Source organism: Sapajus apella, unplaced genomic scaffold, assembly GCF_009761245.1.
Source record: "Sapajus apella isolate SASKATOON/1434 unplaced genomic scaffold, GSC_monkey_1.0 scaffold127, whole genome shotgun sequence".
Lineage (NCBI taxonomy): Eukaryota > Metazoa > Chordata > Mammalia > Primates > Cebidae > Sapajus > Sapajus apella.
Window position 1 is genome coordinate 1 of NW_022437067.1, and position 62,735 is coordinate 62,735.

Sequence of the window (62,735 nt, forward strand, 5' to 3'; positions counted from 1 at the left end):
CTAACCCCCTAACCCTAACCCCCTAACCCTAACCCTAACCCTAACCCTCACCCCTAAACCCTAAACCCTAACCCTAACCCTGACCCCTAACCCTAACCCTAACCCTAACCCTACACCCTAACCCTACACCCTAACCCTAACCCTGACCCCTAACCCTAACCCTAACCCTAACCCTAACCCTACACCCTAACCCTACACCCTAACCCTAACCCTAAACCCTAACCCCTAACCCTAACCCCCTAACCCTAACCCCCTAACCCTAACCCTAACCCTAACCCCCTAACCCTAACCCTCACCCCTAAACCCTAAACCCTAACCCTGACCCCTAACCCTGACCCTGACCCTAACCCTGACCCCTCACCCTGACCCTGACCCTAACTCCTGACCCCTCACCCTGACCCTGACCCTAACTCCTGACCCCTCACCCTAACCCAAACCATATCAGAGTTCAAATGGGACCCAAGTTTCTGCAGCAGTAGGAGTGGCCACAGCAACTGGGGCCCTGAATGACCCTGGAATGCAGCATGGTAGGGGCTGGGGGACCTCAGGGGTGGGACTCCTGATGTGGATGTTCTCTTAATCCCCGAGTCACTCCTAGAGCTCAGCCTAGAACCCACCCTCTCATCTTGTGGGTTCTCAGCCCCTGTGTGACTCTCTGCCTAGATACCTAGAGGGGTAGCTGCCCCGGCTGCCCCACCCAGCAGGCTGCTGCCCCCGCCAAGGTGACCTGCTGCCCCAGGTGGGTTTTTTTCATCCTTTCCCTTCATCCCCATTCTCTGTGCCCCTTGCTTTCACTATTCCGGCCCTAGAGAAAGTTCTGATGTGATTTATGGCATCTCTACCTGGCAGGGCGGACACATGCATGTGTTTGCATTTGATAGTCTGGTTTATATTCATCACACTCTTCCTTTAGGTGCCATTCCGTGTACCATTATTTTTTAATTTTGTAGGAGTTGCTGTTTTCGTGTTTCTTTTATTCCTAAGTGTTGAGTGGATTATTCTATGGTGACCCCGAAACTCTCTCTGTGCACACCCCAGTGACTGATGCAGGTGGGCTTCAAGACCCCATCTCCACCCACAGGCTGGGGACAACCACCTGATGCAAGGTATCTTATGAGAACAAGTAATTCGGGTGCCAAATATTGCATCAGAAGGTTCTAAACAAGCAAGAAAGGCTTTATTCAAGACCACTGTACTATGGGGGAGTACCAGCTCCTCTGCAGCACATGGAAGGAGGGCTGAGGGGCCTCAGGGGCTGTCAAGAAGAGGGGAGAGCCTTGGAGGCCTCAGCAAGGGGCCAGCCCCCTAACCCTCCTCGGTGGAGTCAGGCTCCTGCCCTCCCTCATGGCCTGGGGGCTGGGCCCTTTCTTTCTTGATGCCTCATTTTCCAAGGCAGCTCCCAGACCTGGAGAAGGACGTTTCCTGGGCTGTGGAACTGGCAAACCACTGGAAGAAGATTTATACCTCGAAGGGGCAGAGCGAATTTACAATTCTATGTTTTCCAAAGTCAGTGTTCTGGACAGGGGAGGTTAAGGCCAGAGTCAGGAACTATTCTGTCTGGAGTGAGCAAGGCCTGAGGGAGGAAGGCCGCCTTGGCCAGGGAGTGGCCAGCAGCTGAGCTGCCAGCACAGAGACATTCTGACCATGGTGCTTCAGGATCACTGCTCTGCGCCCACCAGCAGGTCCAGGGTTTCTGTGTCACCAGCCCAGGCCCCGATAGCAGGCTGAAGCCCTCCCTTTCCTGTCATGCCTAGCTCGGTGGGAGGCCACACCCCTGAGGCCATGTTTGAGCCCTTCATCTGAGCTGTACTCACTGCACAGTGGAGGCTCAGTGGCTGTGTCTAGGAGCAGGCACCTCCCCGGTGACCCTCACAAGCTCCATATAGGCACACATGCGTCTGCAGGGCAACCGGGCCTTCCACAGGCATGTGACCTCTGCTCTGCCCAGGGGCATCCAGGCAATGCTCTTCATCCTGACAGACCGTGTGACCTCTGCTCTGCCCAGGTACCTCCAGGGCAATGCTCTTCATCATGTTAGACCGTGTGACCTCCACTCTGCCCAGGTGCATCCAGAGCAATGTTCTTCATTCTGACAGATGGTGTGACCTCTGCTCTGCCCATGTACCTCCAGGACAATGCTCTACATCCTGACGGACTGTGTGACCTCTGCTCTAACCAGGTACCTCCAGGGCAATGCTCTTCATCCTGACGGACTGTGACCCAGCCTGCTGCTGACATGACACGAGGAAGCTTCAGTCTGGAGGCTGAGGGAGCCACAGCCGGGCTCCAGCAGCTCACAGTGGGTGGCAGATCACTGCTGCAGCCCCTGAGAGTGGGCAGGTAAGCCTGGGGCATGCTTGGTAGTCAGACCCCACTGGGCAGGTGTGGGGCAGACACTACCTCCCTGTGTCCCCCAGTATGGGTGGAAAGCGGCCAGCGCACAGTCAACCAGGTCTGGGCCACGGGGAGCTGAGTCCTCCTCCCCATCGATTCCCGCTGAGCTCTCCCTCCTGTGGGCTCTGAGCCTCTCTCCTGCTCGCACAGAGTCACATGTCTGTGTGTGTCTAACTGCACATGGGGGGCAAGGACACAGACGTCCCTTCAGCCAGGGTCATTGTCCAGGGTGCAGACCACTGATTGCCATTCAGTGGGGAAGGGCATCTCAGGTCCATCCTGCCGGGGAAGAAAACTCAACCGTGGAGTTTCAAGTTTTGCTGTATCTGAGCAGTCTCAGCACTGCAGGCTGGATTCACTTTCTGCAGACTCAGCGCCCTGGGCATCTGCGCCCCTCTCACTTTTCTGCAAGCTGTCTCCCTCCTCCGAGCCCGCTCTGCTTAGTTGGCTGGTGGGACGAACCCTGTTGATTTTTCTCTAAAAGGCTGGATTCATCTTCGCTGAGTCAACAACTGAGGAGAACAAAATTCCAGAGAGAAAGCGGAAGAGCTGGGGGTGCATCGCCTGGGCGCCTCCAGGCTGTGATGAGGACGCCTAGCAGGGGTCCAGGTTGTCAGTCTCCAGAGGTTCAGTCAACACATCCGTCCTTCAAGGAGCACAGGTCCCAGGGCCACAGTGGCCATCTGAGGCTGCTGACAGTGGCCGGGCTGTGCCCAACAGAGCTCCGTGTCCCCACCATGAACTTCTGCCTTTTTCTTCCCCTTTCAAATGGGCCTTACAGCACTTCTGGAGATTAAAGGTTGATTTAGGACATCAACTGTTAGAATCCCAGTGTCCTCTACCTGATTTCTATATCTGGGCAAAGGCTTTTCCATAGGGTGCCATGAGCTCAGGCCATCTGGGCACCTGCAGGCCCTGGGGATCACATGTCACAGGGGAGGAAGGAGGCCTCAGACCCTGGGCTGAAGGGCCACACCCACCCGCCTTCCTCTCTGAAGTTCTTCCCTCTCACCATCTCCAGGGTGCAGAGGAAGTGAGTCAGGGCTATGGTGGTGGAAGGTGGAGGTGACCTCCCTCTGGGATTTGAATCCAGCTCTCCCACATGGCAGTCATGGGGCCACACCAAGTGGTTTGACTCCCGAGTCCTAGATCCCACCTGTGAAGCAAGGTGGTAAAAACTGTGGGTCACTCTGGGTTCATAGAGGCATCCATGGCCATCTCTAGAGCAGCAGCTGCCAGTGGGTGGCACCTGTGTTCCCAGGCACACTCCCACCTGGACACCTGCAGCCACCCTGGAGCTGTGAGTGAACCAGCTCCCTCTCCCGCCTCCTTCCAGCTCTCAGTCACCATTTCCTGACAGGAGCCCTGGGAATCGTCCCACATCTGTCCCTGTTTCCCACCAGGACCCACCTCCAAGTCTGCCTGGTAAAAGTCACAGGATTTATGTACGTTTGATGAGACAGCTTCACCTTCCTTGCATGAATGGCCACTAATGATTTAACTTTGTCAGCCTGCAAGGCAGGAAGAAGAATTATTCTCCACAGACTGGATAGCCCTTAGCTTTGTGCTTGTCACATAAATGGCATTTAATAAACACTCCCTGGACCCAGCACTGCTCCTGAAGGCCTGTGTCATGGTCAGGCAACGATCATTTCTTCCACAAATGAGCTCATTCTTCTCCTCTTGGGAACAACCCTTTTGCCTGCATGGAGGCATCTGACACCAGGATTCAGGGAACGTTCACTCCTTCCTCTTCTCTCAGCTGCCTGTGGAAATTCCCACCTCATACACATGACTCCCACAGTTAAACTCACTGATCATGGGTTTAACTTTAACAGCTTAAAAATAAGTCAACGCTTAAGGTAAAGTAACAGGAGGCGTGGGTGTCTGAGCAATGTGGGGAACCAAGTCACGAGGCCATAGAGATGTTCGCAGCTGGGACCTTCCAGGTATCCCCAAATGCCGAACACCTGAAGCCCTCAGTGGGGCCACAGAGTGTGTTTCAAGTGTGATGTGGGGTCATTTGTGCCAGTTTTATTCTACTTTTATTTTCATCTGGTTTTCTTTCTATAAATCACATATGTCACACATGCTACGTGTTAAGGTCATCCATGTGACGTCTGTCTCACACAGCAATTTAAAAAGGACATTGTCCTACTGCTGTGCTCAAAAAAATAAGAATAAACACGAGCTCAAAACTCCTTTGGAATCACTACATGGTCTGATATTTAGCAAAGGCAATCCATGAATAACACACACACGATCCATATTCATACACACACAAACACGTCTGCACATATGTGTATATATACATTCACAGACACAGGCACACATGCCCTGAAGGTCTGCACAATGTAAAATTCTAGAAATCTTCATTTCTAGTTCCTGCCTAGTGCTGAAAGCTGTGTGCGCCTGAAAAATCACTTGGCTTCTGTAACCAGATTTACCAAATAAAAAAATTAAAACTGTCCAAGTGTAGAGGCACTAGAATTTTATGTCTACTTTATTTTTTGAACTACCAAACTCTTATGATTTTGTTGCATTTTTAACAGTGCTTGAGTCAAATATCTCAAGTAAAAAACATCTTCTAAAAAGAAAACATAAAATTATGAAATTTTTTAAATTATATGCTGTTTCTCCCTCCCCAAAGTTGTGTTAATTTGTATGTCATGCATTGATTTCTTACAATAGTTCGAAGTCCTCTGGAAAAATGTCAGCATGTCACCGAAACACCAGAAAACGTGTGTTTTGAGAGCCTCACCTGAAGCCAGGAGTGGAGAAAAATGGCAGAATCTTGTCCTGAGCAGACATCTGGTGCCCACAATGCCAGTGAGGAAAGTGCATCTCAAAAAAAAAAAGGCACGGAAGAGAAGCTGCGTGAAGCCAAGGGACCTCCACTTTTACCCTTTGGGAAATGACTTTTTTAAACGCTGTCGGTCCATCGATGCATATATTTACGGGGTGTGTGCGATGTTTGCCTACAGGCGTGCCATGTGAAACAAGCATGTCATGGAGAACGGGGTGTCCGTACCCCCTCAAGCACTCACCCACTGAGTCACAAACAACCCAACTACACTCCCTGTGTTGTTTTAAAATGTGCAGTCGAGTTATTCTTGACTATGGCCCCCGTTGTGCTATCAAACACTAGGTCTTAATCATTCACCTGTAACCACCCCACCTCCCCTGCCCCGCCGCCCTGCCCAGCCTCTGGCAGCCGTCCTTCCACTTCCCATGGCCATGGATTCAATTGTTCCAATGTTTAAATCTGACAAGTAAGTGAGAGAGTGCCGCGTTTGTCTTTCTGTGCCTGGCTTGGAAAAACTTTACAATATCTGTCTGCTTGATGGTGACGACTAACAGCCTGTGAGTTGGGGCTGCTCTGGTGAGGGGTGTGATGGGGATGGGGCTTTAGCCAGGGGGTGATGAGGCCCCACCCATGGTCCAGCAGCCATCGGAGCTGGCGAATGCCCTGCAGGACGTCAAGGCTGCACGTTGATGTCCTCTTCCCAGCTGGTGAAGTGATGACGGCTGCTGAAGTGACATCCTCACGACTGTGTGAATGGGTGTGTGACAGAGACGTGTGGGTTCCCGCTGTGACTGATGAGAAAAATATCAGTGACCACAATTTCCCAGCCACAAAATGGGGGGGGCAGCAGAGTGAGGACATGGCACAGAGGAGAAACAGACACACTGAACACGCACGGCAGAACGGGCAGCCCATACTCACCCCTGAATCCTCACATCCTCCGCTGGAACACAAGGATTTTGCGCGTATCATGTGAGTGTGCATGAGCGTGAATGAGTAGGTGTGATGTGTGCAAGAGCCCATGTGTGAGTGTGTGCAGTGAGCACAGCTGTGTGTGAATTGCCATGAGAGTGTGGGTGTGTGTCTCTGTCCAGCTGAGGACTGTGAGGGGAGTGAGTGGATGCCACTTTCTGCGTGGCTTTCCACACCTGACCTCTGACCTGGTCCTGTCCCACTGTGAGGGGAGTGAGGGGATACCACCCCCGTGTGGCTTTCCACGCCCGACCTCTGAGCTGGCCCCGTCCCGCTGTGAGGAGAGTTAGTGGATGCCGGCCTCGGTCGTGGCTTCCCATGCCTAACCTCCGAACTGGCCCCATCCCGCCTCCCACCTACAGGCTATGTGGGCTGCACCTGCCATCTGTCCAGTGAGGCATAGGTGTTTCTCGCAAGTGAGGCACAGGGCTGCCCTCCTGCCAGCTCTGCTCACACTCACCCATCTCAGGACGGCTCCGCTCACACCCGCCCATCTCACGGACTGCAGGCCGGGTTAAAGTAAGAAAATGGACCCGGAATAGCAGGAGCCTGGCTGGCTGTGTTGATGGATTCTGGCCTTGAAACGAGACCTTGAACCTTTGTAGACTAAGAACCTTGATCCATGCCAGGCAAAATGAAAACCACTTGAGAAAGGCTCTGTGGATTCCAAGGGCATCAGCTGGATCCAGGAATCTGGTTTGGCTGTGGTGGCCGCTTGTGTCTGGTCCACAGTGGCTCTGCTCAGGCCCAGATCCAGGCCTCTCCTGGAGAATGATCCCTGCCAGCTCTTTCCTTCACCCACCATGGCTTGGCTCTCTGCTCAGCTCTGACCCTGCCCTCTGTGGTAATGTGGGCACGTCCAGCTCTCTGGAAACCACCACTCTCGGGGTGTGGCCTCTGCCATGCAAATGGCCCTACTGGCTTTAAGATGTCCTTGGAGTGGAGCCATTCCCAGGGGCTGCCAGCCACGACCTCAGGCACCACAGGCCACAACTGCCACGTCCATGGCTGCCCCTCAGGCCCCACCTCCCACGACCTCAAGCACCACAGGCCCCACCTGCCATACCCATGGCTGCCGTTCTTGCTCAAGGGCATTTCTTTGAACACGGCTTTCAGGTTTTCTTTACATGGAGTTTATAAATCACATAGTCTTCTTGGTCATAAGAAGACAGTAACAAGCCTCGCAGACATCACAGGGAGTCGAGGTGACCCACTGTGTCAGGTGCTGCCTCGAGTGTGTGGATCCTCTCAGCAAGAGGTAACAGTCGCCCGGCCCCAGGAGCCCCAGCCCAGGTTCAAAGCCCTGCGTTTCTTGTCGGTGTCTTCTGGATCTGAAGGGCGGAGTCCCATGAAGCACAGGCAGCCTCCGTGTCTCCATAGCAGGGAGAAGAGGCCCCTCTCAATTGACCCTTCCTGCAAATCCCACTCCCCATCCCAGAGCTGTGACAGCAGAAACTTCTGGATAGTGGAAGTTTCTGGAAGGTGGATTTCCAAGGATTGTCCTTATCCTAAAACTGCATTCAAGAAAAACACACTGACATGATTGCGGGCAGAGGTATGTAATACAAATGAGGGTATCATTTTCAAGTAACCTGAAAAATGAATTATTCATTAAAGTCTATTACATTAAATATTTTGCACTTTTTATCTCAGCTTTCACATAAAATCTTGCAAGTGCCTCTTAATAATCCATTTCTACACCTTTTGAATGTGATGTTACATGTATACAACATTCCAAACCTGACACTCAGTGAAACCACAGGGCCTCATTAGAAGGAATACAGGTTTTTAAAAAACAGAGAATAGCCAGACGTGGTGGCTCACGCCTGTAATCCCAGCACTTTGGGAGGCCAAGGCAGGCGTATCATGAGGTCAGAAGTTCGAGACCATCCTGGCCAACATGGTGAAACCCCGTCTTTAATTAAAAAATAAATAAAATTAAAAGCAGAGAATATTGAATCTATGAATAAAAGAGAAAGGAACTGCAATTAGATAGAAATGCTGAAAAGAATGTATTGCTCATTTACTTTTGAAAACAGCTCTATCCATTCAACGCGGGTTCGCAGCTGAAAGCACCGGTATTTCAGGCTCTGTCATCAGGCCCAGCCCACTGCTGGCTGCAGTCCCCAGCGAGCGTCTGCACCTCGTCCACTCCTGGAATTCCCCCCAAGAGAAAACGTAACACGGGCATATCAACCTGCACAGGAGTGTTTAGGCCTTTTCCTCATTACCAATAACCGGATGAGAACAAAGTGTCTATTGGCAGAAGGTGTCAACCAATGCGATACTTCCATTCTCTTTAAAATCTTATATTGCTATATAGAGTTACAATTTTAAATTTATGACTAAATTTAATTGGTCAATATTTTCTTTTATGAATCATGCTTTTGGTGCCAGGTCTAAGAACTTTTCACCAAACCCAAGGCTGTGCAAATTTTCCCGTTTTTATCTAAAGGTTTTATAGCGTCATGTTCTAAGTTTAGGCCTGTGACTAATGTCGAGTAGCGTTTTGTATCAGCTGTGGCCGTATCATCCTTCATCTCTGACAGTATCCTGGGCATTTCTGCTGTCTGCACCCTGTGCTCTTCCTGTGAGTTTCAGGGGATGTCTTAGAGCTGGCACTGTCCTGGTCCATCAGAGGTCCCGTGGGCTTGCCCACGTGGGAAAGTCAGGACTGTGATGTTGACAGGACGCCTTGAGTCAGGGAGGTGCTGACGGGGGTTCCATGTAGCAGAGAGGTGTTTGGTTTTACGGATGTGGCAGACTTGGGAGGGGATGAACTTGAGAAACACCATGGATGAGAGGCCCAGGCAGAGCAGGTCTTGGGCTGCCCTGCTGTGTGAGCGCCAAACTTGGATGTGTCAGTGGCCACACCAGGAGGGAACCCTCAACCACAGGCCTCTGGGTGTCCAGGCCAAGTCTTGTTCAAGAGGTGCATTCAGCTGAGCCAGCCATGGCAGAAATACGTAAGGGCGACCCCATGGTTCCTCTGGTTCAATCCACTGCTAATCCCACCCTACTCAGAGAGGGAGCCAAGTCCTCACAGCAGTCTGCAAGCCCCGCCTGCCTGCCCCGGTGGCTCATGCCTGTAATCCCAACACTTTGGGAGGCTGAGGCAGGCAGATCACCTGAGGTCAGGAGTTTGAGACCAGTCTGGCCAGCATGGTGAAACCCTGTTTCTAGTAAAAATATAAAAATTAGCTGGGCATTGTGGCACATGCCTGTAATTCCAGGTACTCGGGAGGCTGAGGCAGGAGAATCACTTAAACCCAGAGGCAGAGGTTGAAGTGAGCTAAGATTGTGCCACTGCACTCCAGCCTGGGCGACAAAGCAAGACTCCATCTTAAAAACATAACAATAGTAGTAATAAAAGAAAAAGGCAAAAATTTAAACAAGTAAAGAGAAACATGGCAAAAGAGTTGAATCAGCCCCTCACAGAAGAAAAAAAATGTGGAGGAATGGCTGATAAAAACATGAAGAGGGTCTCAGCCTACCGGTGAGATACCAGGTGACACCCGGCAGACTGGCAAAAATCCCACAATCAGTGCAAGTGTTGGGGAGAATGGAGAGCCACAGGAATGCTCAGCCACCACTAAGAATGATTGTGAATTATTTTTGCTATGCTTGCTTATGAAAGGGTGTGTGTCGTGGGTTATGAGGAAAGTTACATTTCTTACTGGGATGAAATTTTTAAAATCTAATGCTACTGACCAGAAGAAGCTGCACTTGTGTACAAAAGAAATGCCTAAGAACCTTCACAGTAACACAGTCTTAGGGGCCCACCTGACCAAACACTCATCAGCAGGAAAACGAAGACATTTCCCACAGTCCCATCCACCACGAGAGATCATGCAGCAATGAAAATGAATCGGGTCAGTGTGGACGGGTCTCAGGAAGAGAACGGAGGATGAAAATAGACATGGAGCAAATGCTCAGAGCCAGTGCAGCAGAGAAGCAGCCACACAGGAGACTTCTTCACAACAAAGTTCAAAACTGCAGCCGAGGCAACAGAGCAAGACCCTGTCTCAAAAAGACAACAGAGTGTTCAAAAACCACATGCAGTGTTGTTTAGGGATGCACACAAATGCGGGGAAAGAAACACACCACGAAGAAAAGTACAGGAATTATAAAGACTAAAGCAGAAAGTGACTCCCTCTGAAGGAGAAGGGAAGGGACTGGGATTCGGAGGGGCCTCCAGGGAGCATCCAAACTTTGGTTTCTTCAGATTCTATTCCCTAAACTTGGTGGGGGTCCCGTGTGTCCAATGTGTGAACTTTCCTTATACGTGACCCATATTATACAAGTGCTTATTTCCTACACAGTATTGAGAAGACAGTTATAAACAAGATGTATTAAAGAGCAAGATGGCAGATGAGCATCAGGAAGGAACCTCAAGCACATCCGAGATGTTCCACCCACGGAACCTCACCATGGATACCCTTGTGCTCACAGGCCTGGCCTCCCCTCAAAACGCAGTCAGTTGTCAGAGATCAGAGGCCACACTCATCACAGCAGAGGGGCAGGACCAGCTGGGAGGGGGTCCTTCTGTGACACCAACTGCATCCCCAGCTGTGCGAGGCGACCCAGCTGCCAGGTCTCACAGAAGATCATCATACACTGAAACCGCGTGGGGAAAATGTGAGTTCTCCGTGTGTCCATCAGCAGCGACTCTCAGATTCACCTCTGTCCTTCACCCCTTCTCCTTGAAACAACTTTATAGAGCTTTACTTGGACCTATTTTTCTATTTCTTTTTATTTCACTAACTATTGAAAAGACATATATTGTGTGTATGTGTGATTTGTCTCTAACAGGATAATCTTGGTTAAATTTCTACTATTATTATTATTGCCAACATCATTTAGTTTTTTTAAGCTTTTCAATTCCTGAGGATATTGATCAGGGTCTTTCTGTCTTGTGAGACAGAAAACAAATCCCAACTGTGCAGGAGGAAAGAGAAAGCATTGATACCGAGGACTGAGACACTCCCAGGCTTAGCTTGCTTGGTGTACAGCTACACCTACAGTTTCAGGTGCCCTCCTGGGACTCTCTCTCTCTCCTTCCCAACTTTGGCTCCATGTTTAGCTCCAAGAACCTCAGACGTAACAGCATCACTGACTCCTCCCAAGGATTCCAGCTAACCTACCCTTACTCTACAGCAGCAGCACTGGATTCTCTGGAATCTCCGACTCTAACTAAAGCAAAAGCCGCTCCTCCTCCCTCAAACTAAAGTAAGAACCACTCCTGTCCTGGTCCCCAGCTGCACGGTCCTCAAACTTAAGAAAGAGCTGCTCCTGACCAAGTCTGAGGCTGCGCAGCCCTCAAACTAAAGTAAGAACCACTCCTGCCCAAGTCCCCAGCTGTGCAGTCCTCAAACTAAAGTAAGAGTGCTCCTGCCCAGGTACCCAGCTGTGGTCATCAATGTAAGGTAAGAACTGCACCTGAACAGAACCCCACCTGCATGGACTAAAGATCCCTACTGCCCAGGTACACAGCTGCACGGCCCTCAAACTTAAGAACAGCTCCCACCCAGGTACCCACTGCAAAGCGTTCAAACTAAATTAAGAGCTGCTCCTGCCCAGGTCAGCAATTGCGAGGTCCTCAACTAAAGAACTTCTCCTGCCAAGATCCTGAGCTGCAGGGCTCTCAAACCAAAGTAAGAACTGCTCCGGCACAGAACTCTAGCTGTGCGGCCTTCAAACTCAAGGAAGAACTGCTCCTGCCCAGGTCCACAGCTGTGCAGCCCTCAAACAACAGAAAGAACTGCTCCTGCCCAGGTCCACAGCCGTGTGGCCCCAAAGTAAAGTAAGAACAGCTCCTGCCCAACTTCACAGCTGTGCCTCCATCAAACTACAAGAAGAACTGCTCCTACCCAGATCCCCAGTTTCGTGGTTGTCAAGCACAAAAAGAACTGCTCCTGCCCAGATCCACAGCTCTGTGACCCTCCAACAACATAAGAACCGCTCCTGCCCAGATACCCAGCTGCGTGGTCCTCAAACAACAAAAAGAACTGCTCCTGCCCAGATCCCCACCTGCGTGGACGTCAAACTACAAAAAGAACTATTCCTGCCCAGGTCCACAAATGTGTGGCCCTCAAAATAAGTAAGAACTGCTCCTGACGAGATGCCCAGCTGTGCGGCCTTCAAACTAAAGTAAGAACTGCTCCTGCCGAGGTCCACAGCTGCGCAGCCATAAAAGTAAAGAACTGCCACTGCCCAAGTCTGCAGCTGTGCGGTCCCAAAACTAAAGAACTGCTCCTGCCCAGATCCCAAATTTCGTGGCCTCAAACAAAATTAAGAACCACTCCTGCCCAGGTCTACAAATGTGCAGCCCTTAAACTAAGTAAGAACTGCTCCTGCACAGACCCGCAGCTGCGTGGTGGTCAAACTACAAAAAGAACTGCTCCTGCCCAGATCCACAGCTGTGCAGCTCCAAGGTAAAGTAAGAACTGCTCCTGCCCAGAGCCCAAATTGCGAGGCCTCAAACAAAATTAAGAACTACTCCTGCCCAGGTCTGCAAATGTGTGGCCCTTAAACTAAGTAAGAACTGCTCCTGCACAGATCCCCAGCTGTAAGGTCCTCAAAATGCAAAAAGAACTGCTCCTGCCCAGGTCCACAGCTGTGCAGCCCCAAGGTAAAGTAAGAACTGCTCGTGCCCAGATCCCCAGCTTCGAGGTCCTCAAAATGCAAAAAAACTGCTCCTGCTGAGGTCCACATCTGTGTGGCGCTCAAACAACAAAAAGAACTGCTCCTGCCCAGGTCCACAGCTGTGTGGTCCTCATATTACAAGAAGTGCTCCTGCCCAGGTCCACAGCTGTGCGGCCCTCAAACTAAAGTAAGAACTGCTCCTTCCCAGATACCCAGCTGCGCAGCCTTCAAAGTAAAGTAAGAACTGCTCCTGCCCAGGTCCACAGGTGTGCAGCCCTCAAACAACAAAAAGAACTGCTCCTGCCGAGGTCCACAGCTGCGCAGATCTAAAAGTAAAGTAAGAACTGCCGCTGCCCAAGTCCACAGCTGTGCGACCCTCAAACTAAAGAACTGCTCCTGCCCAGATCCCCAGCCTTGCAGCCTCCAAACTAAAGAACTGTTCCTGCCCAGGTCCACAGCTGTGCGGCCCTCAAACTAAAGTAAGAACTGCTCCTGCCCAGATCCCCAGCTGTGTGCCTTCAAACTAAATAAGAACTTCTCCTACCCAGGTCCACAGCTGTGCAGCCCTCAAACAACAGAAAGAACTGCTCCTGTCAAGGTCCACAGCTGTGTGGCCCTGAAAATAAGGCAGAACAGCTCCTGCCCAGATCCCCAGCTGTGCGACCTTCAAACTAAAGAACTGCTCCTGCCCAGGTCCACAGCTGTGTGGCCCTCAAACAACAAAAAGAACTGCTATTGCTGAGGTCCACAGCTGCACAGCCCTAAAAGTAAAGTAAGAACTGCCGCTGCCCAAGTCCGCAGCTGTGCGGCCCCCAAACTAAAGAACTGCTCCTGCCCAGATCCGCAGCTGTGCCACCTTCCAACTAAAGCAAGCACTGCTCCTGCCCAGATCCCAAATTATGTGGCCTCAAACAAAATTAAGATCTATTCCTGCCCAGGTCCACAAATGTGCGGCCCTTAAACTAAGTAAGAACCACTCCTGCACAGACCCGCAGCTGCGTGGTCGTCAAACTACAAAAACAACTGCTCCTGCCCAGGTCCACAGCTGTGAGGCCCATAAACTAAAGAACTGCTCCTGCCCGGATCCGCAGCTGTGCCACCTTCTAACTAAAGTAAGAACTCCTCCTGCCCAGATCCCAAATTGCATGGCCTCAAACAAAATTAAGAACCACTCCTGCCCAGGTCCAATAATGTGCGGACCTTAAACTAAGAACCGCTCCTGCACAGACCCGCAGCTGTGTGGTCGTAAAACTACAAAAAACTGCTCTTGCCCACGTCCACAGCTGTGTGACCTTCAAACTGAAAAACTGCTCCTGCCCAGGTCCCGACCTGCATGTTCGTCAAAAAGAACTCCTCTGGCCCAGATACCCAGCTGTGTGGTCCTCAAACAACAAAAAGAACTGCTCCTGCCCAGGTGTGCAGCTGCGTGGCCCCAAGATAATGTAAGAAGTGCTCCTGCCCAGGTCCACAGCTGTGTGACCCTCAAACTGAAAAACTACTACTGCCCAGGTCCCGACCTACATGGTCGTCAAAAAGAACTGCTCCTGCCCAGGCCCACAGCGGTGCCACCTTCTAACTAAAGAACTGCTCCTGCCCAGATCCCAAATTGCGTGCCTCAAACAAAATTAAGAACCACTCCTGCCCAGCTCCAATAATGTGCGGACCTTTAAGTAAGAACTGCTCCTGCACAGACCCGCAGCTGCGTGGTCATCAAACTACAAAAAGAACTGCTTCTGCCCAGGTCCACAGCTGTGCGGCCCTAGAACTAAAGTAAGAACTGCTCTTGCCCAGATCCCCAGTTGCTTGGTCGTGAAAATAGAAAAAGAACTGCTTCTGCCCATGTCCACAGCTGTGTGGCTCTCAAACTGAAGTAAGAGCTGCTGCCGCCCAGGTACCCAGCTGCATGGTCCTCAAAATGCAAAAAGAACTGCTCCTGCCCATGTCCACAGCTGTGTGGCCCTCAGAAAAAGTAAGAACTGCTCCTGCCCAGGTCCGCAGCTGTGGGGCCCTCAAACAAAAGAACTGCTCCTGCAGTGCCTATACTCTGGCAGGTATAGGAAAGGGTTGAAGACATCCTATCCCCTCCCCAGATTCTCAAGCTAAATCTGCACTTTGTTCAGCTCACAATCTTTACATATTTATATATTAGTGTTTGGTATGTTATTTTGTGTGGAGAGGTATAAACAATATATTTAAACTGAACGTTTCCAGTTATCATGTGCCTACTGTTAAATACATCCATACTGTTTCAACTACTTTAATGCTGCCAGAAAAATGAGCTATTAAAACACAAGTGAAACTGTCTGTGACCCTGCAGCACCTGTGGGTCCCCAGCCACCGCCCTCCCCCCCCACCCATCCTCATGACACTGCTCAGTGTCACTTCTTCTCAGCACCACGATCTCTCCCCAGAAACAAGCCCGGATCTGTAAGACAAGCTGCACTCAGCTGTCATAACACGCAGTCAATGTCAGGCAGAAGGGACACCATTTTACAATAGGCTGCGTAGCCCATGACAGGGAAGTAAGGCCCATGGCAGTGCTCCCTCCTCAGCACTTGTGGCTGCTGACAGGAAGCATTTTCCTCCTTCCCTCACCTGGTGACTGACTGTCCTGAACCATGGCCTCTCCTGGGTGGCAGGTGCTGAGGAGGAGGCTCAGCCTTCTTCAGGGTTGAAGTCCCAGGGCATGAGTGAGGACTCTACTGTGGCTCCTGCACGCACTCCTGGTTCGGCAGCTCGGCGCCCCCTGGTGGAAGCCCTGGGGAATCTCAGAAAATCAGTGTCAGATTCTCTCAGGCTGTGATTTTCGAAATTTCAACTGAAATCGAGCCCACCATCCTATGCCTTGACGGAACAGATGGAGGTTTTCTTTTCGTTTTTGTCTTTAAACAGAGTCTTGCTCTGTTGCCCAGGCTGGAGTGCAGTGGCATGATCTCAGCTCACTGCAACCTTCACCTCCCAGGTTTAAGTGATCCTTCTGCCTCAGCCCCCTAGTAACTGGGATTACAGGCACATGCCACCATTTCCTGCTAATTCTTGTATTTTTAGTAGAGATGGGGTTTCGCCATGTTGGCTAGGCTGGTCTCAAAACTCCTGATCTCAGGTGATCCACCCACCTCGGCCTCCCAAAGTGCTGGGATTACAGGTGTGAACCACGATGCCTGGCCAGACAGAAATTTTAAAAACTAAAAAAAATGTCCAGTAGGAAAAAGTCAGTTGTGTTTCTTCACATCAGCAATAACGAATGGAAATAATTGGAACTGGAAATATTAAAATGCCATTTACAATAGTACCCCTAAAGTTGAGTCCCTTAAGTATGAATGTAACAAAATGTATGCAAATATGCATTCAGAAAACCATGAATCACAGTTGAGAGAAACCAAAAGAAATATAAATAAGTGAAGAGATGTTCCTTAACCCCTAACCCTAACCCTTAAACCCAATCCTAACCCCTAACCCCAACCCTAACCCTAACAGTAACCCCTAACCCTAACCCTACTGAATACCCTTATCTCTAGCCCTAACCTTATGGTAACCCTCAACCATAATTTCTAACTTTACTTTTACCCACCCTAATTCTAACCTTAATCTAAACCTACTCAAACCTTTACTGTAACCCTAATCCTAAACCTCACTGCCCTTTCACCCTAACTCTTCACTGTAATCCTGACCTCTCATTCTAACCCTGGTTACTCACCTGATATCTCCCTCTAATGTCTTACTATGCAGCTCCCAACCACCAACCTGGATCTCGTACTTGAAGCCCTTATGCCATAATCTTCAATCGGTATACTCTGAACCCTTCAACCCATATCTCTTGATTTTATAATATCCTGACACACTAACTCTGTGAATACAAACTGCAGTCTATACAAGATCTTATCCTGATCTATCCTACTCAGTGCTATGCCACTTCAAGGACTGATCTATAACCTCAGAAATATAGACTTAATAATCTTCAACAAAATAATAGCATATTTCATTTTGAAAGGATCTGACACCATGAACACGATTTTTTATCCCAGTAAATCAACGGTGGTTCCACACACTAATACCATTCATGTAACACACAGTGTTGTTAGAATGAATGGAAAACACCCCATAATTTTCTCAGCTGTTGCAAAAAGGGCTTACAATAAAGCTGGAATTACAGCCATATGCCACCAAGCCCAGCTAAATTTGTATTTTTAGTAGAAACAGGTTTTCACCATGTTGGCCAGGCTAGTCTCCAGCTCCTGACCTCGGGTGATCTGTCTGCCTCAGCCACTAAAAGTGCTGGGATTACAGATGTGAGCCACTGTCCCTGGCCAAAAAAATCCATTTTATACATATACACTAGCAATGAATAATCTGAAAACAAAATTATAAAAACTTCACTTTAAATAATACCAATGGCAATAATATGCTTAGGAATAAATGTAATCAAAGGGTAAGACTTAAAAGAGGGAAATTATAAGGCATTGCTTAAGGAAATTAAACAAAGCCCAAATAAATGTAAAAACATGTCACATTCATGGATTTGAAGACCATTATTCGTTAAGTTTGCCAAACTACACAAAGCAATCTACAGATTCGATGTTATTCCTACAAAAATCCCAAAGGCCCTGGGACAGAAATGGGAAAGCTGATTCTAATGTTTACATGGAATTTCAAGGAATCCTGAAAAGCCAAACCAATCCTGAAAATAACTCCAAATCTGGATGTTAGCAAGGCGTGGTGGTGGGCACCAGCTACTTGGGAGGCTGAGGCAAAAGAATTGCCTGAACACAGGAGGCGGAGTTTGCAGTGAGCCAAAATCACGCCATTGCACTCCAGACTGAATGACAGAGCGAGACACTGTCTTAAAAACAAACAAACACCGAAAATATACAGATAGCAAATAATTACACAAAAGGATGTTCAACATCATGTCTCATTAGCAGACTGCAAATTAAAATAATGCAGAGATACCACTGCACACCTAGAACTGTAAGACTCTAAGAAAAGCTCAACAACAATTGGAGGTTGAAGAACAACAGGTACTGTCATTCACTCTTAGCAGAACGCATCAATTGTACAGCCACTTTGGGAGATAGTTTGGCAGTTTTTCCCAAAGATAAACAAGGCTTACCTACAATCCAACAAATGTGCCCCTGAAATGTGTATGTTTAGACAGATGCTTTGAAAAATTATTTTCAAACAAAAACTAGCATAATCAACTTGACATACAACAAAATACCATTCAGCAACAAAAAGGAATGAACTTTCAACCCATGAAAATAAATGAATGAATCTTGCATGTATGTTGCTAAGTGAAGGGTGGCAGCATGAAGATGCTATACATTATATGACTCCATTCACGTGACATTCTGGAAAAGGCACAGCTACAGAGATGATAATCAGATGAGTGACTGGGGTGGGGATTTTAAGTATTCTGGTACTTTAGTGGTGGATATCCAACACTATGTCTATATTGAAACCCACAGAATTTTAAAGCAGAAAGAACAAATCACAATCTACACAAATTAAATTATTTAGGTCATGGAAGGATCTAAGGACAAAATACAGAGTGCAACTAAGAATCTAATTGTATTACCAATGTATGTTGCAAATGGTGGGCCAAAGGTACTGACCTAAGTCATTTTGGTAATGAGTAGAATTCACAGACTAAAAGCAAAATGTACGATACACAAACAGTGGACTCTATTTTATAAAGCTATTTCCCATAGGGATAATAGTGAATTTTGAAACCACTATATCTGTAAAAAGAAAAATAACCATGATTTTCCCCTGTACTCTCAACATGTCACTTCTGACAGCAAATTGGGGTGGGTGATGTTTCCCAAACCAACCAATTTTCCAACACTCTGGACAATTGGGTGTCCTATAATTCAATTATGACATTAATTACTGAAGGTTGTACAGACCCTACAGGTTAAGGGCTTAGTAACACCAGGCTGTCCCCAACCTCAGATGCCAACCAAAAGTAGTGAATCCCCAGTTTACCCAAACTTCTATGACTTGGCTAGAAACTATGCACTCCTACACCCCCTCCTCAGGTTTGGTAATTTGCTATTATGGCTTATGGAACTCAGGGAAACTCTTACTTATGTTTACTAGTTAGTATGGTCTCAATGTGTGTATACCCTCCAAATACCTATGTTGAAACATAATCCCCAAAGGGACGGTATTCAGAGGTAACTGAGGGGTAATTGGATCATGAGGGTGCTGCCCTCATGAATGAAACCAGCACCCTTATCAAATAATCTAGGAGCCTTTTTCCCCCAATCCTGCCATGTCAGGACATGGCTAGAAGGCACTATCTATGAAAGATGAGCCCTCACTAGATATCAAATCTGTCAGAGTTGATGTGGGACTTTCCAGATTCCATACTTTAGGAATTTTTATGAAAGCTTCATCATGTAGACATGATCAACTATTAACTCAATCTCCAGTCCCTTCACACCCTCAAAGGATTGTGTGTGAAGCTAAAAGTTACAAGCTTCTTATCATGGCTTGGTCTTTCTGATCATCCCCCATCCTGAAACCATCCAGGAAACCAAAGACGGTCCTTACAGAAGACATTCCTATCACTCAGGAGATTCCAAGGAATTTAGGAACTCCACATCAGGAACCAGGGCTAAAGACCAAATGTTAGAACACAAGATGTTCCTAGCGCCCCTATTGTTCAGGAAATTATAAAAGTTTTAGGAGCTCTGTACTATGAACTGAAGACAGAGACCAAATATATTTCTCATTAAGTCCCAACCTGGAATCTGGATCAGGAATGAATTCCTTGTTCCCAATGGAACAAGGGATGAAATAAATGGCAGATAGTGACAGCCAGGTTCCTCACTGTTAAGAGTGAGAAGTTACAGATAAGAAATGTGGGAAGCCTGGAATGATCTCTGTGATAATGGATCAGAATACATATATGAAACATAGATATAAACTCACATTTAACTTTATATACACAGATAGTTCCATGTAGAAACCTGTATAATCAAGTGGCTACATAAAAGTTAGAATACACACATATATTTGTTCACACTGTCAGCTGTGAGGGTCATGATGCAATAACCACATTTAGTGGCCAGATGTAAGTTTTTAATACCATTCTCTAGCAGAGGAAATCAGGGGTCTTTGAAAAAATGGCTGAAACTAGGACTGGGACACAAAATATATGAGCCAAGGTACTTCTGAAGTAACGGAACGAAATTGTAAATAAATAACATGAAATTATGTCAAAGGAGCCAGTGGAAAGAGCTCCCAATGGCCACAGGGTATAAACAAAGAGCAACAAAATACTGCAGAACTGGATAACAACCAAAACATTAAAGTAACTGAGTGTCCATGCTGGTATCTATGATTCAATTGATACATAAATGGCCTGAATATAAATCTCTTACACAGAAGAATTCCAAATACCTGATATAGACACTCAGCCATCAAGGAGGTGGGGCTAACTCACCACTCCTCAAGTGTGGGCTCTGCATGGTGACTTCCTCCAAAAGCATACATAAAAGTTCTGCTTTGATGTCTGAATAAAATGTTTCTTTTTTCAATGTCAGGAATATTTGACCCTAACCCTAACTTGTGTACAGTCTACTGCAGAGCTCAATTGTATGTCTCAGCCACAATAACATGGGGCTGAGAAATGCACTCCATGTGTCCAGGAGAAAAAAAAGGTGAATTTTATAGAAAACATAGCCAGTCTCTTGACACACAGGAGTTCTCTCCTATGTGAATTCCCTAGTACCTGCTGAGGTATTTAGACAAAAGGTTTTTCCACATTCATTACACTCACACTTTCTCTCGTGTATGAATTTATTGATGCCTCCTAAGGTTTGGCTTCTGCTAAAAGGTGTTTGCAACATTCACTACAGCCATAGGGCTTTCCCTGTGTGACTTCTCTGATGGATAGTAAGGCTTGACTTGTGCCTGAAGTATTTCTCACACTGGTTACATGAGCAGGGTTTCTTTTCCATATGTATCCACTGATATGCTGTAGGATATGATTTGCTAATAAGGCTTTTCACGCCTTCAGCATGTTAATAGGTCTTTTCACCTGTGTGAGTTCTACGATGTACAGCAAGAGCTGACTTCTGGTAGAAAGCTTTCCTACGTTCTTTACATTCATATGGTTTCTCCCGTGTGAGTTCTCTGACGTCTATTGAGGGTTGACTTTTGACAAAAGCTTTTCCCACATTCTTTACATTCATATGGTTTCTCCCCTGTGTGAATTCTTTCATGTATAGTAAGGGATGACTTCTGGCAGAATGACTTCCCACATTCATGGGATTTCTTCCCTGTGTGAATTCATGTACACCGAGGGCTGATTTCTGGAAAAAGGTTTCCCTACATCCATTACATTTATAAGGTTTTTCACCTGTGTGTATTTTCTGATGCCTGCTGTAGTTTGCCCTCTGACAAAAGGTTTTTCCACATTCATTACACTCATAGGGTTTTTCCCGTGTGAGTTCTCTGATGCATAGTGAGCACTGACTTCTGGTAGAAGGGTTTTCCACATTCATTACATTTGTAGGGTTTCACCCCTGTGTGAGTACTCTGATGCATCCTGAGGTTTGACTTCTGGCTAAAAGTTTTTCCACATTCATTACACTCATAGGGCTTTTCCCCTGTGTGAGTCCTCTGATGTATAGTGAGTACTGCCTTCTGGTAGAAGGTTTTCCCACATTCATTACACTCATAGGGTTTTTCCCCTGTGTGAGTACCCTGATGCATCCTGAGGTTTGACTTCTGGCTAAAGGTTTTTCCACATTTATTACATTCATATGTTTTCTCACCTGTGTGAGTTCTCTGACGTATAATAAGAACTGAATTCAGGCAAAATGTTTTTCCACATTCATTACATTGATAGGGTTTTTCCCCTGTGTGAGTTCTCTGATGTACAGTAAGTTTTGACTTCTGAGGAAAAGTTTTCCTACATTCTTTACATTCACATGGTTTCTCACCTGTGTGAGTTCTCTGATGTACAGTGAGGGCTGACTTATGGTAGAAACTTTTCCTACATTCTTTACATTCATATGGTTTTTCACCTGTGTGAATTCTCTGATGTACAGTCAGGACTGACTTCTGATAAAAGGTTTCCCCACATTCATTACATTCATAAGGTTTCTCTCCTGTGTGAATTCTCTGATGTACATTAAGGGCTGACCTCTGGTAGAAGGTTTTCCCACAATCGATACATTCATACGGTTTCTCTCCTGTGTGTATTATGTGATGATAAATAATGGCTGACATTTGGCAGAAGGTTTCTCCACATTCATGACATTCATAGGGTTTTTCCCCTGTGTGGATTCTCTGTTGAACAATTAGGTTTGACTTCTGACAGAAGGATTTCTCACATTTGGTACATGCAAAGGGTTTCTTTCGCATATGTGTTCTCTGATGATTTGCAAGGTATGATTTCTTAATGAATGATTTCTCACATTGTATACATTTACAGGGTTTCTCTCCTGTGTGTATTTTCTGATGTTTGGTAAGCTTAGACTTTTTGTGAAACATTTTCCCACATACATTACATTCAGCAGTTATCTTCTGGGAAGTGAGTGCTGACTTATCACAGGGTTTCTCATATTCATTATATGTACATGCCATCTCTCCCACAGGACTCTTCTCTGCCTCAGTGCTGAAGGCTTTTCCTTGTCCACTATATTCAAAAAGCTGCTGCCTCATATGAATCTTGTTATGGTGACTAAGATACTCACCATGTGTGAGAGATTTCCCAGTTATACTTCGATCATGAGGTTTTCCTTCTGCCTGCATTTCATGAGGCTCAACAGAGAGAGAGATTTTCTGACTTATATTTAACTCCTCAGGCCTCATTCCTGAATAACTTGCATTATTTACCAACACACTTGGAATATGGTTTGAGCTCAAATTAATTATGATTCCTAATTCAACCGTTTCTTCAGTTGATGTTTTGTTGTTGGTGATTGCCACTTGCCACATATGTCTATGATGAATTTCCTGGCTTCTTTCAATTATGTCAACCATCTGGACATCTGAAATGAAAAACGGGGAAAAAAAAAAAACATGAACACACATAAGCATTTTTTGTGAAATGCTTATGTAAAGACAATGAAGTTACTTTCTCTCCTAGTGGTGTGAGATTCTTAAAAAATAAATTATCAGTACTGGCTTTATAAGCACATGGTTGTTCCTAACTTAATATGAGAAATTGCATTAATAGATTTTCTAATGTAAAATCATGTTTTTTAACTTTGTTTCAATTCATTAAAAAAACAATTGGTAAAAAATATTCACCTACACCTAGCTGTAATTTTCACCTAAGTGCTTATCAACTGCCAACTGTTCTCTGTTGTCTTTCTCCATTTTATTGTTGTAACTATGGGAGGTAGCTTGCATGCGATTTTTCTCATTCTCCTTTGAAGATAAGGTATTCCTGGATCAGCAACCTGCAGGTACACAAGATGGCCACTTGTCCTCAGGACCAGATTTTACATCAGTATTTCCTTAGTTTTCATGCTTCCCTGGGAATGTCTATATGTATCTGGGCATTTTTCTTTTTTTTTTTTTGAGACAGAGTCTCACTCTGTCGCCCAGGTTGGACTGCAGTGGCGCAGTCTTGGCTTACTGCAACCTCCACCTCCCACATTCCAGCGAATCACCTGCCTCAGCCTCCTGAGTAGCTGGGATTACAGGCATCTGCCACCACATCCAGCTAATTTTTTGTATTTTTAGTACAGAAGGGGTTTCACTGTGTTGGTCAGGCTGGTCTCAAACTCCTGACCTTGTGATCCACTTGCCTCAGCCTCCCAAAGTGCTGGGATTACAGGCATGAGCCACTGCACCCGGTCAGCATCTGGGCATTTTTCAAATGCAAAATCTCTCCTCCAAACTAGATGAAGACTGCTTCTTGCAAATTTCGAGTTTCACCTGACTCCTTTTCCTTCTCAGAATTATAATAGGTATCTGAAGCTCCACTACATCACTGTGGGCATCCCCTCCCTGCTGGTCCTAAGGATTCAGTTCTGCAACTCAGGTAGTGTCCATTATCTTTGAAAGGTCATTTATTAGGTCCTTCTGAGAGGAACAATCCTGATCTTCTCCCCTAAAATTCCTGGCACATCCATCCCTGCTTCATAATTCAATGCTTCTGAAGGCTTTTATTTTGTGGTTCAAGTTTCAGCTGTTTCCTAGTTTCAGAGAAAAACAGACTCTCTTGTACGCTTCTCATTGTCTACTGCCAAAAAGAGACCTGAGCCCTTCAACATGAAACCTTTGCTTCCATAGACCTTGGAACCAAGAATCTCCTGGTTCTCTTCTGAAGTCCAGGCCTATTCTTTTCCATGATCCTATACTGGGTCCTCCTCACTGTAAGGATTTTTGATGTCATTATACAAAAGGCTCACTCCTAGATTCCTCTTATTTTGGTTCAACTCCCTAGTTGACCTCCTCTATAATTATGATTCTAAAAACCAGCTCTGACTTACACATTAAGTTTGTATCTCCAATTGTAATGTCCACTCTTGCATCTAAATTTATATTCACCTACTGTGTGCCACAAGTAAGAGAGTTAACTTGAAATGGAGCTACGCTAAAGTTAATAATGCCTCTGATACTGCATTGTCTTACCGTCCTTCCTAAATTATATACCATTTTTTCATGCTGGTTAAATATTCTGCATGGTTCTTTTACGACTAAACATATTTTGTTTCTCTCATCAAAATGTACACTTTATGAAAAAATTTTGATCATTGCTATTACAAATGTAAATATAAAATTACCAAGGCTTACTAGCTACTCAGTTAAGATATGTTGAAAGAATAAATGGACGTATGAATAAATGTCTGGGGAAAAAAACAGTCCATGAACATGGAGGAAAAGAAGACAACTAAGAAAATTGAGAAAATTAATAGTAAAGAAAAATATCTAAGAAGAGCAAGGTAAGGATTAGGTTTTAAGTAAATATTTTAAAGTATTCAGCAAAATAAAATTCAAGAATATATATATGACAGCCCTACTTGGAGATGATATAATTCACAGAACTGATGCATAAAAAACAGCTGTCCTCAGGTACAGGACTTGGGAGATAAATTGGGGAAAACAAGTCAACACCGGCCTTGGCTTTTCCTGGCTTCCCTGCCCAGTATGCATTGACTAACCTGAGAGGCCCTGGTTTGCCCATTCTTCTCCTAACCATGGCTCTGCTCCTTGCTCCAACTTGAAGATCACCTCAGGTTTGGTAACACAATGGCCTGGTAATGGGAAATAATGGAGGACTTAGCCAAACTGCAAAGTAAGGTCCTTTTCAGAATGACAACAGCTCCGTTTCAGAAGCTATATAATGAAGGAGACAATATGAATCTTTAGTTAGAGAGGGTTGACACATTCTTCACATGGAATCTTACACTTAAATAGCATTAAACCTTATAAATGCTTCCTATATTTAGGAATATAGGAAGTGTTGCTTCTGGAGGTTACTGGGAAGTTTCACTCACCCAATGACACCAGGATGCTGTAGGTCTCCAGCAACACTTCCCTGTACAGGGTCCTCTGTGCATCATCCAGGTCCTGCCACTCCTCCCAGGTGAAATGCACAGCTACCTCCTCAAAGGACACCAACCCCTGTAACAGCACATTTCTCCTCAAGTCATCAGCCCAGGTTCACAAGAATAGGAATGTCAGAGTTCATTCTTCTGTAGATGCATATCTCTTATGTGTATCTTACATAAACTGTAGCTCCTCTGTACTCTATATGGAGAAAGAACAAGCACAGTAGAAATATCTTGCCACTACAATAATGTTTTGTTAATAAGATTACAAAGTTTGCCTTCAGATCTAGAATCATCCTTACTGTGAAAGATAAAAGTAGGAATAACATTCTGCTGTAATCTGGTATGACAACAAAAATTACAAATACATACCTGGAACAATACGGGAGATGAATTAGCAGACACACAGTTCAACGTCAACTACAGTAAGAAAGGAGAAAATAAAGTTTCATATTGTATTGTAAGGTTGAACTTCATTGAAAAACCAAAGATGTTTAGAACATCGACATGAACCGTGTGTTCTCATGACTATGAGGCAACACCAAAGCTGACTCATAATGACATGAAGAACACATACCACATTAATGGAACTACACATAGAACCATGTCTAGGTGAAGGATGCTGGGCTGTGATCACAGAGAATACAACACTGAAGGAACTGATTAAGGAGTGATTCTGCATTTAAACATCTGACCTATCTCCAGAATTTATTTTTAAATTATTTGTAAATTAAAATAATGTACACAAGCATCTGAACATTTCCTTCCTACATGCCAAATGACTGCTTGTGTCCACCCTAAGGTGAATACTCCTATTTTCCTAACCACCAGGTATAAATAATGTGCAAATTTGTGTAATATTTACACTCATTTGTGAGTGTAATGTATGTAAATACCTGTAAGAACAAGAATGTCACATGACCAAATATGCATTTTAACAGTCGCCTAGAGGGAGAATGGGTAAGGACTTCAGGAAGAGCCAGAAGAGAAGAAAACAGAGTGACAGATGACCACATTCACCCTATCACAGAGCAGTAAGAATACAGAACAGGGGGCCAGGCGCAGTGGCTCACGCCTGTAATCCCAGCACTCTGGGAGACCGAGGCGGGTGGATCACGAGGTCAAGAGATCGAGACCATCCTGGTCAACATGGTGAAACCCCATCTCTACTAAAAATAGAAAAGTTGGCTGGGCATGTTGGTGCACACCTGTAGTCCCAGCTACTCGGGAGGCTGAGGCTGGAGAACTGCTTGAAACCAGAAGGCAGACGTTGCAGTGAGCCGAGATCGTGCCATTGCACTCCAGCCTGGGTTAACAAGAGCAAAACTCCGTCTCAAAAAAAAAGAATACAGAACAGGGAAGTAATATTTAAAAAGGAAAAGGAGAAACGAAAAAGAATTTGGCACTAATTTGCTGTGCAGAGAGTGGGGAGTTTTACTTCCAGATGATGCATTATCACGTCAAGTGAGGTGCTGGCACTACAAAGTAAAATTTAGAAAATTAAAAATACGATGACATAGACTTAGACACATCATACTGGAAACATTTGAGGCATCATACATGGTGATGTCCAACTAGTAAGTGAATATACAATTCCAGAGTTCAGAAAATATATCTAAGCCGAAGAGAAATATTTGGAAAGTATCAGAATTTGTATGGTACTCATACCCATCATCATTTAAGAGATTGAAAGAAAAAAGGAACAAATGCAGAATCTACAGAAACACTGACCAGGAGAAACTTCCTAAGTTTATTCTACAAACAAAGCTCAATATTAATAAGTATACTAATATAGTTAATCATATTCATAGTTCTATAAAATCCTTCAATTTTGCACAGACATACACAAGGTACTTTTAGAAACACATTCCAGGTTTCTATTTCTGCATGTAAGAAGCTTGAAAGTCATCATTCCACTGAGGAAAGAAACCCCTCTTTCCTGTCTCTTGTCTCAAAGGAGGAAGTAAAAGTTGAGACACAGCACGCATGAAGTCAGTGGCCTGGAGGTTAAAGATTAAACCCCCTACCCCCCCAACCTTAAGATCTCAGGCGATCTTAAGGGTGGGGGAAATATGGAGAAACACCCTCTATTGTTCCCACTCAATCTTGCTCAAACCCCTATGCTTACTTCATCGATCATGACCCCCTCGTATGTACTTTCTAAAACTGTAAACCCAAGACCCTTTCACACATAATATCTACAGTTGTAAGCCTATATAACAACAGAGTTTTCCTTTGGTGGACGAGCTTGGCTGTTATGCAACTATGCTACCTTGCTTCTGGCTGAAAAAAATCACCCCTTCCTTCCCACTTCGGTGTTCGAGAGGTCTGTTTGTTGCAACCACTCCTGCTTCATTTGGTTCCCTGACCCAGAAGTGAGTTTCGGTTGACAGACAGCCGGCACAGCCTTTCAAGTGGTTTGCCTAGCCCTTGGGAGCATCCCTGTGAGGTGTTCCCGCCCACTCAGGCAATGCAATTCCTGAGAGCACTCCTGGGCAGGTATTGGCCTGGTGGAAAGCCTCACCAGGGCAGTGCAGGAAAGCCCCTGCAGTGTGGATCCACCCAGTCACTGAACACCGAGAAGAAATGGGTACTTGGAAGGTCCAGACAACAGAAACACGGTAGGATAGATCCTGGGAAACCTGCCCACCGGCTCTGGGTAGAAGCGTGGCCTGAACACCCACGGCGTGCCAGTCTCGGCACTCAGGATTTGATTTCGTTTCTCTGTAACTGGTTTCAGTACCTGAACTTGTTTCGGTCTCTAGGTGGGTACTAGCAATCTTGCCTCTGTTCTTGACTTGGCTGGTTCGAGGTGTGTAATTGTGAGTGAGTGTGGCAGGGCCCAATTGGAGAGAGAATGCGTGCTGCACCCTAACAGGCAGAAGACTGGGGGTAAAGTGCTGAGCCCCAAGCTGCAGTAACGGGCAAAGCCAGTGAGCAACCCCTTTACCTTCTGTGAGTGCTGCTCTTATCCTAACAGAGGGAGATGGGTAAGATGCGGAGTGAACCCACTCCATTAGGGGCCATGTTAAAAAAAAATTTTTCAAGAAAGGATGTAGTGGAGATTATGGCATCACCATGACACCAGGGAAACTTAGAACTTGGTGTAAAATAGACTGGCCAGCGTTTGAAGTAGATTGGCCTTCAGAGAGAATAATTAACTATTATGGTACAGCTACTTAGGCACAAGATGAGATGTGGGGATACCATACTCCCATCTATATAATTAATCATATCTGATTACAAGCAGGATTAGAAATTATGACTAATGAAAGCTCTAGAGCTTTAGATTTGTTAGCTGTACAGTCTACACAAACAAGAAATGCAGTCTATCAAAAACAGACTAGCATTAGATTATCTGCTGGCCCCAGAAGGAGGAGTCTGTGGTAAATTTAACTTAACTGTTGTTTAAAAATTAATGACAACAGATAGGCAACTAGATGAAACAGTTATACCCACGTTCCAGTCCAAACCCGGAAAAGGTTGAACTCCAGACTTTTTTGGTGGATGGTTTTCATCTTTTGGTGGGTTCAAGACTCTCACAGGGAGCACAGTACTTACATCAGGCAGGTGTCTAACACCCCCTTGCTTATGGCCACTCCTGTCTGGGAGTATACAGTCCACCACAGAGGCAGTGGTGACAGAACACATCACCTCCCTGATAATGGCACTAACAGGTAACAGCCATTACCCACAGAAGAAAGCTCATCTCATGAAAAGGCAGAAGGCTATAAAATGGACATAGGTCTTTTATAGGCTATTTTCCTTTCCCATGTCCCCCTTTCCTCACCTTGTATGTGGCTCACACACACACAGATGTACAAGGATAAAGTACAGAGGCTTAGCCTTAAACATCACTTGTAAAGTAACTCACTAGGGTGTGATCTAACTCCTACCTGGGCAGATGCAAATGGCGCAAGAAGGAGCTCTGAGTTTAACTCCTAACTGGCTTACTTGTGCTTCTCTCCAAGAGAATGGCCACATTGTGCCCCTAAGTGGATGGCTGGTTGGGCAATGACGGGTAAGACTCCCTGAAAGATGAGAGCTATCTAAGACAGGCACAGCTCCCGGGAGGCCCACAGGGGCAAAGGTCAAGCCAAGAGCCAGTCTGCTCTCAGCAAGCAGTGCTAGGAACAAATAACCACCAAAGAAACTTCCCAGGCAGGCAAGCAAGTTGCCTGTGATGAGACTTAGACTCTGTCCTATTGCGCTAGCACTCGTACATTAAAAAGAAGGTAAAAGCTTTCTGATAATAGTTTTCATTTTAAGAAAGCCTTTAAAGGGGGGAAATGTGGAAGGAAAATAAATAAAATAAATGGAAAAAAGTGAAGTTTAAATAATAAGCATAACACAGGTAGTGGTTAAACTTTAAACAGAGGCCATTTAGGCTAAGGAATTTAAGTACCCTCTCCTGAATGACGCTACAAGTTTATCTTGCATTCCAGGCTAGTTTCTGAGCTGTCTAAGGATTTGTAAAACCTCCTTCTCTAATATTAGCCACTGTAGTGATTCCAACTCTACTCTTAATGTAACTCTTTTTAAAATCCAATTTAAATACAACCGTAACTTCTGAAGGGAGAAAGTTACTAAAAGCTGATAAACTAGTAAGGAGCGATTAAAAGGCAACACTACTACTACAAGCCTCATTTACCCCTAATTTTGCAAATTTAGATAATAAATTTTAATCCACTATTTAAAAAAGGACCACGAATTAGTTTAAAAAAAAAAAAAAAGCAATTAAAAGCTAAGCATGTAAAACCACACCCTTTAAAGGAGAACTTTAAGCCAAATTAAATATCAGTTAAGTTACAAGGTAAAAATGTTAAGCCCATTCTCAGAAAGTAAAATTTTGTACGTAAGTGTAGTAAAACCATAGGCATTAAAAACTAATTTAGGATAGTCTTTACTCTGCTAGTAAGTCATTGTTTTCAGAAGTTTGCCAGTTTAAAGTCCATAAACTTGGTCAGCCTAAAAACTCAATTGCGAGATTTAAGCTATCCTACCTGTGGCTTTAAGGCCTTGTTTAAAGTATATTATTTAAGTCTCTGCTTTCAGAGATATTTTCATATTTCCTTTTAAACTTCAAGTTACCAATTTCAACTTGCCATGTTAATGACCGTCAGTTGCTAAGTTAATCCTAGTATCATCAAAATTCCTTTCAGGGAGGCAAAGACAGACTCTCCGGGCCTAATGCTTTAACACTGTTTACTGATAAGTCAGGTAAACAACGAAAGAGTGCAGTCTAGTAAAGACCACATAATTAAGGGACTTAGCTTACTCAGTTTATTTGATATAAAATCTTGAAACAGCCCTAATTAAAGTCTAATCTTGAGCCCATGGCTCATTGCATAGCCCACTGGCTTATGGCAATGAACAAGCAAACTACAAGTGGTGACATCACTGACCTAGACAGACAAAATTAGTGAGAGAGAGTGAGAATGAGAGTGAGAGAGAGAGAGATGTAGGAAGGCAAAGAGAGAAACGGAGTCACAGAAAGACGAGGAGAGAAAAAGGAAGAAGGAAAGAAATATTAAGAAAGTTATAAGATTGCACCCTCAGTAAGGAAGATTATGAAACAAAGTTTACACATGTCTGAGTTTGTCAGTGAAAGTTGTAAAATGTTATAGAAGGGAATTTATGCAAGTAGGTTGTATAAATTTTGTCTTAAAGGCCTAAGCGGCCGAGGCGGGTGGATCAGCCTGGGTAACATGAGTGAAAACTCCGTCTCAAAAAAAAAAAAAAAAAAAAAAAAAGGCCTAAGCAAGTTTTAAAACATTAATTGAAAAAGAAACCAATATGTATGCAAACATATTGGTTAAAAGTTTATAAGTATCACCTAGTTAAAGCACAGCAAGTTTTTCTTAAAGCACTAACCTGGTCTTTTACAAAGATTATAAAAGTCTTAGCACAGGCACAACCCTAGAATTTCCAGTACACCAGCACAAGCCAAGAGACTGCATCCTTGTCAAAGGATTGAAAGGAAACACTCAAGCCAGCCTAGAACACAAGTCCCAGACGTTACCTGGTGAATGCTGAAGAGGACAACGCAAAAGGCTAAGCGAATCCTACTTAGGATTTATTTTTTCTCATCTTCTAATCTACCTTTTTCTGCCTTGTTACTTAAACTAACACCCTCTTCATTGTTTCTAACGACGCAACTGCTATCTGCTGCATTTGGATCCCAGAGTTCTCATTTTTAGCTAAGCTACAGAGCAGGGTAAGAAAGAGGCCCTCCTCTGGGAGACAGCAAAAGGCCTTTACACAAGCCCCAGTTTTAGGCCTCCCAGATCAGACTAAACCTTTCTTCTTGTATGTACATGAAAGAAAAGAGACAGCAGGAAGAGTTTTAACACAAATGCTAGAATCATGGCATAAACCTGTGGCCTATTTATCTAAACAACTAAACACAGTGGCACTGGCGTGGCCACACTGCTTTAGAGCAGCAGCGTGACTACCTTGCTGGCCCAAGAAGCTGGAAAATTAACACTAGGACAGGAGTTAACTATTTGAGTGCCACACACTGCAATAACCCTGCTGGACCAGAAAGAGAATCACCGGCTGTCTCATCCAAGAATAGCTAAATATCAAGGACTGTTCCGTGAATATAACTGTAGAGACAGTGAAGACCCTAAATCCACCTGCCTTGCTGCTTATAGGGGAATCAAAAGAATTCCCATCACATTATTTTAAAGATGTAGTAGACAAGGTGTTCTCAAGCAGAAAAAAACTTAAAGGATCAGCCCTTGGAAAAAAAAAAAAAAACCTCTCAAACCTAGACTATTTTACAGATGGTAGTAGCTCCCTTTTGGATGGAGCTCGCACAGCTAAATATGCAGTGGTGACACATAATTTTAGGCCAAATGAAGGAACAGTAGTGAAAGCACAATCACTGCCTACCAGAACCTATGCTCAAAAGGCTGAATTAGTTGCTCTAATAAGAGCCTTATTACTAGCAAAACAACAGATAGTTAAGTCTATAGTGACTCTAAACGTGCCTTAGCTACTTTACATGTCCATGGAGCCACATACAAAGAAAGAGGCCTCCCCACAGCAGAAGGAGGCTGTAAACCCAAGACACTTTCGCATGTGGTATCTAGAGTTGTAAGCCTATATAAAGGCAGAGCTGTGCTTTGTCGGATGAGCTTGGCTGTTAGGCAACTATGCTACCTTGCTCCCAGCCGAATAAATCACCCCTTCCTTCACAGTTTGATGTTCAAGAGGTCTGTTTCTTGCAGCCGCTCCTGCTTCACCATCTTAACAACAAATAAAAAGCTGAGGAAACTGGAAAAACAGCAGCTCTTCTTGGATCTATAAGGGAGGGAGAACACAGGACAATACGCTGCCCCAAGATTGGAGATACAGTCAGCCAAAAACAGGAACAGAGATTCACTAGCAAAAACCACACGGGAACCAGCGCAGGAGTAGGAAAATCTGAACTGTAACTGACAAATTCTGACAGGCTCAATGTGGACCACTCTAAAAGTTCAAGACTCCAGAGGGACCTAGTCATAGGGGTGACTCCACACTATTGTGAAATTTATCTCTAGGAACTTAAGTAGGCTCCTACAGTAAATATTGGAGATAACTCCCCTCCTGCTTCTACCTGCAGGAGGCAAAAAGGCAAATCATTTTGAATTATGAAAGAGTACTGCATTGTTTTTAACAAGGCCTGTGCTCAGGAGAAACTACTTAACGAGAGCCTAGCCTGGTGTATTATTAGAGGCTAAATGGCCTAGGTGAGGGGAAATACCTAACTCCAACCCACTCTAGCCATCAGGTCCCACCTAAAATAGAAGGAAAAAAAATAACACTTGTGAAGTCCACAGTTCAAAAGCAAGAAGAGCTCACTAAAAGAATAAGCCCTATTGATAGCACTACAGACCACTTCGAGTATATTCTAAAAGTTTGTGTCCCCCAAAATCAGGATGTGGAAGCCTAATCTGTAATTTTACTGCAAGATTTGGAAGATACAAATTCAAGTGATTGCCAAGGTTGGACTATTGGGAGATATGTTTTGATGACACTGAGACCACACAATTGACCTGGCCAAAGTTATCTAGAAAAATGAGCTCACATATGAAAAAGTTTGGAACCTGCCTATTCCTACTGCATTTTCCAAAAATTAGGGACATCTGCCTTGTAGGACTTATGCTGCTCTCCTGATTACCAAGTACACACATGGTAATCATTTGTTTAAGCAGAGGCATTCCCAGCACCTTCACAGCACCAGCCTCTCCCCAGAGAAAAGGGCCACCCAGACCATCCTGCCGCTGGGTCTTACTCTGTCACTTAGGATGGAGTGTAGTGGCACAATCAGACCACTGTAACCTCACGGGCTAAAGTAAATCCTCCCTCCTCAGCCTCCTGGGTCGCTAGGACTACAGAAGTATACCACTATGCCCAGCTAATTCTGTTGTTGTTGTTGTTTTATAGAAATGAGGCCTCACTGTGTTAGAGGCTGGTCTTGAACTCATGGCCTAACGCAGTCCTTCCGCCTCAGCCTCCCAAAGTGTTGGGATTGCAGCCACCATGTGCAACTACAGGTATTGATCGACTTACCACCTACGCAACTTACGACCATTCGACTTTACGACCACAATCGCTAGCCACAACTTCTCCGCGTCCGGCAGCGCAAACGTTGCCCAGCTGGGCGTACGACAGTATGGACCAGCTTCCGGCAGCACTGCCATCTCTGCGTGCACCATTTCAACTGTACATATAGCCTAGTCAACTTACGATCAAATTGTGTTACGACCGGTCCACAGTCCCGACCGTGGCTGTAAGTCAAGCACTAGCTGTATTGAACATTTTCTATATTCAATTAAGTGTCTACAGACATTTAGGTTGTTTTAACAACTTGCCATGATTTTCAATTGATTTTTGTGTACAGTATAAAACATGGGTCCAATGTTTTTGCATGTAGATAACCAGATTTCCCATCATTTACTGAAGAGTTTGTTTTCTCATGTGTATTTGTATACCTTTGTTGAAAATTAGTCGACTCAGGCCAGGTTGACTGATATATTTCTGAGCTCCCTATTCTGTTCCATTGGTCTATTTGTCTGTTTTCATGCCAGTATCACTCTCTTTTGATGACTACAGCTTTGCTATGCAGTTTAAAATCAGGGCTGGGTGTGGTGGCTCACGCCTGTAATCCCAACACTTTGGGAGGCTGAGGTGGGCAGATCATCTGAGTTCGGGAGTTCGAGACCAGCCTGACCAATGTGGAGAAACTCCATCTCTACTAAAATACAAAATTAACTGGGTGTGGTGGTGCATTCCTGTAATCCCACCTACTCAGGAGGCTGAGGTAGGAGAATCACTTGAACCTGGGAGGTGGAGGATGCAGTGAGCCGAGATCACACCGTTGCACTCTAGCCTGGGTAACGAGTGAAACTCCATCTCAAAACAAAAAAAATCAGGAAGTGTAATGCTTCCAGCTTTGCCCTTTCTTACTCAAAATTGCTTTACTCTTTTATGATTCTAAACTTGAGAATTTTATTTTTGTGAAATATGCTATTGAAATTTTGGTAAAGACTGATTTGAATTTGTAGATCACTTTGGGCAGTACAGATGTTTCAACAAACCTTTTTCAGAAACAAAACTGTTTTTATTTGTGTCTCCTATGATTGCTTTCATTAATAAACCTTTTTGATGTACACATCTTTCACCTTCTTGGTTATATTTATTCCTAAGTACTTTATTCTTTTTGACATTATGCTAAGTGGATTTCTCACTTTTGTCAGATATACTGCTAGGGTATAGAAATGCAAGTGATACTTTTGGTACATCGACACAATATCCTGCAACTTTACCCAATTAGCTTATTAGTTCTAAAAGTTATTTGGTATAATGAAGAGCACAACGGACTGTGGTTCCATATTAAATGACAGTTTAAGTTAACATATCACAGTGCCCCAAAATGTGATCTGCTATATCTCTGCTGTTACAAATTCAGTCTCATTTTTTAGTCCTAGTATTTTTTCTTCTAAAATACTTTTGTCTATCATTTGCTAATAATGTGTATCATCTGCTTACTGTTCAACTGTGCTACCTATTTATCTTCCAGCCTAAACTTTCTAACAAAATTCTTTAACATCTGTATGCTCATTTATTGTAAACCTAAATAGTAAATGTGTATGATAGTTTTACAGTTACCAAATAGGATTTAAAACATGTCAATTTATCGCTACTAATGAATCTCTGGGTTCCTAATTTTAAACTCTGATGTAAAATGTCTATTAAATATATATGTGCAATGGCTCAGAATCATACCTAACATATTGTATGTGCTAAGTGTCAATCAAACCAATTTCTTAAATTATCATTTTCATACTACCCAAGAAAAAGATATAGATCATATACCTGGATCTATATAAAGAAAGGAAGAGCAGTAAAGAAAGAGTAAATGACAGTATCTTAACCAATCCAACAGATAACAGTTTGTACATGATAATATGTACAAACATATGCAATTATATACATACACAAGATTACTTATAGTTGAAATGAATGATGACAATAATACAAGGGACAGGAAGATGGAAGAGAGGAATTAAAAATATGTTAGAAAACAGTCACACTACTTGTGAAGTGGTATAGTATTATAAACAGTTTAAAAATATACAACTATAAAAAAATACATGCTAAGAAAGAAGAGAAAATGGAATCATATAAAATACTCAATTAATATCACAACTGGCAGAAAGAATAAAAGACAAATTATGGGAATGAAAACAATAACAAATATGGCAGATATTATTTCAACTATATCAATAATCACTTTTAATGTCAATGGTCTAAATGTACCAATTAAAACAGAGATTGTCAGAGTGGATCAAAATATAAGACCCAACTATATGTTGTCTACAAGAAGCCAACTTTAAATATAAAACCACATATGAATTAAAAGTAAACAGAGAAAAATATACAATGCTAACAGTTATCAAAAGAAAGCAGGAGTGGCCAGGTGCAGTGCCTCATGACTGTAATCCCAACACTTTGGGAGGCTGAGGTGGATGGATCACCCGAGGTCAGGAGTTCAAGACCAGCCTGGCCAACATGATGAAACCCTGTCTCTACTAAAAGTACAAAAATTAGCTGGACATGGTGGCGGGTACCTGTAGTTCCAGCTACTTAGGAGGGTGAGGCAGAAGAATCGCTTGAACCTAAGAGGCAGAGGTTGCAGTGAGCCGAAATTACACCATTGCAGTCCAGCATGGGCAACAAGAGTGAAACTCTGACAACAAAAAAGAAGGCAGAAGTAACTATATTTATTTCACACAAAGTAGACTTCAAAGAAAGAAAAGTTATCATGGATAAAGAATGGTACTTCATCATGACATAGCAGTTAACACTCCAAGAGGATGACAATCCTTAATGTGTATGCACCTAACAACGGATTGCCAAACAACATGAGGCAAAAACAGAATTGGAAGGAGAAACAGATGGATCCTCTGTCACAATCTAAGACATCAACACCCTCCATCAGAAACAGGCAGATCCAGCAGGCAGAAATTATTAACAATATAGTTGAGTTCAATACCAACATAAACCAATGATACTGACAGAGCAGGAACACCATCATCTCAGACAAACACCACCACTTTAAGTTCCAGCCTCATGCATTTCAAGGAAATCACTTCTAAGTACAAGCAGCCAGAAAGAGCAGACAGTAAAACACAGATAAGACAGCTCAGGGACCAGGGAGGTGGAGGGAAAGTCTCTTAGGTAACTGTCAAATTTCACCCTCATACAATGGGCCCCAGTAAAACAGTGGGCCCACTGCACGTTGCCCATAAGCACATCCCTTTCCCTTCAGGTGCACTAAGATAGGGAAGCTCAAAGTAGACTTGGGGGACAATGCCTGCACCTGCAGGATGTACGGGAACAGACACACCACTCTCCCTCCCAGATAAGCAAAACAAAGAGACACAGAAGCAGTCCAAACCTCTAATAAACTCTCCCTCCCTGAATCCTTAAAAACTCTTAATCTGTAAGAAAGTCTGGCCTAACTCGGCCAGAAGACACCTCTCAGGTTTGTTTTCTCTAAAATAAATCTGTCTTAACTGGCAAGCCACCTTTCATGTTTCTCTCCTTTCTTACAAATACAATTTATATTTGTAGACCTCATCCAACAACAGTAAAATATACATTCTTTTCAGGCTCAATAATGGCCAAGATATACCACACTGTGGACCATAAAATACACTTTAACCAATTTAAAATAACAATTCTTGCAATATGTGCTCTTAGATCAAGATGAACTCAAACTTAACAACAGATAGACAAGTGGAAAACCTCTAAATATAGTGAGATAAAAAAAAAAGAGACCTTCTAAATAATGCATGGATCACAAAAGAAATCTCAATAGAAATTAATTAATATTTTATTATTTATATATATTTTTAGAGACAGGGTCTCACTTGGTCTTTCAAGGGCCACTTCCTTGAAAGACACAATTTACTGAAACTCACACAAAGAAGAAATACACAATCTGAATAACGAATTATTTTAATAACATTCAAAAGGAAGAAATCATACTCATTCCCTACAATCGATTTCAGAAGACAGAATCTGCTGAAATACTTTCTAGTTCATTCTGTGAGGCCAGCATTATCCAATGACAAAACCAAAGACATTTCAAAATAGAAAACCACGGACCGTGATCTCTCATGAAAATACATACAAAAATCCTCACTGTAGCCTTGAACTCCTGGGCTCAAGCAATCCTCCCACCTCAGCCTCACAAGTAGCTGAAAATACAGGCACATGTCTCCATGCTATTTAAAATTTTCTTGTAGAGCCAGGGTCTTGCTATAGCTGCTCAAGCTGGTCTCAAATTCCTGGCCTCAAGTAATCCTCCTGCCTTGGCCTCCCCAATATCAGCCTTCTTGGCCGAGATTACAAGTGTGAGCCACCATGCCTGTCCTAATAAATATTTTCGCTAAATACAAATAAAAATAAAACCACAACTTATAAAAATTTGTAGAATACAGCAAAAGCACAGCTTAGAAGAAAATTTATGCCATCGAATTCATATATAAGAAAATAAGAATGATCTAAATTAGAGACTCTAAGGTTCCACCTTAGGAAACTAGAAAAAAACTGAGCAAATTAAATCCAATTTAGGAAGAAAATAAATTATAGGAATTAGAGCAGAAATCAATTAAATTGAAAACAGGAAATCAAGAGAATATTATCAACAACAAAGCTGGTTCTTTTAAAAGATCAATAAAATTAATAAGCCTACAGCCAGGCTGAGAAAAAAGATAGTAGACAGAATTTTTTTTTTTTTTAAACAAAGTCTCATTCTGTTGTCCAGCAGGCTGGAGTGCAGTGTCTCAATCTCAGCTCACTGCAACCTCTGCCTCCCAAGATCAAGCGATTCTCCTGCCTCAGCCTCCTGAGTAGCTGGGATTACAGGTGCACGTCACCACGCCTGGCTAATTTTTGTATCTTTAGTAGAGACGGGATTTCGCCATGTTGGCCAGGATGGTCTCGATCTCCTGACCTCATGATCTACCTGCCTCAGCCTCCCAAAGTGCTGGGATTATAGGCATGAGCCACCGTGCCTGGCCCTATAAATTTTTTTTTTTTGATGGAGTCTCGCTCTGTCACCTAGGCTGGAGTGCAGTGGTGCAATCTTGGCTCACTGCAACCTCTGCCTCCTGGCTTCAAGCAATTCTCCTGCCTCAGCCTCCCAAGTAGCTAGAACTACAGCTGTGTGCCACCACACCCAGTTAATTTTTGTATTTTTAGTAGAGATGGGCTTTTAGCACATTGGCCTAAATGGTCTCGATCTCTTCACCTTGTGATCCACCCGCCTCAGTCTCCCAAAGTGCTGGGATTAGTCGTGAGTCACCATGCCCGGCCAGTAGACAGAAATTAGTATCAGAAATGAAACAGGGGATACTACCACACGTCCTGTGGACATTGAAAGGATAATGAAGAAATGCTATGAACAACTCTGTGTACACATCATTTGATAATCTAGTTCCAATGGACCACTTCCTTGAAAGACACAATTTATTGAAATTCACACAAAGAAGAAACACACAATCTCAATAACCGATTATTTTCATAACCTTCAAAACAAAGTACCTGACCCAGGTGTGTTCACTGGTGAATTGACAAAATATTTAAGGAATAAATTATACCCATTCCCTACAATCGATTTGAGAGGGCAGAAGCTGCTGAAAATACTTCCTAGTTCATTCTGTGAGGCCAGCATTATTCCAATGACAAAACCAAAGACATTTCAAAATAGAAAACCACAGACCATGATCTCTCATGAAAATACATACAAAAATCCTCAAAAACATTATCACATCAAATCCAAAAATATATAAAAAGAATTATACATCATTACCAAGTGGGATTTATTCTGGGCATACCAGGCTGGTTCAACATTTGAACAACAATTATTGTAACTCATGACATCAAGAGACTAAAAAGGAAAAATCACATGATCAGGTGCAGAAAAAGCAGTTGACAAAATCCAGCATGCATTCATGATAAAAAAAAAAAAAAAAAAAAAAACTCTCAATAAGCTGAGGGGAATTTCCTGAAATTAATAAAGAATATTTACAGAAAACTACAACAAACATCATACTTAATAATGAGAAACTCAAAGTCTTTCCACAACACCAGGAGGAAGAAAAGATGTACTCTCTCATTACCCTTTTCAGTATCATACTGAAAATACTAGCTAACACAATGCAAAAAAATAAAAGACATACAGATTGGGAAGAAATAAAACACAATTTTGTTCACAGATGACAGGAATTTCTATATAGAAAATCTTTAAAAAAAAAAACAAAAAAACGGCCGGGCGCGGTGGCTCAAGCCTGTAATCCCAGCACTTTGGGAGGCCGAGGCGGGTGGATCACGAGGTCAAGAGATCGAGACCATCCTGGTCAACATGGTGAAACCCCGTCTCTACTAAAAATACAAAAAAATTAGCTGGGCATGGTGGTGCGTGCCTGTAATCCCAGCTACTCAGGAGGCTGAGGCAGGAGAATTGCCTGAACCCGGGAGGCGGAGGTTGCGGTGAGCCGAGATCGTGCCATTGCACTCCAGCCTGGGTAACAAGAGCGAAACTCCGTCTCAAAAAAAAAAAAAAAAAGAAACCCCTTCTGGAACTGAAAAGCAAGATTACAGAATACAAAGTTAAAAGAAAAACTCAACTGCCTTCAAATGCACCAGCAACAACCAAGTGAAATTTGTTATATTGGCACCCAAAAGATGAAATACTTATGTATAAATTTAACAAATGTAACAAGATCTATACAAGGAATACTATAAAACCTTAATAAACAAAATCAGAATAAACCTTATTCTAAAGCTCACATGGAGAAGCAAAAGATCAAAAATAGTCAATTACTGAAGAACAAAATTGGAAGACTAACACTACCTAACTTTAAGCCTTATTATAAAGGTTCACTGATCAAAACACTGTGATATCACCCAAAAGTAGGCAAGCATATCAATGGAACAGAACAGAGAGCCCAGAAATACACCCACAGAAATACAGTAAACTGATACACTGAAGCAAAGTTGCTGTTTTCATTGTGGGGTCAACTAAAAATCCACATTTAAAAAAACAAAATACAAAAAACCTGAATCTACACATAGATCTTACATGCATCATAAAAATATACTCAAAATGGATCATAGACTTAAATATAAAATGCAAAAGCATAAAACTGTAGAAAATAACAAAGGAAAAAAACCTAGAACAGATCCAAGATGGCCAATTAGGAGCAGCAGCTCAGGATTGCAGCTCCCAGAGAAAAGTGCAGAGGGTGCGCGGACGCCACATTTCCAGGTGGATTTTTATTGCCCACAGACCAGGAGATTCCCAGGGGGAGGAGCCCCACGGGTGGCCAGCACGCCTGTTTGGGCCGGCGCAGCTGTTTTGGCCAGTGCGGTGGGTCTCCACACAAAATACACGGGTCCAGGTGCCGTTTTAGCTGGCAATTGGAGCTGCTGGGAGACAGAGTCGCCCATTGAACTGATAAAAAGGGGACTGAAACGGGAGCCAGGCCAGGAGATTCCCGGGCAAAATAGTGCCGCCAATCTCAGCGTGGCTGTTTCAGCCAGTGTAGTGGGTCACCACACAGGAAATCACACAGATCCCAAAGCCTTTTCAGCAGGCGACTGGAACACTTGGGAGACAGAGTCGCCTGTTCAACTGAAAAAAAAAAGGGGGTCTGAGGCAGGGAGCCAGGTGATCAGGCTCGGCTGCTCCCACCCCCACAAAAGAAACAGCAATCTGAAACACTCTGGATTGAGAGTTTCGCACCAAGCACAGCTGAACCCAGGACAGTCCAGCTCTGTGGGGGAGGCGTGTCCATCATTACCGAGGCAGTCCACCACTACGGAGGTAGTCCGCCATTGCTGAGGCAGCCCGCCATTGCCGAGGCAGCCCGCCATTGCCGAGGCAGCCAGCCATTACAGAAGTGGGCCGCCATTGCCGAGGCTGTTCTAACTATACTCATATAAACAGGACTGCAGGAAAGTTCACCAGGCAGCTGGGCAGAGCACACAGCAGCTCAACAAAGCCTCTGCAGGCAGACGGTGACTAGGCTGCCTCCTTGCTGGGCAGGGCAGCCCTGAATAAAGGTAGCAGCATGACAGAAACTTATAAATAAAGCCCTAACTCCCCTGGACAGAGCATTCCAGAAAGAAAAAAAAGGGCATTTATGAGTTCTGCTGCAGCAGACTTAAACGTACCTACCCAGCACCTCTGAATGAACAATGGAGCTCACAGCTCAGCATGTGAGCTCCCATAAAGGACACACTGTCTCCTCAAGCAGCTCCCTGACCCCCATATATCCAAAGAGTCACCTCATAAAGGAGAGCTCAGTCTGACATCTGTCGGGTATCCTTCTGGGACAAAGATAGCAGAAGAAGAAACTGGCAGCAACCCTTACTGTTCTGCAGCCGCTGCAGGTGATCCCCAGGCAACCAAGGCCTGGAGTGGACCGTAGCAGCCCCAGAGCAGAGGAGCCTGAATGTCAGAAGGAAAACTAAGAAACAGAAAGAAATAACTTCATCATCAACAAACTGGACATCCACTCACAGACCCAATCTGAAAGTCAACAACTACAAAGACGACAGGTGCATAAATCCACAAAGATGGGAAGAAACCAGCGCAAAAAGGATGAAAACACCCGAAATCAGAACACCTCTCCTCCTACAAGGGATCACAACTCCTCACCAGCAAAGGAACAAAGCTGGATGGAGAATGAGTGTGATGAATTGACAGAAACAGGCTTCAGAAGGTGGGTAATAAACTTCTCTGAGCTAAAAGAACATGTTCTAACCCAATGCAAAGAAACTAAGAACCTTGAAAAAAGATTTGACAAAATTCTAATGAGAATAAACAACTTAGGAATATAAGTGAATTGATGGAGCTGAAAAACACAACACAAAAACTTCACGAAGCATACACAAGTTTCAACAGCCAAAATGGCCAAGCAGAAGAAAGGATATCAGAGGTCGAAGATCAACTCAATGAAATAAAATGAGAAGGCAAGATTAGAGAAAAAAAGGGTAAAAAGGAATGAACAAAGTCTCCAAGAAGTATGGGACTATGTGAAGAATCTACATTTGATAGGTGTACCTGAATGTGACAAAGAGAATGAATCCAAGCTGGAAAATACTCTTCAGGATATCATCCAGGAAAACTTCCCCAACCTAGCAAGGCAGGCCAATATTCAAGTCCAGGAAATACAAAGAACACCACAAAGATATTCCTCAAGAAGAGCAACTCCAAGGCACATAATCGTCAGATTCACCAGGGTTGAAATAAAGGAGAAAATGCTAAGGGCAGCCAGAGAGAAAGATTGGGTTACCTACAAAGGGAAACCCATCAGACTCATGGCAGATTTCTCAGCAGAAGCCCTACAAGCCAGAAGAGAGTGGGGGCCAATACTCAACATCCTTAAAGAAAAGAACTTTCAATCCAGAATTTCATATCCAACCAAACTAAGCTTCATAAGCGAATGAGAAATAAAATCCTTTACGAACAAGCAATTAGAGATTTCATCACCACCAGGTCTGCTTTACAAGACCTCCTGAAAGAGGCACTAAACATAGAAAGGAACAACCAGTACCAGCCACTCCAAAAACATACCAAATGGTAAAGAGCATCAACACAATGAAGAAACTGCATCAACTAATGGGCAAAACGGCCAACTAGCATCAAAATGGCAGGATCAAATTCACACATAACAATATTAACCCTAAATGTAAATGAACTAAATGCCCCAATCAAAAGACACAGACTGGCAAACTGGATAAAAAGCCAAAACCATGGATGTGCTGTACCCAGGAAACCCATCTCACGTGCAAGGATACACAGAGGCTCAAAATAAAGGGATGGAGGAAGATTTACCAAGCAAATGGAGAGCAAAAAAAAGCAGGAGTTGCAATTCTCATCTCTGATAAAATGGACTTTAAACCAACAAAGATCAAAAGAGACAAAGGACACTACATAATGGTAAAAGGATCAATGCAACAAGAAGAGCTAAAAATAGACTTCAAATCAACAAAGATCAAAACAGACAAAGAAGGACATTACATAATGGTAAAAGGATCAATGTAACAAGAAGAGCTAACGATCCTAAATACATAAGCACCCAATACAGGAGCACCCAGATACATAAAGCAAGCTATTAATAACTTACAAAGAGACTTAGACTCCCACACATAATAGTGGGAGACTTTAACACCCCATTGTCAATATTAGACAGATCAACCAGACAGAAAATTAACAAGGATATCCAGGACTTGAACTCAGACCTGGACCAAGCAAACCTAATAGACATTTACAGAACTCTCCACCCCAAATCCACAGAATATACATTCTTCTCAGCACCACATCACACCTACTCTAAAACTGACCACATAATTGGAAGTAAATCACTCCTCAGCAAATGCCAAAGAATGGAAATCATAACAAACAGTCTCTCAGGCCACAGTGCAATCCAGTTAGAACTCAGAATTCAGAAACTAACTCAGAACCGCACAGCTTCATGGAAACTGAACAACTGGCTCTTGAAAGTTGACTGGATAAACAATGAAATGAAGGCAGAAATAAAGATGTTCTTCGAAACCAACAGAACAAAGACACAACATACCAGAATCTCTGGGACACATTTAAAGCAGTGTCTTGAGGAAAATATATAGCAATAAATGCCCACATGAGAAGCAAGGAAAGATCTAAAATCGACACCCTATCGTCAAATTTGAAAGAGCTAGAGGAGCCGGGCGCGGTGGCTCACGCCTGTAATCCCAGTACTTTGGGAGGCTGAGGTGGGCGGATCATGAGGTCAGGAGATCGAGACCATCCTGGCCATGGTGAAACCCCATCTCTATTAAAAAAAAAAAAAAAAATAAAGAAAGAAAGAAAGAGCTAGAGTAGCAAGATCAAAAAACCTCGAAACCTAGCAGAAGACAAGAAATAACTAAGATCAGAGCAGAACTGAAGGAGACAGACACACAAAAAACCCTTCAAAAAAATCAATAAATCCAGGAGCTGGTTTTTCGAAAAGATCAACAAAATAGACCACTAGCCAGATTAATAAAAAAGAAAAGAGAAAATAATCAAATAGGTACAATAAAAAACAATAAAGAAGATATAACCACAGATTCCACAGAAATACAAACCATCAACAGAGATTATTACAAACAACTCTATGCACATAACGTAGTAAACCTGGAAGAAACGGATAAATTCCTGGACACTCGCATCCTCCCAAGCCTAAACCAGGAAGAAGTCAAAACCCTGAACAGACCAATAACAAGGGCAGAAGTTGAGGCAGGAATTAAGAGCCTACCACCCAAAGAAAGCCCAGGTCCAGATGGGTTCACAGCTGAATTCTACCAGACATACAAAGAGGAGCTCGTACCATTCCTTCTATTCCAAATAATCCAAAAAGAGGGAATCCTTCCCAAATCAATTTATGAGACCAATATCATCCTGATACCAAAACCCGACAGAGGCTCAGCAAGAAAAGAAAACTTCAGGCCAATATCCATGATGAACATAGATGCAAAAATCTTCAATAAAATACTGGCGAACTGACTGCAACAGCACATCAAAAAGCTTATCCACCATGATCAAGTAGGCTTCATCCCGGGGATGCAAGGCTGGTTCAACATACGCAAGTCTATAAATGTAATTCACCACATAAACAGAACCAAAGACAAAAACCACATGATTATCTCAACTGATGCAGAGAAGGCCTTTGACAAAATTCAACAACCCTTTATGCTAAAAACCCTCAAACTAGGTATTGATGGAATGTATCCCAAAATAATAAAAGCTATTTACAACAAAATAACAGCCAATATCACACTCAATAGGCAAAAACTGGAAGCACTCCCTTTGAAATCTGGCACTAGACAAGGATGCCCTCTCTCACCACTCCTAATCAATATAGTATTGGAAGTTCTAGCCAGAGCAATCAGGCAAGAAAAAGAAATAAAGTGTATTCAAATAGGAAAGGAGGAAGTCAAATTGTCTCTATTTGCAGACGACATGATTGTATATCCAGAAGACCCCATCGTCTCAGCCCAAAATCTCCTGAAACTGATAAGCAACTTTAGCAAAGTCTCAGGATACAAAATCAATGTGCAAAAATCACAAGCATTCCTATACACCAATAACAGACTTAAAGAGAGCAAAATCAAGAACGAACTGCCATTCACAATTGCTACAAAGAGAATAAAATGCCTAGGAATACAACTAACAAGGTACATTAAGGACCTCTTCAAGGAGAACTACAAGCCACTGCTCAACGAAATAAGAGAGGACACAAACAGATGGAGAAACATTCCATGTTCATGGTTAGGAAGAATCAATATCATGAAAATGGCCATACTGCCCAAAGTAATTTACAGATTCAACACCATCCCCATCAAGATACCAATGACCTTCTTCACAGAACTGGAAAAAACCACCTTAAAATTCATATGAAACCAAAGGAGAGCCTACATAGCCAAGTCAATTCTAAGCAAAAAAGAACAAAGCAGGAGGCATCACGCTACCAGACTTCAAACTATACTACAAGGCTACAGTAATCAAAACAGCATGGTACTGGTACCAAAACAGAGATTATAGACCAATGGAACAGAACAGAGGCCTGGGAGGCAAAACTACACATCTACAACCAACTGATCTTTGACAAACCTGACCAAAACAAGCAATGGGGAAAGGATTCCCTGTTTAATAAATGGTGTTGGGAAAACTGGCTAGCCACGTGCAGAAAGCAGAAACTAGACCCCTTCCTGACACCTTACACTCAAATTAACTCCAGATGGATTAAAGACTTAAACATAAGACCTAACACCATCAAAAGCCTAGAAGAAAACCTAGGCAAAACCATTAAGGACATAGGCGTAGGCAAGGACTTCATGACCAAAACACCAAAAGCACTGGCAACAAAAGCCAAAATAGACAAATGGGACCTAATCAAACTCCACAGCTTCTGCATGGCAAAAGAAACAGTCATTAGAGTGAATTGGCAACCAACAGAATAGGAAAAAATTTTTGCAATCTACCCATCTGACAAAGGGCTAATATCCAGAATCTACAAAGAACTAAAACAGATTTACAAGAAAAAAACAAGCCCATTCAAAAGTGGGCAAAGGATATGAACAGAAACTTTACAAAAGAAGACATACATGAGGCCAACAAACATATGAAAAAATGTTCACCATCACTGGTCATTAGAGAAATGCAAATCAAAACTACATTGAGATACCATCTCACGCCAGTTAGAATGGCGATCATTAAAAAATCTGGAGACAGGGCCGGGCGCGGTGGCTCAAGCCTGTAATCCCAGCACTTTGGGAGGCCGAGGCGGGTGGATCACGAGGTCAAGAGATCAAGACCATCCTGGTCAACATGGTGAAACCCCGTCTCTACTAAAAATACAAAAAATTAGCTGGGCATGGTGGCGCGTGCCTGTAATCCCAGCGACTCAGGAGGCTGAGGCAGGAGAATTGCCTGAACCCAGGAGACGGAGGTTGCGGTGAGCCGAGATCGCGCCATTGCACTCCAGCCTGGGTAGCAAGAGCGAAACTCCGTCTCAAAAAAAAAAAAAAAAAAAAAAAAAAAATCTGGAGACAACAGATGCTGGAGAGGATATGGATAAACAGGACACTTTTACACTGTTGGTGGGAGTGTAAATTAGTTCAAACATTGTGGAAGACAGTGTGGCGATTCCTCAAGGACCTAGAAACAGAAATTCCATTTGACCCAGCAATCCCATTACTGGGAATATATCCAAAGGATTATAAATCATTCTACTATAAGAACACATGCACACGAATGTTTGTTGCAGCACTGTTTACAACAGCAAAGACCTGGAACCACCCCAAATGCCCATCGATGATAGACTGGACAGGGAAAATGTGACATATATACCCCATGGCATACTATGCAGCCATAAAAAATGATGAGTTCATGTCCTTTGTAGGGACATGGATAAACCTGGAAACCATCATTCTCAGCAAACTGATGCAAGAACAGAAAATCAAACACTGCATGTTCTCACTCATAGGTGAGTGAACAATGAGAACACATGGACACAGGGAGGGGGCATCACACAGTGGGGTCTGTCACGGGGCAACAGGGGAGGGACAGCGGGGGTGGGCAGTTTGGGAGAGACAGCATGGGGAGAAATGCCAGATATAGGTGATGGGGAGGAAGGCAGCAAATCACACTGCCATGTGTGTACCTATGCAACAATCTTGCATGTTCTTCACATGTACCCCAAAACCTAAAATGCAATTAAAATAAATAAATAATAAAATTAAAAACTAGATGATCTTGGGAAAGGTAATGAATTTTTAGATATAATACCATCAAAATCCCATCTAAAAATGATTCATAAGCAAGACTTCATTAAAATTGAAAACTTCTGTTCTACAAAGCCAATGCCATTAAAATTAGAAGAAAAGCCACAGACTGGGAGAAAATATCTGCAAAGGACACATCTGATAAACAGACAGCTATACAAAACATTCCAAAAACTCTTAAAACTCTATAGTAAGAAAACCACCTAATAAAACAGACCAAAGACCGTAACAGATACCTCACCAATGATGAGAAACATATAGAAAATAAACATATAAAAGAATACATTATATTGTATAACATTAGGATAATATATTAAAACAAGATCCTGCTACAAACCTAGTAGAATGGCCAAAATCTGGAGTACTGACAACAACTGCCAGTGAGAATGCGGAGTAACAGGGACTCTCATTCACTGACAGTAGAAATGCAAAATAGTATCGTCATTCCGGAAAACAATTTGGTTGTTCTTACAAAAGTAAACATATTCTTACTATATGATACAGCAACTGCACTCCTTGGTATTTACCCAAAGGAGGTGAAAATTAATGATAGCATAAAAACCTGTAAACAGGTATTTATAGCAACTTTATTCAAAATAATTAAAATTTGGAAGCAACCAAAATGCACTTCAGTTAAGTGAATAGAAAAACTGTGGTACACACAATGAAATATATTTCAGCATTAAAAAAAATGGGCTATCTTGTCCTCAAAAGATAAGGATACCTTAAATGCCTATTACTAAGTAGAAGAAGCTGGTCTGAAAAGGCTACTATATAACTGCAACTATAACATTCTGCAAAATGCTGGAGATGGTTTGCAGGGTTAAGGGAATAAGTAATAAACAGGAAGAGCAGGGATGACTCTCACAACAAGGGAAGTATTCTATGAGGTACTATCAGGCTGGATACATGTCCTTATACATTTGCTCAAACTCATAGCATGTAAAACCATAAGAGTAAGCCCTAATGTAAATTATGGCCTTTGGACAACTATGATGTCTCAATGTAGGCTCCTCATTTTAATAAATGTACCACTATGTTGGGGGGAGGTACTGAAATGGGTGAAGGCTACATATATATGCAGAACAGGGTATATGGGAAATCTATGTCCTTCTTAATTCTGCTGTGAAATTAAAACTGCCTTAACAAATAAAGTACATTTATTAAAAAAATCTAACCATCTAAAAATGTTTTTAATAACAAAAATTAAATCAATATTTAAAAACACGTCCCCATTTGTAATAAGAACTCTCAATAATAAATGCATAAAGAAAATGTGGTCTGTACATGTAACGAAATGTTACTCAGTCTTAAAAAAGAAGAACATCTTGCCATTTGCAACAACATGCACATACCTGGAAGATAATTGTGCTAAGTGAAGAAATGAGCCAGACCGAAACAAAGTAGTACATAATCCCATTTGCAATAGTCTGGATGTATGTATTCTCCTAAAATTCATATGTTGAAATCTAATCACCAAGATGATAATATTAGAAAGTGAGGCCTCGGGGAATCGTGAGGTGAAGGCTCTTCCCTCTTGAATGAATTTAGGGCCCTCTTGAATGGACTGGGAGTGCCTTCATTCTCTGCCACTCTTTTGCCTTCCACCATGTAAGGATGCAGGAAGAAGTCTCTCCTCAGACACCAGATGACAGCACCTTGATCTTGGACTTCCCAGCCTTCAGAACTGTTAAGAATACATTTCTGTTATGAATTACCAAGTCTGAAGTATTTTGTTGCTCCAGCACAAATGAAGCCATGCTTCCTGTAGAGCCTGTGGAACTCCACTTAAATAAAAATAGGAAACAGTTAAACTTATAAAAACATAGAGCTGAATGGTGGCTAATGAGGTCTGAGGGGGAAGGGTAATTGGGGAGGTATTGGTTACAGGATGTAAGTTTTAGTTATGCAATGAGTAAATTCTAAATATCCAATCCACAGACCAATGCATGTAGTTAATACTGTATTGTATACTTAAAAATTTGTTAAAAGGATGGTATGCTTTGGATTTGTGTACTTGCCCACATCTCATGTCAAACTGTAAGCCTCAAGGTTGGCGAAGGGAACTGGTGGGAGGTGACTGGATCATGGGGGCAGACTTGCCCCTGCTGTTCTCGTGACAGTAAGTTCTCAGGAGATCTGGTTGTTTAAAAGTGTACAGCACCTCCCCATTCACCACCCACTTCCTCCTGCTGCAGACACATAGGGCATGGCTGCTTCCCCTTCATCCTTCACCATGATTTTAAGTTTCCTGGGGCATCCACAGCCATGCTTCCTACAGCCTATGGAACTATGAGCCAATGAAACCTCTTTTCTTTATAAATTACCTAGTCTCAGGTAGTTCTTTATATCAATGGGAGAATGGACCAATAGAGAGAATGTAACTTATGTCAAATGGTTGTAGCCCAAAAGGGGCAGGGGAGAGGGAGGAAGAAACTTGTGGAGGCAAAGGTTGTTTATCGCATTGTTTGTACTGATGGTTCCATGGGTGAATATTTATCTCCAAAGCTAAGCACATTTTGCATGTGGGAAGAACGTAAATAATTTGTGGCCAGGTGAAAAACTGTGGTTTATTAAAGACTGCTACAGATTCTTACTATTTATCTTATTGAAAGGTAGAATCTAATTACTCTCTAATCTAACACCATACGTACAGGAAGAGAGAAGGATGTAATTTTTATTTCAGATTTGTTAAGCTTGAGGTGCCTTTTGGGTAGCTACAAAGAAGCATTCAATGGAGAGTTGAACCTGTGGCCTACAGCAGTGATCCCCAACCTTTTTGGCACCAGATTTTGTGGCAGACAATTTTTCCACAGACCAGGGTGTGAGGGGGGATGGTTTTGGGATGAAACTGTTCATCAGGCATCAGATTCTCTTAAGGAGCAGGCAACCTAGATCCCTCACATGCATAGTTCACAATAGGGTTCGTGCTTCTATGAGAATCAAATGCCGCCATTCCTCTGACAGGAGGCAGAGCTCCGGCAGTAATGCTTGCTCATCTGCCACTCACCTTCTGCTATGCAGTACAGTTCCTAACAGGCCACGGACTGGTACCAGTCCATGGCCTGGGGTTGGAGACTCCTGGTCTGAAGGCCAGAGAAGTCCAAGCTGGAGAGAAACACAACTGCTACACAACAGAGAGCAGAACTGTTTAAAAAAAAAAACAAAACAGAACTGCACAGTGGGATAGATGGGGAATTGGATGGAACACATGGATAAGCTATGTAAAGGAGAAGTAGAAGAATTCAGGAAAAAAAGACAAGCACCGTCAGTGAGGTCATGATAGAAACTAACACAGAAGAATTTCCAGAAGATCATGAACAGTAACGTGAAATGCAGGAGTACCCTCTTATCCATGGGGGATCCATTCCAAATCCCTTAGGAGATGCCTGAAACTAGAGCACCAAACCTTCCATATACTATGTTTTTTCCTATATATACATACCCTTGACAGTTTAATTTAAAATTAGGCACAGTATGATATTAACAACAATACAATGGAACAATTATAACAATATACTATACTAAAAGTTATGCGAATGTGGCCTCTCAAAATATCTTACTCTACTATATTCAACATACGCAAAATTTGCAAAATATCAAATATCAAAATATTCAAGATATTCAAAATATCTTACTGTATTTTCTGTCTGCAGTTGACTACACGTAACTGAAACCACAGAAAGCGAAACTGTAAATAAGGGGGATTACTGTACCCCACAAGATTCAAGTAAGGCAGAACAGAGAATAGCCACTGGATTTGCGTATAATGTATGCTAATGGTGAGCATTAAAATAAATCAATTAAGACTATATTAAATGAAAGAGTAAGTGAGCAGTGGAAATATTTGTCAGAAAATGTAATAGTGAACAATCTGCTACAAATTCTATATGTACAGATGAACTGACAGAAATGTATCGGGGGGTTATGTAAGGACCTGTGGTCAACTCAATCCTGCAGATGTTCTAGGTTTCAGCCATGAATCAAGCAGGGCCTTCCAAAAGCTGTCTGGGACCACACTGTTCTTGCAACTCCAGAAAAACCTCATCATGGAAGTTGTGCTTTAGTACTAAGTGACTACTTCTACTGCCAAATGCTACAAGTGTGTATTTCCAGACTGATAGTAAAAAAACTTTCCACTATGTCATCTCTGTGACAAATGAAGTTAAGTGTTCCAGACTTTGGTGCCAGCAAGTCTGCCTGTCTCACGAGAATGCAGCACATACTCTTTGCAGGTTCCATTCCAATCATGTAACAAATGTGACTGCCTTTTTGATGCAGCATCAGAGAGACCAGACACACATTTGTAGTCAAGTTCAATGGCTTCTAACCTGCATATGTCTACACGCCATCATTATTTTATTTTTTTGAGACGGAGTCTCGCTCTGTCACCAGGCTAGAGTGCAGTGGCACAATCTCAGCTCACTGCAACCTCTGCCTCCTGGGTTCAAGTGATTCTCCTGCCTCATCTCCCAAGTAGATGGGACTACAGGCAAGCACCACCATGCCAGATAATTTTTGTATGTTTAGTAGAGACTAGGTTTCACCATGTTGGCCAGGATGGTCTCGATCTCTTGACCTCATGATCCACCCACTTCAGCCTCCCGAAGTGCTGGAATTACAGGCATGAGCCACCGCACCCAGCCCACCAGCATTATTTTATTTATGTGCATTTCCTTTAAAATGAATTTTACTTATTTTTATTTTTCCATTTTAATCCATGGACTCCATAAAGGCAAAAAATGCAATGTAAAACAAAGTGAGACATATATAAACAAGTAACTCACCAGAGACTTATTCATTGTTGATCTTGGAAATGCACAAAGTACTCTGGAAGCATAGCTGGGAGAAAAATCGAATGGAGTGGATTAAGAGAGAACTGGTGTGGCTTGGTCCTAGATTATCCTGCCCAAAACCCTCTACACAATAGCTGGAACAGACTAAAACAACAAAAAAAAAACCTCCCTGTGACAGACAGTCATTCATGCCTCAATAAGGGGCAACAAATACCCTGCTGAAGATGTACCCACAAGTACATTAACTGGTAGAGATACATATGATTTATTTTTGGGTTAATGAAAACATGTATTACCTACTGATTTAGGAACAATTAATTTACCCAAAGAAACGATTTAACAATTTAAACCAAAGAAAGATACATTTAGTCTTCAGTAAAATTAATATTATAAAATATACTTGCGCTGCATTAACTATTTCACTGCTAATAAAGAGATTCTACCTGATTTCATATAGGTGTTTCCACTAGAACACATCTTGCTTTTTTTAATATACCTAAGCATCATGGAAAGTATGCATCTTGCAAGCCAACATTCTTTGCCCACAATTATATTATATAGGGGTGAAAACGTACATATTGTATATTTCTTGGGATACACTGTTTTAGTAATGTTTCCTAATTATATGTCTCCCTGTATCTAAGACCTCATATAGTATGCTGATAACAAATGGGGCTTTGCCATTTGACTTGCTTTGGCCAAATGTGACATTAGAAAATATGATGAAAATACAGGTTGGAAAAGTACTTGCCTACTGGTACTTCCCTTCTTAGACAAGGGTCAGCATGAACCACCAGACGTGTGAGTAAAGGCACCAGATGACTAAAGCTTCATTTATGATCCAGACAACATTAGCATAGGAAATGCCCAGGTGAACACATGCCAAAATGTGAATCAGTAGAACCTCAATCAAATAAAACAGTTGTTTCTTTTTAAGCCAGTGAGTTTTGGTTGGTTCTTTTCACAGAGAACACTGATAAACCTAAGCCACCAGAACGCAATTTTTTTTTTTTTTTTTTTTTGAGACAGAGTCTTGCTCTGTTGACAGGCGCCAGCTGGAGTGCAGTGGCGCAGTCTTGGCTCACTGCAACCTCTGCCTCCCACAGAATGCAGTATTTTTAAGACAACCATGTGAAGGAGCTAATGTGAAATTACTTGTCAAATACTATCATTAGAACATCACAACCTCATGTAGAAGTTTTGCAAATCACAATAAATGCCAACTTCATGGAAATCAGTGAGACCGTTGGTGCCAGGAGATGGTGTGAATCATAAAAAACAACTGTTTGCATATCAGTAAACTGTGTTTTGAGGTTCTTTACATGATAAAAAAAAAAAATCTGTTGACTTTAAAACACAAAATACACAAAAAGGATCTCTTACAAGTGAGCATTGTGCTGTATTCTACTTACATTTTAAGGTATTGGTTTGGAGTAGAAGTGGGACACAGTTTTTAAATACATAAAATATGCTATTGTTTTCCTACAGAATTTATAATTTCAGATTACTGACACTAAGTAGGAAACACTTGTGTTATCTACCCTTGAGGTCACATAATTCACAAAAAGAGTTGGGGATAAAAAGAATAGTGATGGTTAAGGAAATGTTTCTTGTTGGCTGGTTGGTTTTGAGACAGAGTCTCACTTTGTCACCCAGGCTGGAATGCAATGGCACAACCACAGCTCACTATAACTTTGCCCCCTGGGCTCAAGTGCAGTTGGGGCCACAAGTGCATACCACCACAACCAGCTAAATGTTTAATTTTTTTTCTTAATTAATACATAGGGTCTCCCTGTATGGCCCGGGCTATTGTCAAACTTCTGGGCTCAAGCAATCCTCCTGCCTTGGCCTCCCAATGGCAAGGGAAAGTACTTTAATTTTTTTGTGGAGGGAGGGGTGGGCAGGCGAGGAGGGGCTGGGAAAGTACTTTAAAGCAATGTTTGTTCTTAGCTTCAGTGTCAACAAAAATTTCAAAAGGAAACAGTTTTGACTTGAGGCAAAATGAATAACACCAGCCAAAAAGTCAGGATGCATAATATCTATATATCATGTGACCCTGATATGTCACAGCTCCTCAAAGCCAAATTTTTTTCATCTTTCTCATAAGGTAGAAATACTTTGGCAAACCCTTACTGAACTAACAGGATGAGGATAGAGGGAGCTTCGGCATATCACTAGATGCTGAATTTGGTGATAGACCTTTTTTTTTTTTTTTTAAGACTCGAAGTCTCACTCTGTTGTCCAGGCTGGAGTAGACTGGCACAATTTCGGCTCACTGCAACCTCCACTTCCGGGATGCAAGCGATTCTCTTGCCTGTTTACCAAGTAGCTAGGACTACAGGTGTGCACCACCACACCCAGCTAATTTTTTAATTTTTTAGTAGAGATAGGGTTTCACCATATGTTGGCCAGGCTGGTCTTGAACTGCTGACCTCAGGTGATCCTCCTGTCTCTGTCTAGACTGCTTTTTTTTTTTTTGAGACAGGGTCTCACTCTGTCGTCCAGGCTGGAGTGAAGTGGCGAGACCTTGGCTCACTGCAACCTCCGCTTCCCGGGTTCAAGTGATTCTCCTGCCTCAGCCTCCCAAGTAGCTGAGATTACAGGTGCGCACCACACTCAGCTAATTTTTGTATTTTTAGTAGAGATGGGGTTTTTACTATGTTGGCCAGGCTGGTCTCGAACTCTTGAATTCAGGTGATTACCCCCACGTCGGCCTCCCAAAGTCGTGGAATTACAGGCGTGAACCACCACACTCAGCCTAGACTACTTTGAAGAAAGCTCAGACACTGGAAACACTGAGAAAAAGCTGAAGGAATGAAAGTGTCTTTACAGAGTACTCCAAACAGAGCCTCTCAGGTATAACAGGTTATTTTTCCACCTAAGACCACTGTTAAGTCCCCTCCAATAAGGAACATCTCCTTGGCCCTTGCCTGTCATTCTCAGCCAAATTCGCCTCTTCCTTCTGAATGTTGGTCCAAACCTTCTGCTACCACCCAGTCTTTGAGAGCTACTGGATAAGGTATTATCAACCAAACCTTGAGCACTCTGAGGAGTGGGAAAATAATGGCTTGGGTCATACAAGCTGGGCTCTTCACCTTAACACTTCCTCTGCTTTGAGGTACCAGTGAGAGAGAGAGAGAGTCCAGAAGGGTGTTTGGATGGGATTCCTAAAGGGTGCCCTGGTCCAAACTTTGTAACACCTACTTTACTACAAAGAAAACAGGACCATCATCTGAGACCCCATCTTCCCTAGAAACCAAATCTTGTATAAACCCCTATAAACTAAAGTGGGAACGGGACGGGTAGGAAGGTGACACGGCAGAATCTTCACTTGCTGAAGAGACACTGGGAAACCCCACTAACACAACCGCCAAGTCGCACAGACGCTGTGCGCGCGCTGCTGTGGGAACCAGGGGCATCTCCCTAAAACTGTCCGTATGCGACCTTTCGGGGGGCGCACGGACACGGTCCACGCAGCGCCGGAGCGCGGCCCCCCGCAGACCTTCCAGGCTCCAGCGGCCTGCAGACCCCGGCCCCGCGCCACCGGCCTCAGCCCCCCTCTCCGGGGCTCCGGAACTGGCTTCAGAGCCGGGACCCCACGCCCGCCCTCCCAACAGCGCCGCCCTTCCAGCCCCCGCCCGGGGCCGCTGCACTCACGGGCACGTCGGGTCCCGCCCACCCCGGGATGCGCCCACGCCTCTGCTCCCATCAACTGTGGCACGTCCGTCCCGTCTCCCTAGGGCGCCCCCAAGCCCGCGGGTTCCTGTTTCATCCTACCACCAACCAGCAGGGACGAACACACCCACCTCAGAGCCTCCACAGCAGCCTCTCCACGCCAGCAACGGCGGGATTCTCAGGCGGAAGACGGCGGAAGTGGGCGGGGCGGCGCATGCGCAAAGGAATCCAAAAGGCCCTTCCCACCGTCGTGTGCTGGTGACGTCATTGGAAGCCGAGACTGCGTTTCCCACGAGACCTTGCGGTACTGAGGCGGGAAGTTCTGCTCCAGGCGGGAAGTTCTGCTCCAGGCGGGAGCCGAGGATGGGTCGGGATCGGGGTCCACCCGCCTGACAGACGTGGAACCTGGTTCTTTATTAAATCGGTTTGACAACCAGGCATATTGTGAGAATAATGGGAAAATTCGAATGCGGGCCAACCAGTCGATTATATTACTAAGTAACCTTTTTTTTTTAAGTTCTGATATGTGTTGCTGTTATAGAACAAACATCTGTGTGTGTGTGTGTGTGAGTGTGTGTGCGTGAGTGTGTGTGTGTGTGTGCGTGAGTTAGTGTGAGTGTGTGTGTGAGAGTGTGAGTGTGTGTGAGTTAGTGTGAGTGTGTGTGTGTGCGTGTGTGCGTGTGTGTGAGTCTGTGTGTGTGAGTGATGGAGCCTCACTCTGTCACCCAGGCTGGAGTGCAATGGCGAGATCTCGGCTCACTGCATTTCCCAAGACCACCCTGGCCTGCCATGCCCCTATCTCATGCTATGAAAACCCCAAGACCCTAGCAGGGAGAGACACAAGTGGCTGGACGTGGAGAGGAGCGCATCAGCAGAAGAAAATACAGCGGCTGGACATAAAGAGGATGCAGGCAGAAGAGCACACTGACAGATGCCAGCAGGCCGGCAGGTCATCCACCTGAGAAACGACACGGAGTTTGGCTGGGGTGGTAGGAGAGATCCCAGGCTGCTGAGCTGCCCAACTCCAGGTGAAAACCACCTTCCCACTCCGTCTCCCTTCTGGCTCCCATCCATCTGATGAGAACTTCCACTCAATAGAACCTCGAACTCATTCTCCAAGCCCACGTGTGAGCTGACTCTTCTGGTACACCAAAGCAAGAAGCTCCAGGATACAGAAGGCCCTCTGTCCTTGCAATAAGGCAGAGAGTCTAGTTGAATTGACAGCACAAGCCACCTAGGGACAGCTAAACTAAAAGTGCACCCTGTAACTCTGCTGGGGCTTCAGGAGCTGTAAACATTCACCCCTTGACACTGCAGTGGAGCTGGAGACACACAACCTGCCTGTCTGCATGCTCCTCCTGGAGGTTTGAATGTTGGGGTACCAAAGGAGCCACACCCCCATTGCATGCCCTGTGAGGGGGATAAGGGAACTTTTCCAGTTCCACTTCTTTTTTCTTTTTATCTTATTTTGTTTCATTTTATTTTACTGAGATGGAGTCTGGCTCTGTTGCCCAGGCTGGAGTGCAGTGGCGAAATCTCAGCTCACTGCAACCTCAGCCTCCTGGTTGCAAGTGATTCTCATGCCTCAGCCTTCCAAGTCACTGAGTTACAGGTACACATCACCATGCCCAGTTAATTTCTGTATTTTTAGTAGAGACAGGGTCTCACCATGTTGGCCAGACTGGTCTCGAACTCCCGACCTCAAGTGAGCCACCACGCCTGGCCCACTTCTTTCTAATCTAGGTGCCTTGCTTTTTTTTCTCTTTTTTTTTTTAGACAGAGCCTCACACTGTCGTTCAGGCTGTAGTACAGTGGCGCAATCTCAGCTCACTGCAATCTCTGCCTCCTGAGTTCAAGCAATTCTGCTGTTCTCCTGCCTCAGCCTCCCAAGTAGCTGGGACTACAGGCATGCACCACCATGCCCAGCTAATTTTTTTGTATTTTTAGTAGAGACAGGGTTTCACCATGTTGGCCAGGATGGTCTCGATCTCCTGACCTCATGATCCACCTGCCTCAGCCTCCCAAAGTGCTGGGATTATAGGCGTGAGCCAGTGTCCCTGCCGCTTGTATTTATTTCTGTTGAAAATTGTCCTAGCTACAGGCATGCGCCACCACACCTGGCTAATTTTTGTGTTTTTAGCGGAGATGGGGTTTCACCATGTTGGCCAGGCTGGTCTCAAACTCTTGACCTCAAATGAGCCACCTGCTGAGTCTTCCAAAGTGCTGGAATCACAGGCGTGAGCCACCATGCCTGGCCTGTATTTTCATTTTCATTTGTCTCAGGACTTTTTTTGTCCCAGTGTAGTGTAATTTTGTTTCCAGTAAAGGTGTTAAACACATAATGAATAGTGGTTCCATTTACATCATATTTAAACAAATTAACACTCACAAATTTAAACTTTAGAATAAATTTACCAATAATGTTTATGTATATTTTGGTTCAGAAATATCACCTCAGTATTGACACAGCAACTTAAACGTGAAGGCTGTCTGAGTCCCTGTGGTGGTGCGGTATAGGAACCCTGAGGTGGAATAGCCAAGAGGTTTCTTTGGCTCGTGGTTGTTCTGCAGGCTGTACAATAAGCACAGCACCAGCATCTGCTCCTCTTCTGGTGCAGGCCACAGGCTGCTTCCATTCATAGCAGAAGGTAAAGGGGAGCCTGTTTGCAGGGATCACATGGTGAGGGGAAGCAAAAGAGAGTGGGAGTGCATGCTAGGCTCTTTAACAGTCAGCTCTTGCAGGAACCTTTCAGTGGACAGAGAATTCACTCACCCCTGAGGGAGGGCACTAATCTATACATAAAGAATTCGAGGGAGGCCGAGGCGGGTGGATCACAAGGTCAAGAGATCGAGACCATCCTGGTCAACATGGTGAAACCCTGTCTCCACTAAAAATACAAAAATTAGCCAGGCATGGTGGCACATGCCTGTGGTCCCAGCTACTTGAGAGGCTGAGGTAGGAGAATCTCTTAAACCTGGGAGGCAGAGGCTGCAGTGAGCCAAGATCATGCCATTGCACTCCAGACTCTGTCTCACAAAAAAAAAAAAAAAAAAAAAACCTTTCTCCGGTTGGGCACGGTGGCTCACACCTGCAATCCCAGCACTTTGGGAGGCCTAGGTGAGTGGATCACCTGAGGTCAGGAGTTCGAGACCAGCCTGGCCAACATGGTGAAACCCCGTCTCTACTAAAAATACAAAACTTAGCCGAGCGTGGTGGTGCGGGCCTGTGGTCCCAGCTACTAGGGAAGCTGAGGCAGGAGAGTCACTTGAACTCAGGAGGCAGAGGTTGCAGTGAGTCAAGATCAGGCCCCTGCACTCCAGCCTGGGCAATAGAGCAAGACTCTGTCTCAAAAAACAAAAACAAAACAAAACAAAAAACACCTTTCTCTTCTTTTACCTCCCTGAATACACAGATAGTTTACTAAGGCACACACATTCCCACTGCAGTACTCTATTACCAAGTATAGAGGCTCTCTCTGTCTCTTTGTTTCTTCTTTTTTTTTTTTTTTTTTTTTTTTTTTTGAGATAGTGTCTCTCCCTGTTGCCCAGGCTGGAGTGCAGTGGCACAATCTTGGCTCACTGCAACCTCTGCCTCCTGGGTTTAAGCGATTTTGCTGCCTCAGCCTTCTGAATAGCTGGGATTACAGACATGAACCACCACGCCTGGAAAATTTTTGTATTTTTAGTAGAGATAGGGTTTCGCCATATTGGCCAGGCTGCTCTCAAATTCCTGACATCAAATGATCTGTCCACCTCGTAATCTCAAAGTGCTGGGATTGCAGGTGTGAGCCACGGCAACTGGCCCCCTCTGTGGTTATCATTGAGGTTCACAAATGTATTATCAGTTCACAAGTTCCCAATCCTTCCAACAGTTCAACTCTGTCTATGGTCAGTTACGAACTTGGACGTGAGTGAAAGTGAAAGATGAAGCAGCTCAGCTGTGAGATGGTCAAACCTAACCTTTCTTTTTCACTCTTGTGGTGTTTTTTTTTTTTTTAAGAGGCAGGGGCTTGTTCTGTAGCCCAGGGGGAGTGCAGTGACACAGAAAGAGCTCACTGCAGCCTCGACTTCCCAGGCTCAAGCAATTCTCCTGCCTCAGCCTCCCAAGTGGCTGGGACTACAGACACGCACTACCTTGCCTGGGTAAGCTATTATTAGCTATTTATTTGAACCCCAAAATGCCAAAACATACATATAAGTTTAAATGTTGGAACACATATTTAAATTCTGCAATGAATTTCCTGAACAGTGGACATTTATTAAACAATGAAAAAGCCTTTTGAGGTTCTTCGTGCAATATGTGGAAGCTAGCAGAATTGAATTGTCATTCAATATGGAAAATGATGAAAAGCCAGATCTAAACCAGCACAGTTGAGCATAAGGTATGGATTGTTTTGTCAGCTAGTACCAAGAACATGGCAAAACAACAAATTTCCAAAACAGAAGTTCAAACACCCTTCCACACTGTACGTCTAACCACTCAAACAGCCGCCGGAGCACGTGGGTGCCAGAAGTCCTTCCTGGTTCTAAAACTGCAAGGAAGCGCCAGGATGAGCTCCACTGTGTAAGAAAAAGTGTAGCAGCTCCAACTACGATCGCAGAGGCTGTGCTGGGTCTAAACGTTGAGGCTCATAGAGGCTGTGCTGTCACCCCAGGTCTGCAGCCCAAAAACACGGCCTGAGCAGAAAGCACATGGCCCAGAACCTTGTGGCAGATACAGAGACGAGCTCCCGACACATCAGCTCAGCTGTCTGAGGGGTTTGGGGACGTCAGAAACAGTGGGGGACAAAGGGGAAAATCACTTGGAGACCCAGGATAAGCCTGGCACACAGGATGCTGATTCTGAAAGGGCCATTAAGGAGATTCCACATTTTTAAAATCTGGATTTCTAGATTCCCCTGAAAAAGTCAGAGGATGTTTAGCACAACAGCATCATATTGTCAGCTGCACTCCTGCCCCACTGTCCCCTGGGCAGCCTGGCTCATCCCACGGCTCACAGAGGCCCACGCCATGGCCAGACAGGGCGACTGGGGGCTCAGCAAGTGCACCCCGGCTGTGGGGGATGGGTATCGGCACAGGAAGCCATACACTGGCTGAACCAGGCTGGGATGCAGGGATGGGGTGGGATGGAAGACCAGCCGGGTGTGGGGAGTGAGGATAAAGGAGATGCTGGAGATAAAATCTGGGCAAGTGAGCAGGAGCTGATCCTGCTGGCTGAGGCCAGGATGCTGGTCCAAGCGCCCCTCGGACCCCTGCACTGGCCCTTCCACACCATCCCAGGCCCAAGGCCTCCCACATAGCATCACATGCAAAAACAGCACCCTTCACATGGAAATGGGTGAACCTGCCCCTCACAGGCCTCCCTGTCCCCACACTCATCCCACATTTTAAAGGGAACATGAGTCCATCCTGATATATAAACATGACTGGTTAAGTATCCGTCATGGGGGAGAAGAGACAGATCTGTGCAGAATAGTTCTAAATAACCTACGCGGAGGCTTCACTCTTGAGGAGACGCAGCCTAAGTCCCCACCTCTCCAATGTGGCTCTTCGCCTCAACTTCCTTCTCAGAAGCGCAGAGTGGAAGTGGGGAGGGGCGTGGAAGTGGGTGGCGGGGTGAAGACAGACTAGGGCCGACATCAGCAGTGATCACTTGACCTCTGCACACTGTACTATGTGGTCTTTCTCCCCCCAAAAACCAGAACCCCAGTATAATCATGAGAAAAACAGGCAAATCCTAATTGAGGGACATTCTCCAAAATACCTGACCCGCCCTCCTCAAAAGTGTCAAGGTCATGGAAACAAGGAGAGTCTGAAAAACTCACAGTTTAGGAACCTAAAGAGACTTGACTACTAAATGGGATCCTGGAAAAGAAAAGGACATTACATAAAAACTAAGAAAATCTGAATAAAATGTGGCCTTTAGTTATAAGAATGCATCAATATTGGTGCATTACTTGTAACAAGTACCATGCAAACGTGAGACGTTAGCACTGGGGCCCCTGGGTGCCAGGCGTTTGCAAACGCTGTACGGTCTTCTCAATCGTGAGA

General features: G+C 44.0%; 1 protein-coding gene across 3 annotated transcripts; it reads right to left on the bottom strand.

The window, feature by feature from the left end:
* Positions 1-17,122: 17,122 nt before the first annotated feature.
* On the bottom strand, positions 17,123-57,267 carry LOC116539265 (zinc finger protein OZF-like). 3 transcript variants are annotated; one of them, XM_032262012.1, is made up of 5 exons: positions 56,816-57,267; positions 25,285-25,537; positions 24,949-25,041; positions 21,772-22,824; positions 17,123-21,105 (listed from the first exon to the last, which is right to left on the bottom strand). In XM_032262012.1, exons 4-5 carry the CDS (start codon positions 22,814-22,816, stop codon positions 20,933-20,935), a joined length of 1,218 nt encoding a protein of 405 aa, XP_032117903.1. In that variant the 5' UTR covers positions 22,817-22,824; positions 24,949-25,041; positions 25,285-25,537; positions 56,816-57,267; the 3' UTR covers positions 17,123-20,932. The 3 variants fall into 3 exon arrangements, with proteins under 3 accessions (XP_032117903.1, XP_032117901.1, XP_032117902.1); XM_032262010.1 differs by lacking the exon at positions 17,123-21,105 and having other exon boundaries at positions 21,115-22,824; positions 56,816-57,263; XM_032262011.1 differs by lacking the exons at positions 17,123-21,105; positions 56,816-57,267 and adding an exon at positions 53,001-53,020 and having other exon boundaries at positions 21,115-22,824.
* Positions 57,268-62,735: the final 5,468 nt, after the last annotated feature.

Bases quoted from the DNA above. Each gene is read 5' to 3' on its own strand.
- LOC116539265 (XM_032262010.1), bottom strand. From the start codon at position 22,816: ATGGTTGACATAATTGAAAGAAGCCAGGAAATTCATCATAGACATATG.